Source organism: Phoenix dactylifera, chromosome 14 (genome assembly GCF_009389715.1).
Source record: "Phoenix dactylifera cultivar Barhee BC4 chromosome 14, palm_55x_up_171113_PBpolish2nd_filt_p, whole genome shotgun sequence".
Lineage (NCBI taxonomy): Eukaryota > Viridiplantae > Streptophyta > Magnoliopsida > Arecales > Arecaceae > Phoenix > Phoenix dactylifera.
The window spans coordinates 19001270-19073358 of NC_052405.1; the positions used below are offsets into that span (position 1 = coordinate 19001270).

The following is a 72089-nucleotide window of genomic DNA, read 5'->3' on the forward strand; positions in this document are numbered from 1 at the left end:
TTCTTTTAGAGAAGAAAGAAAGAAAAAAAAAAGAAAAAAAAGAAAGGAAGAAGAGCCTTGTTTTTCAAATAATATTTTATGTTATTTTTTTGGGAGCTCCACCGAGGGAGAGAAACAATGCAATTGTTTATTTTTCTTCCTTTATTTTTATGTTTTATTCTGTAGAAGGAGGAAGCATTAGGCTTCCAATCTTCACTTTATTTTTGTACTTGTCCTTTTAATGCAATCCATAAATCTCTTTTTATGCAATCTATATTCTAAGTTTCAGTTGCTGCAATTTATTTTATGTGTACTGAAAATCTTATTTAAATATTTTTCCTTGCTGTTTGATCGCTACTCTGCATTAGACTTCGATTCCAAGTATCTGTCTTTTCGTTATTTTCAAATAGAAAACATTCTCTGGTAGACTAGAGAATCATTCAATATCCCCGACGTAATGTTTTTCTTTTATTATTCAAGAATCGGCTTTGAATCCGAGTGAACGTTTTAATTGTTATGCAACTCCAATCACCTCCCTGTGGATCGACCTCTTACGACCACTATTCTTCGAGTAGAACAGGTAAGAGTAAAATTAATTTAAACTTTGTTTGTCGGTTCTAACAACGATCTGTTTAGAATATTTTTAGGTAAAAGGAATCGGAAAACAATCTTCAGGGCCAGCGCAGGTAATCCTGATCGCAAACCTCCATCAGGATTTGAGCTTTTGGAGTATTGAGAGGGGTATACCTCTCGAATCTTCGAGGTGGGCTCCTTAACCTTGGTTTTCTCCTTGAGGTCTTTCTCCTCTCAGCTTTTCCTCTTCCTGTCGTTCCTTCCTTGAGCTTCTCCCTCCATGCAGCCATAGCCTCTTCGGCATTGTTGTATTTGTCTGCTTGGGATAATAGGTGGCTAGGTCTTCACCTCTTTTCAAAGGAGAAGCTGAAGCATGAGCTCTTCAGCTCATTCATGATCGCTGCTATTGTGATGGAGTGCTCCAGTTCATGAACCTCCAATGCCTCGACTTTGAAGTAGTTGATGTAATATTGGAGGAATTCGTCCTCCTCTTCTTGATAGCCATCAAATACACCGAGTTTTTTTTGTGCTCCCCGTTGCTGATAAAATGACCATCAAAGTGACTGCTGAGCTAATCAAAAAAGCTGATCGAGCTAGGTCGGAGTCTCGAGTACTATAGCCAAGCAACTTTCCTAAGAGCAGCAGAGAAAACTTGTGACATTATTGCATCGGTAGCTCTTTGCAGCAACATGAGAACCTTGATGCTCTCCAGAGGTTCATCAAGTCTGAGGTATCATCATAGTGCTTGAACTAAGATATTTTAAATCTCTTCGATAATGGCTCCTCCATAATAGGCTTGCAATCAAGCCAAACCAAGTTGAGTAGCTAGAGACTCAAACTCGACTTGATTTAAAATACTCAGGCTCAAAATTCGACTTGAGATCGATTGAGCCTTAATATTCTAGCTCGAGCTAGACTCGATAAAAAAAAAAGGAATACTCGAAATTGACTCGATTCGACTCAAATATCAACCGAGCCATACTCGGGCTTGAGTTCGAGTCGTAGTAATAATTAAAAACTATGGTTAAAATAAAATATAACATAATATTATATTTAAAATATCAAATTAATATTATATATTATAAATAAATTATAATATATATATATCTATATATTCGACTAGTCTCACGAGCTCTTGAACTGAATATTTTGCTACTTGAGCTCGAGTCGAAAAATTGTTCGAACTACTCGAGCTCAACTCAAGCTTGCTAATAGTCTAGTTGAGTTGAGCTTGGACCTAGGTCTAAATCGAGCGGCTCACGAGCTGCTCGGCTCATTTGTGCTCCTACTCCATTATTTTTCTAGTTAAGGAGGGCTTGTTGGTCATCTCCAAGTCATTGCCTGCTTCGACATTTCTCCCCCTGAGTGTTTCAATTTTGTTGTTCATTTTCTTGATCTTACTATTGAGGTTGGTCTCCCTCCTGGAGAGCCTTTAAAGTTGGCTTGGAGAGGAGTCATTAGGGCTGTAGCTCATCTCCAAATGGGAGTTGGAATGGCTGCATCTTTGACCTCGCCCAAGATTCTTGGGGCATGCTTTGTGTCAGGCTATCGTGGTAGCTCGACTTGTTGGCTAGAGGATTGGCCGTTTTTGCTATTGCAGATTATGCACCATTGCTCTAGGGGACTCCACTCGTTGAAAAGCAAGCTGAAATGCTTGGCTTTGACAATTCTTGAGGTCGGCTGAGGATCCTAGGGAGGTTGAGACTTTAGAATGTTGCGCTAGAAGCCACTGGACTCCAATTGGGCTTGCAACTGAGCTTGTTTAGCGACTTCTTGGTGATGATTTCTCTTAAATTTCATGGCTTCGTATCTCTTTTAACTTCATTCCTATAAATGGTGCCAATTAGTTGCCACCAAAATCTGACTTGAGAGAACTAGCGAGCTGAAGGATGGCGATAGGTCCGCTGAGAGTGTGAGTCAGACTTGCAAGTGATGGAATGATTAACCTTAATGAATCATAAATCATACCTTGATCGCTATATCCATCTTGAAATGAACTCTGAGATGCATGCAATCTGATCCGCAGCCGCGATCAACCGAGATTGCTCTAATTTGGATAGAGATTAGCGAGAGATCTTCTCTAGAGAGAGCTCTTAATGCGTGTAATAGAGAAGGGGTCTAACAGGCTATTTATAGCCCTCTCCAGGGACCAAACGCCGTGATTAGTTGCACCCATGAAGAGTCACCCCCCATCAAGGCAACCTTTCACTGCCGTGCAATTACCTCAATGCCCTTGTGATTATCAAGATTTACAAATGACACTAGTCAAGATGTGGGTTCTAATTAAATGGGATCAGGGTTTAATTAAACGGAATCCAACATTCTCCCACTTGGACCATATTGACGCCATTTGTCAATGTGGGCCATAACTTGATGGGATCCCAACATTCTTCCACTAGGATCATATTAACAAGTGAAATATCCTTAGCACTTGAATTTTATAATCTTTATACACGTGTTCTTTCTATTCTGATATCAATTTGGGCAAACTTTATATTTGACTACTTTGAGAATAATAATACGAACCATGGCGGAAATAACACCTATTTGATTGGCGTATAACCTTCCATGATCACTATATTACTAAACCATCATAACCAAACCCTTACGAATGAACTTCTCATGAAATCCATTTTTTGGTCACAATTTCTGCTACCATAGTATGCATAAACCATATGAAGTCATTAAAGTAGAAAATACAATAAATGTGATTTACAACCATCTGAAATGTGCACAATAATACATCAATTAATTTATACAGAAAAGATCCATTTGACCGATATGCTTCTTATGCAATTTTGGGGCTATTGCTTTGGTCAAATAATCTGCCAACATAAGCACAGTGTTGATGTATTGAATGGAAACTTTATGGTCATCACATTTTTCCTTTATAACAAGATATTTCACCTCCATGTGCTTATTTCCATTGGATATCTTGTTATTCTTTATTGAGAAAACTGCAGCTAAATTATCACAATATAACTTTATAGGCCTTGAAATAGTGTCCACGATCTGTAGGCCTGTGATAAAGTTCCTCAACCAAATAGCCTGTGTAACTGCATCATAGCATGCTAATAACTCAGCTTCCATTGTTGAAGCGCTGTCATCTTTTGCTTCGAACTCTTCCACGAGACTGCACCACTAGCTAGTAGAAAGATATAACCTAATGTTGACTTTCTACTATTTGGACATCTCGCAAAGTCTGAGTCTGAGTATCCAACTATCTCCAAGAGATCGAATTTGTTGTATGTGAGCATATGATCTTGAGTCCCTTGAAGATATCTCAATACTTTCTTTGCAACTATCCAATGTTCCATTCCTGGATTAGCTTGAAATCTCCCCAGTAATCCCACAACATATGCTATATCAGGTCTGGTACAGACTTGAGCATACATTAAAGTTCCAATTAGTGAAGCATATGGAAATGCTTTCATATGCTCCCTTTCAATTTCATTCCTCGGAGATTGTGATTGGCTCAACTTTTCACCTTTAGTAATAGGCACTGGGCTTGATTTGGAATTTTCCATACCAAATCTCTCCAACATTTTCTTAATGTAGGCTTTTTGAGAGAGACAAACTTTTTTCTTAGATCTATCTCTTTGAACTTCAATGCCGATGACATATGAGGCTTCACCCATATCCTTCATATCAAAATTACTGGAGAGAAATTGCTTAATCTCCCTAAGCAATGCCAAATCACTACTAGCAAGTAAAATATTATCTACATATAGGACTAGAAAAATAAATCGACTCCCACTGATCTTAAGATAAATACATCTATCAACAACATTTTCTACAAAGCCAAATGTAGAAATGACGTTATTGAACTTAAGATACTACTGTCGGGATGATTGCTTGAGTCCATATATAAACTTATTTAGCTTGCAAACTTTTTGACTCTGACCTTCTAAAACAAAACCTTCAGGTTGTTTCATGTAAACTTCTTTCTCTAAATCTCCATTAAAAAATGCAGTTCTCACATCCATTTGGTGCAGCTCTAAGTCAAAATGAGCCACCAAAGCCATAATTATCCTTAAAGAGTCCTTATTTGAAACTGGAGAAAAGGTCTCATGATAATCAATACCCTTCTTTTGAGTAAATCCTTTGGCAACAAGTCTGGCCTTATGTCGCTCTACCTTGCCCTTGGAGTCTCTTTTGATTTTAAAAACCCATTTGCAGCGTACTGCAGTAGCTCTAGGAGGTAGTTCAACTAGATTCCAAACATTATTTTTAGCCATAGAATCTATCTCATCTTTCATAGCATCTAGCAATTTGGAGGAATTTACTGAATTTATGGCTTGTGAGAAATTTATTGGATCATCTATATTTTCGATGTCATAATCGCTTTCTTGAAGGTATACTATATAATCTGGTGGAATTGGAGATCTCCTTACCCTTAATGACCTTCTTAAAGTTGTTTCTTGATCCACTGGTTCTATAGGTGGAGGAGCAACATTCTCAGTGATAACTGGCACAGATTCAAGTGGAATATTAATAGTAGACTCATCCTCCTCCAAATCATTATTAATGATAGGTGGAGGAATCATTGGCTGCTTATTTGAATCTTGCACATCATACGGAGTTTGCTTTTTCTCAAAATTAATTTCTTGAGGTTTTATACTCCTACTGATTTGGTCATTTTTAAGGAATCTAGCATTTCTTGTCTCCACAATCCTCAAAGTATGATTAGGACCATAAAATCTGTATCCCTTGGACTTTTCTGGATAACCAATAAAATAACAAATAATGGTTCTAAAGTCCAACTTTTTCTCTTGTGGGTTGTACACCCTTGCCTCAGCTTGACACCCCCAAATGTATAGATATCTTAAGCTAGGTTTCCTACCTGTCCAAACTTCGTAGAGTGTTTTTGGGACAGCTTTAGTAGGAACCCTATTTAGGATATACACAGCGGTTTTTAAGGCATCACCCCACAGAGAAATTAAGAGAGTTGAGTGACTAATCATACTTCTTACCATCTTCATTAATGTTCGGTTTCTTTTTTCCGCAACTCCATTTTGATCAGGAGTACCAGGCATAGTGTATTGTGCAACTATACCTTGCTCTTGAAGAAATCGAGCAAATGGACCTAAATGTTGTCCAGTTTTAGTATACCTACCGTAGTATTCACCATCTCTATCTGATCTCACAACTTTAATCTTTTTATTAAGTTGTAACTCTACCTCTGTTTTGAAAAGCTTAAAGGCATTTAATGCCTCAGCCTTGTCATACAACAAGTAGAGATACCCATAACATGAGTAATCATCAATAAAGGTGATAAAATACTTATAACCAGTAAAACATGGGGTCGAAAAGGGCCCACATATATCTGTATGTATGATATCCAATAAATTTGTGCTTCTTATGGCACCTTTCTTAAACTTGTTAGTCTGCTTTCCCTTGATGCAGTCTAAACAAGTTTCAAAATCACCATAGTCAAGAGTTGGTAAAATTCCATCATTTACTAATCTCTTGATTCTTTTTATGGAGATATGGCCTAATCTTCGGTGCCATAACATAGAGGAATTTTTATTTATCATGCTACGTTTTAATCCATAATGTTCTTTATTTTGCAGAGATAAAAGGGATAGCTCAAAGGATGTATCAATGTCTAATTTGAATAAACCATCCTCTAACAAGCAATTACCAACAATAATATTATTCAAGGAAAGGTTTACAAATGACCGTCCAAATGAAACGGTATATCCAAAGGAAGTAAGTGTAGAAACAGATATCAAGTTTCTTGAAAATCCAGGTACATAGAAGGTATTTTCTAGATACAAAATATGGCAAGTCTTTAAGGTCAATTTGAACGTTCCAACAGCTTCCACATGTGAACGCATCTTATTTCCCATCATGATGCTTCGTTCACTTTCCGTTGGAATTCTTTTGTTCAACAATCCCTGCAAAATTTTACATATATGGACAGTAGCACCAGAGTCAATCCACCATGTGTTATGAGGTACATCAATAAAATTTGATTTATAACACACTAAGGAAAGAAAAGTACCTTTCTTTTCGAGCCATTTCTTGTACTTGGTGCAGTCCTTTTTCAAATATCCCTGTTTCCTACAAAAGAAGCACTTTATTTGCTTTTTGTTAGTCATTTTAGCTGACACTTTCATTTTCTTTTTCTTGACAGGAATATGATGACTGGTACCGCCGACCTCTTTATGTTCTTTTCCTTTATGAGAGGTGAGATAAACACTCTCTTGCCTCTCTTGTTTTATTCTCTGCTCCTCATCAACACACATGGCTAGAAGTTGATTCATAGTCTATTTTTCTGTATGTGTGTTGTATGAGATCTTAAATGATGCATACTCCATAGGTAGAGAATTAAGAACAAAGTGTACAAGAAAAGTCTCCGACATGTCTACTTCCAATGATTTTAATTGGGCAGCGATGTCACATAATTCCATAATGTGCTCGCGTATGCCACCATTATCATTATACTTTAAGGAAGCAAACCTTGATATTAAGGTGCTGGCTAGGGCTTTCTTTGAACTCACAAATTGCTCTTCTACTACTGTTAAGAATTTTTTTGCAGTTTTGCAATCAGGAATTGAACCCTTTATCTTTTTGGAGATATGATTTTGTATGAGTAAAAGACTTAAGCGGTTTGACCGCTCCCATCTCTCATACAATTTTTTCTCCTCTGGCGTAGTTTCCTCCGTGGGGACAGGTGACATATCCTCACGAAGTGCCAGATCAATATCCATACACCCTAAAGTAAATGTCAGTCTTTCTTTCCATTCCAAGAAATTTGAACCATTAAGTATTGAGATGCATGATGTAGATTATGAAAAAACTGTTGGAAACAAAGCTGCAAAACATATGCTTACTATTAATATGCGTGCTATAATTATGCTAAAATCTTATCTAAATCACTAACCCATATTAGCAATTTAGTGAGTAAATCAAAATTAACTTTACATGATTTACCCCTTTACGATAAAACTAATGCATTAAGTATGATATTTAATGAACTTTATATATCTAATTCGAAAAATCTAAATAATAACAGCCAGATCAGGTCCAGATCGGTGGTGGAGCACTAGGCTCATTTAAGTACCAGCCTTTCTTAGGCACGTATGCCTTTTTGACAAGCTTTTCTTAGACACCGTTATTCAATGAATAAATTTCACTAGATATTGTTCAATATTAATGAAGAATTCAAGGCCTTTGGGCAACAAAATTTCATCATAAATATTATACTAATAACATTATTTTATCCCATTATTAACTTTGTATAATGACTTCCCTTTGGGGCTGGTTCATTATATATGATGTAACTATTCAATTTCATGAGATGGTGATAAAAGACTTTTTTTGATTAAATTAAAATAAAACATTCTAAAATTTATGGGATGCTTTGGCTCGTCACCACAAATATGCAAAAATTTAATCATTTTTTATGTTTTTTCCTACATAAGATGCTTTGGCTCGTCTCATACATATATCACCCTTTTATCATGAAAATATGAATAATATAAACAATTATGTATCATCATGAGAAAGCATCTAAATTGATCATTTATGTAATAAATTCATTACAGGGACCAATATGTAATAATCGATGTACTATTCTATAATAAATCCTAAGTGCAGGGATCATATAAATATATTTTAGGACCTTTCTGTAACTCAACTTTCTTCTGGGGACTGTATACAAATTAATGTAATGAAATTTGAGTACAGGGACCACATAAATATATTTAGAGCACCTTTCTGTATTTTAACTTTCGTCTGGGGACCGTATATGAATTTTTGAAGACCCTTTTTCAAAATAACATATTGTCGGGGTTTAACTGTAAAAAGGCCCAATTTAAGCCAAAAGGATTCGGGTTTCGGGTTGTGGGTCGAAACCCAATAACTCGAAACCTGTTAATCCCTTCACCCTTTTATATATATATATATATATATATATATATATCTTTAATGGATTCGGATTTCGGGTTGGAACCCCAAACCCGAAACCCAATCCACTTACTTCATCTTCCCCAAACGAGGCTGATCGAAAGAAGAGGAGGAGACGGCCAAAACCGGTGATCTCCTGCCATCCTTTCGGTGGTGCAACCGCCGTCGCCGGCCGCACGGAGGCTGGGAACACGGCGGCAGGCCGCGGGGACGGCCGCAAGGTGGGGTCGGAGGCCGGTCGGCTGCGGGGTTTGGCCGCAGCCCGTGGTTGCGGGCCGCAGGGGCGTCGGCCGTAGGCCTTGCTGCGGGCGCCGTGGAAGGCGCGGTTGGCGCCGCTGGCAGCGGCCATGGTCGCTTAGCGGCGGGTCCCAGGACATGGCGGCCGAGTCCTCCTTTCCCCTTTTTTTTATTTCCTTTTCTCCACCTACGGTGGCCATGGAGGCCACGGGGAGTCGCAGCCGCTGCGGGCGCGCCGGGGCAGCGGGCCGCAGTGGCTGCCGGGGAGTCAGGCCTTGGACGGTGGCCCTGTTGGCCACCAGTTGGACAGGGAGGGCTCTCCCTTCCTTTTCTTAAACAACAGTCGAAGGAAGTGAACCGTTTAGTCCCACATCGCCTAAATGAAAATACTTCATTTCTTTAAGTAAGATGGGCAAAAACGTTCCATCCCGAGATAGGAGTTTAGTCCCACATCGGTCAGATAAAAATCTTTCCGATGTTTCAATAACATCGGGTTCTTTTATTAATTTGTCCAACAGATTAAATTAGTATTATTTATTTTGGAATCCATCCGCTTTGATACCATTGATGGAATAATTAACCTTAATGAATTATAAATCATACCTTTATATCCATCTTGAAATGAATTCTGAGATGCGTGTAATCTCATCCGCAGCCACGATCAACCGAAATTGCTCTAATCTGGATAGAAATTAGCGAGAGATTTTCTGGAAAGAGAGAGCTCTTAATGCGTGTAATAGAGAAGGGGTCTAACAGGCTATTTATAGCCCTTATAGCCCTCTCCAGGGACCAAACGCCGTGGTTAGTTGCACCCGTGAAGAGTCACCCCTATCAAGGCAACCTTTCACTACCGTGCAATTACCTCAATGCCCTTGTAATTATCAAGATTTACAAGTGACACTTGTCAAGATATGGGTTCTAATTAAACGAGATCAGGGTTTAATTAAACGGGATCCAACAGCAAGCACAAAGACAATCAAAGGTCGTCGGAATTGATCTGGCAAGAGATCCACCGATGCTTAAGTTTGGCAGAGCTTTGGTGGCACAGGGTAGAAGAAAGAAGATCTAAAGAGTGGAAAGTATGAGTTGTGAGATTTGTGAGATCAAATTAGATCCATACCTTGGTCCTCGACCCTGTTTATATAGAGATGAGGATGTGGTTTTGTTATGCTCCGGCTTTGAAATCAGCGGCCGAGCTACAATTGTTTACTCTTATTTGCACACCTTTACTGCCCGGAGCTGTAGCCGCTCCTTTAGATTTGCCGAGTTGTAGATAGACTTGCTATATGTTGCATTGTCATTGACAGACAGTAGATCTGAAGGGTAATGGCAACTCAACATCGAATCCGGGCCAGATCATTATTGAGTCCCCGAAGTGGAAGATGATAATAATATTGCTTGATGGTATTTTAGGCAATTATGATGGATGGCCAGAAAAAAGCTTTGCATCTTTATGAGTATTATAGATAATATATTTATAATTATAGGGTACTTTATTTGATCACAATGCTTCCTTTAAGAATGATTCATATTAGATATTACCTTGCATCTATATTTTGATTGATGATTACACTCACACAATATCAATTTGCGCCAGGTAAAATTAAGGATTCCCTGCTTGATTTCTCACCTGCCACGGCATGAAAAAGAGCACTGCCCCCCAGTGGATCCAGGACAGACGCACGGGGACACCAGCATCGGTAGGTCGGTGCAGGGCCCGAGTTCCAGTGTTCCGCAGGAAGCACTATCAATCAGCTAGCGTCCTGCCACACACTGGGGTCCCTGCGCTTTTCAATGCCCATCGTTCATCAATAAATTTGATTGTCTGAACTAGCTGGGCACGTTAAGCAGGATCAAGAAGAGGACCACGGAGAGACCCCGACAGACTTTTTATGCGACTCAGCTCAAAAAAATAAAAAAAAACTCCCGGCGAACAGCCGCTACGGAAGAATCCTTCCCGTCCTGGATTTGGAATCCTCGCTACCGTGATCTGAGGTATTTGTTCCCGTCTTTTATTTTAATTCTATCATTTCGATTCTCGGTACTCTTTTCTCAATCGTTTCCGAGTAGTGATTATTTTTTTAAAATCGTGCAATATGGTTTGATTTTCCCCGTACGCCTTAGATGGAGATTTCATCGGAACCGACCACATCCACCTGCAGCCACTGGTAATCTCTTCTTTTGGTATTATTTTGTTGCTTTGATTTTCTAAAAATATGTTTGCAATTCCACAATTTATGGTTGTTAGTGGTGTTTCCAGTTATCTTGTTTTGATCTATTGTTCTTTTTAACCGCTGGTTAGAATACAAAGGCGTTCTTAGCTTCCCATCTTCGAAGTTATGTATCTTCTCAGGAATTTGTTATATGGGAGGGTATCTTTGTGATTAGAAGGAGAAAAGTTGATTTGTCTTTTATTATAAACTTGTTGGCCTTAGGATCGAGGTGGGGATGGATGAAAGGTAATGGAGAGTCTTTGAGTTTAACTTTTACGAGGATGTTCAATTATGTGTCAAGGCAGGCTAGAATAGTTGGATTTATCCTTAATGCACCTTATTCTTGAACGTATAAGAAAGTTGGATTGAATTTGGAAAAAAACTAATCCTCAGGAAATCTAAAATTGACAGCAGCAGAAGAAACTAGTCCTTTCTTTATAAATATGGGTTTGGCTATAGAGAGCAACGCAGGGCAAAAATGCTCCATCGAAGGACGTTGTAGATACGAAAGGCATTAATCAACCTGATCTCAACTTTCTCCAGACTTGTGCCAACATTCTAAGTTATGCTAGCATATGGGTTCAGGGAGCCACTGTAACGTGTACACTGCTTATACCTGGTTAAGGGCTGTTAGCATGTTCTTTGTATTACTGTTAAAAAGAATAGAAAAGTCAGGTTCAACTTGACCATTCAAACTAAATAGTAAGGGCTGCTTTGGTATTGCTTCTGTTTTCTGTTTTTGTTTTAAAAAAATCCAAGAAGAAATTTGAGCTAGACTGAACAAGTATATATATGATGAAACTCTTTTGTTTGTAAATTGTTTGTAAAACCTTTAGAGCTTTTGGCAACAAAGATTTATGACTTCCAAAAAAAATGAAAATAGGAGCAAGAGACTGGCAGAAGTTCCTTGCCAATGCCATCTCCAAATCAATCTTCGTGCAGTATTAAACAAAAGTACAAAAACAAGAACCAAACAACCCCTAAATTTGCTGAAATCTTGGTAAATATAATACTTAATTCTGAACTATAAGTTGTAGATAAGGAAAGGCAATCCTTTTTGTCCCAAATTATATGAAGTGACACTGTACCATTGAATATCATGTCATGTAGAAAACTTACAGTACTGTACCATTGATTATCATGTCATGCAGAGAACTTATATTACTGTATGATTCAAGCTTTGCCGTACCGGTCGATATCGTACCATACTGGGTGTACTATACTGAATTGGTACGTAGTCTCGTACCATACCAACACTCGGTACGCCTTACCATCTCGTACCGTATCGTGTACCAACGCTATAATAATATGGTACAGGTATGGGGTTCGGTACCGAGACAGCGAACATTGGTGCCGTTGATTATCATGTCATGTAGATTACTTATACTAATCATTCCATTTGAAACAATCTGAATTTTAGATGTTATTGATTATTGGACTAAAACAAAAATTATCAAAGCTTAGATATGACAATTGAATTGAAATTTTGTATATGATCATCACCTAGAAAAGTATATTTTTCTTGTTTTTTCAAAGTTTAATGGGGATTTATATGTTACCGTCCCTATGGTGCATCCTAAGATTTGCAAATTCCTTATATCGAATTTAGGAAACTAGCTAATGCTGAAAATCAGATTTCTGAAACTTAGATCAGCCCCAGTCTGTTAAATCATGAAGTATAATGGTGCGGACATCAGCCCCAGATCATCGATCAGACACGTGTACAGTCCCAGGCACAGGAGGGCAACCCACCCAGTGACACTTTGGCTGGAAGATAGATTATGAGAGAGAGAGAGAGTCTTTATGTTTTATTTGTTGGGTACTTTGGTCTTTTCCTTTAGGGATATTTTGGTGTTTTTTTTTTTAGTTTTTGTCTATATAAAGGCTTGTAAGACTTTGTTAAAAGGAGGAATGATTATTAGTTTTGAGAGCTTCCTCATATTTTCTTTTGTTGGTAGATTCCAATACCCTGTTGGTGGATTTTGCGGGTTTAGTTACCATTGTTCGGTGAATTTCGAACGACCTATTGGTGGATTCCTAGGGTTTGCATTGTTTGGGACATTGTTATCAAATTGGTATTAGAGCCGAAGTGTCTACTACTCATCATTTGATCATCCTTCGCCGCTTCGTCGAAGATCCTAGTTTATGGACGGTCCACCTCCACTCCCATTTTCTCATGTGTACTATGCACTTTCTTACTTGTTCTTTGCTTAAACACTCGCACTGCGAACGCCGGATCATATCGAAATTCGTAGCGCATCAAGCACAACAAGTTTCGAACTTGAAGAAGACTTCGACGCCCTCGCCAAGCCCAAGGAGAGATCATTGCTATCGCCGAGCCACACAAAGAGATCATCGTCGTCGAACGACAAGAAGAACTCGTTGTCACCGCCGAACCACAGCGAGATTCGACGGCCTTCTTCTCGGGTTCCTCCGTCATCACTGTCTGTTGTTCTTGCATCATCCAATAGACGCCAGAAGCCAAGTCCTTCATCGTTTTCATTGTCGCCGTCATCTTAGTTGCAAAAAAAAGAAGGGCAAACAGAGAGCGCAAAAAAAAAAAAAAAAAGACTAACAGATTTCAGTTTTTTTCCCTTAATCTTCTCTCCAAATCTCGAAATCCATCACCACTTTTTCCCTTTTCTTCCCTCCATGTGTCCCACCACCCAAGGAAAGTGTAATTAGTTTTTCTAACAGATTACAACTCATTTAGAATTGAAATATGGCTAACAAATTTCAGATTTGGCCTTTTCCCCAAATATCTTTGAAACTAAATTTGCTCCTCAAATTCCAACTATCCATAATCTTCTCTCCAAATCTCGAAATCCATCACCACTTCTTTTCTTTTCTTCCCTCCATGTGTCCCACCACCCAAGGAAAGTGTAATTAGTTTTTTTAACAGATTACAGCTTATCTAGAATTTGAATTTGGTTAACAAATTTCAGATTTGGCCTTTTTTTCTCCAAATATCTTTGAAACTAAATTTTCTCCTCAAATTCTAACTATCCATAACAATCCAAGCAACCCAAATCCACATGATTTTTGTTGCGAGATTTTTTTTTCACTCAATTAGCGTAATTTTTTTTTCTTCTCCCACCGCTCCTCTGCTGCCGCTACCCACCTCGGCGCCGCCACCCACCTCGACGCCGCCACCTACCTCGCCGCTGCCACATCCACATGCATTGAGAGGGCTAATAGCATAGACAAGACAGCTTTTCACCTTTTCTAGTCATTAATTGATGATTTAGACAAATCAGTTGTTTATTAAATCCACACACACACTTACCTAACAACATAGTCATTTTATGTTTTAAATTATTCAGTGATGGCCTTAATTATTTCTCTATGCATGTAGTGAGAGAGATATTCTAACTCCAAACATGGAACTTCACTATGCGCATTGTTCTCGCAATCTTCAAAAGTGTGAGATTTGTGGAGATATGGTTCCAAAAAAGCATGCCAATGAACATTACTATGAAACTCATGCTCCGGTACGGTGCTGATCATATCCTACATGTTGATTTTAATAAAAATTGCGATATGTTCTTGACAATTGGTTTCTATTTTATCAACCAGATAGTCTTTCCATGTTTCCAGTGCATAACTTTAGTTACTTTATGTGAATTTTATATAGTTGATAGTTGTATCTTATACTGTCCATCAACTTTTTCAATAATTGGAAAGACATCATTTCTATTTTTTTGCTTTTATACAATTCTAGTTATAACAAGTATTGAGAAATGAGAATAATGTATTAAGAATATTTTTATCAAAAAATAATTGGTATTGATTATGAAAAACTTAATGCCATATTCAATATATTATCATTATAAGGCTTTGGCTGAGACAAAAATCCTCGATAAATAAAGTTTATATTTGATCTATGAAAGATGATCCCCAAACATAGTATATAGGCCTAACTAAGTGGTGTCTTACAACAACAGTATGTTGTGTCTAGAACCACCAAGAATATGGAATGGTCAAAAGTCCAAACATGTTTCTACGATCTCAATCTGTATTTACTTGAATGATGCTATAAATCTCCATCAAAATGAGTCATTTCATAATTGAATAAAAACCGTTCACGACGGGCGGGGACTCAACAATGCTTTCCTGCGGAATGAAAGGCCATCACCATGCCTGAGTGCAAAAGGATGACTATTGCCTATTGGTTTATTTGTGCAAGGAGGAATTCTAGTTTTATGATGTTTAGCAAACTCAGAAGACTCATCTACGATGCTAGACATTTCATGACCACTAGAGGAAACATAATACAAAATAGAAAAAGATGGACATGCTGAGTGAAAATGCTAGTTATCTAGAGCCTCTTTATGTTCTACATTGTTGAAGAACTACCATTAGGATCAAGAAGATATATGCCTCCTTTCTCATGTTCACCAATTATCTTCCTCATATGGACATCTTGAAACTCAGTGTGAGATGGATAAAATGTTATATTGCAGTTCAAGGAATTAGTCAATTGACTCACAAAAAGTAATAGCGAAGTTTAGACACATCAAAATTAGATGTCAATAACTTGGTGGTGGAAGTCTGGTCTTCTGTTTGACTTGATAGGTGTGAAAAATGAGCAGTTTGGTGTGTACCACTTGGAAAATATCATATTAAGGCCTTCTCGATCCAAGAGAGACTCAATCCAAACAAAAACTGCATGAACCTCTCAAATAAAGGGCCGAATGAGTAGTTCGGCAGTATATTAGGGTCAAATGCGCCAAACCGATATCAAATCAATCTTGAACAAAGTGGTACCTGTGTACTGCTCGAGTTAAAAGGTGGTTTCCCACCATTTGAAGTTGGAAATGAGAGGAAGGAAAAGGGAACAAGCTGTTATATCAACCAATTTGCAACCTTTTTTCGAACTAGAAATTCATTCTAATTAGGTGTTTTTATTTCCTATACTTGTTTTAAATTTCATCAATGATTCAATTCACTAATTCATGACTAATTGGCGGAACTAAGGTGAGCTCTATTAAATTATATGTAAATCTTATGTGAGCATTGGACCCTAGAGCATGAATCCTAGATCAAAAAATGAACATTTTTGGGGATTTTAAGGTTGATTGCCAAAAACCTACATTAAAATTCAGGTAAATTCGAGAATAACCTGAGCAATTAACTTTTGTTCAAGATGATTTTTGAATAAGTTGCTAAGAGGGCCCTATCTACAGTCCCACAAGAATTTGTTATCTCACTATCACATCAAACTAGCTTGTAGCCCATTCTGACTTCCAATCAGGTGATTGTGGGTTTTGAGTCTCACCTCATGTGCTAGAATTATGCAATCATGCATTTATTCCAAAGATGGGTTTGAATGTCTCTAGAGAGAAAAGAGATGCACAATTAATTTTGTGGATTAATCTTGTCAAGTCCACCCTAGGGGAGTTTTTCTCTTTTGATAATGTGGGCGTTTTGGATAATGTAGCTCATGGCTTCCAATAGGCTCAAGAGCATGGTTGGCCGTACGAATTGGTAGTGAACCGGGGTGGCTCTCCCTGTCGGTTCTAAATAGATGCCGAACCCAACTCCTTGGTTAGAAGGATCTCCAGCTCAATTAACTTGGTTCAATCCCCTCACCTGGCTCAATTAAACTCCCCCCTCAGTCGGGCTTGCGATCACTTGAGCACTCAAGACTGCTCGTGAACATTCTGCGAACCTTGCTCAGGAGTCTATTGGTACCAGGGCACCTTTGATTTAGAGACCTTAAGAAAATGCTAAAGAAAATTGAAAGGATAATATTATGTAATTTTATTGCAATTCCATCAATTTTACATGGAGCCAGGGGTAGATTGTAGGGTACAACAAGAAAGAAAGAGAACTATATTGGTTAAGGGTCAAAAATATGATACTAGAAATAGGAATTTAGTGTAAAGACGAAGTTTTAATATTTATTGAAGTTGCCTTATTTAGGAACTTGGAGGTTTGTTTCGGAATTTACCCTGGTTGGAGTTTAGGAGGTCTATCTTGTCCGATTACAGACTTGGAGGTCTTATCTCAATTTTACCTTTAACCAATTTAGATACTAAGAGGTATTTCATGAACTTATCTAGTTTAGATAAAGAGGTCTGTCTAGATTTTGCCCTTGCCTAGTTTAGAAATGTAGAGGCTTTTATTAATCATGTCTTTGACTAATTTAGATAAGCAGAGGTCTTTCCTGAACCCATCCAATTTGGATGCTCAAAGAGTTTTTTCTTGACTTCCCCTTGTCTAAGTTAGAGATGCAGGTGTCTTGTTTAACCTTTTGCCTTTGTCTAATTTTGAGACTTAGAGTTTTTATTTGAACTTATCTAGTTTAGAAACATCAAGGTCTATCTTTGTCATAAGAGAGAAGCCATTCTTGAAGGTAATATTCATGGAATGCCGTACCGGTCCGGTCCTAGACCGGTACCGAAACCACTAAAAAATCGGTATTTTCCGGTTTTTTAGCCGAACCGGCCGGCTCGGAGCCCGTACCGGCCGGTTTGCACCGGTACGATTTTTTTTTTTTTAAAGAACCACAGCGCCTCGCGCTGTGGTTTTTGAAACCACCGGTACCGGCTGGTATGTACCGGACCGGACCGGTACCGTACCGGTCCGGCCGGCCACCGGTACGCCGACCGGTACCGGTACGGCGGACCTTGGTAATATTTATATCCTGAAGGTTTTAAACTTTTCTTGAAAAACCTAAAATTCAAACTTAATCAACTTCAATGAAAATTGGTCTAAATATCATAAACATTTAATATCCTTAATAAAATCCATATGATCAAAGAAAGTAACTAAAAACATACTATGCCCATAATGTCTATCAAAAATCTATTTACAACCTTAAGCATTACAACTTGTCATACATAATATAATACCATCAAAGGTACTAGCGTAGACATTGCCAACATCACTTCAATGATCATTAGATCAAAATGTCAATTTCCAAAATATCAAATCCATTTGTCAAATAAGTATCCTAGAGCTTTCACCAACCACTTTAAAAAATTGCATAATAAATAAAGTGAGCTATGAAGCTTAGTAAACTCTTATCGTGAACTTAAGGGTCTGTAGGAAAATAAATGATTTTAAAGTAGCGCACATGATCAAATTATCAATGCTCTACCTCGTCGCCTTCTTTGTCCTCACTATTGACCACTGCAAGGGCTGGGTCCTCGATTCCTATGACCATTGTATGCAATTACGACTGTTTGATCGCGATTGAGTGGTTGTGATTTTTTTATTTTTCAGAAAACATAAATGATGGGGTTCTTGTGGCATGGCCCATGGGCCTTCGGGTCGGGTTTGGCCCTTGATTTTTTAAAATTTTCAAGCCCAAGCCTGGTCGGAAGCCCGAGTAAACAACTCAGTCAAGGCTTGGGTAAGGGCGTAGCCTAGCCTAATCCGGCCCTTTTCCAACCCTAATTTTAGGATTTGGGCAGGCTCAGATGTATGTAGCCTTACCGCTACTTGTAGGAGGCTGTTTTTGTATTTTGAACCTGATGCGTAATGCTCAACACTTCAGCCGTAACAAGAAGAATCTAAGAAGAAGAAGAAGGATAAATAGAGCTCACCACCAAGAGCATAAAGGCTACGCCACCAACTCAAGGATAAAGGGCTCACTTGCCTCACCACAAGCCTAAACTTGATAAAGAAAACAAGATTTTGGGTAGAAAACTCAGTTTTCTGAAAAGTACCACAAGGGGTTGCTTAAAATCATTCAAATCTGCCCAAAATACAAAGATTAGGCCTCCATATATAGAGGAGCCTCAAAAACAACGGGATTATACATAAATGGCCTAGGAAATGCAAGGGAATTCAAAATTATGCTCAGCAAACAAGAGCATTTAATGCATCAACTTCCAAGGCAGCAAAATTCAGCAATACACCCCCCGGCTGCTTGGGCATGCATGTCTTCTTTTCCAAGGTCCTCATTAATGCTCCAACTCCCCAAGCCAAGTTAGGAGAGTGCAACTAATCTGATTATTACCGAACATAGGAACGTGTGCGTATGCAAGTAAATTCAGAACGAACAACACCTCGTTTTTTTTGGCTAGACTCGGGTTGGGTTCAATCATGTTGCTCAGCTCAATTTCATTGCCATTTGCTCCTGCATCAACCTCCCGGGGTTCTTTTGGATTTGCCCTCAAATCCTCAAGGAATTCATCCTCCAAGTATGGTGAAAGATCACCAACGTTGAAAGTTGCTGAAACGGACATCTCTCCGGGGATTTCCAACTTGTAAGCATTATCACCAATGCGTTCGAGGACTTTGAATGGTCCTTCTGAAGGGGGCATGAGCTTGCTTTTCCTTTTGGAGGGAAATCTTTCCTTGCGAAAGTGGAGCCAAACCAGATCACCGGGCTTGAAAATGGTCTTCTTACGATGTTTGTTAGCCCGTTGCTTGTATATCTCATTCACCTTCTCAATTTTGGCTCGAACCTGCTCATGTAACTTCTTCATTTCCTTAGCTCGTTCCTCAGCTTCAAAGCTAACACGAGACTGTATTGGCAGAGGAATAAGATCAATGGGGGAGAGAGGATTCAGCCCATAGTTCACCTCAAATGGAGTCTTCCCTGTTGAATAGCATGGTGATCGGTTGTATGCAAACTCAGCGTGAGCTAACTTCAAATCCCACTCCTTGAGAGACTTCTTGATCAAGGTACGAAGAAGGGTGGTGAGAGTACGATTGCTAACCTTAGTTTGACCATCCGTTTGCGGATGATAGGAAGTGCTGAATAGGAGGCGAGTACCAAGCATTCTCCACAATGTCTTCCAAAAATAGCTCACGAACTTAGTATCCCGATCTGAAACAATGGTCTTTGGAACTCCATGAAGACGAATGATCTCCTTGAAATAGAGTTCAGCAATGTGAGATGCATCATCGGTCTTGTGGCATGGAATACAGTGTGCCATTTTTGAAAAGCGATCAACAACAACCATGATTGTATATTTGCCTCGCTGTGTTCTTGGAAGAGCCACAATGAAATCCATGCTAACATCCTCCCATGGACGGCTTGGAACAGGGAGAGGAGTGTACATGCCGTGATGAAACTGAGATTTGGCACGATGACAGGTAGCACACCTAGAGATAATGGCTTGAACATCACCATTCATGCGTGGCCAATAGAAATGCTCAGATAAGATTTTCAACGTCTTGTTGATACCAAAATGACCAGCTAAACCTCCTCCATGAGCTTCCCGAATAAGAAGATCTCTAATTGAACCCTTGGGAATACACAGCTTGTTTCCCTTGAAAAGAAAACCTTCTTGAATGTTGTAAGAACTCGGTAAGGTGTTGTCCTCCCTACCAAAGTATGGAGAGAAATCAGTATCCTCATAGTACAACTCCTTGATGAAGCTAAATCCCAGCACCTTTGCCTCAAGAACAGCAAGCAATGAGTATCTCCTTGAAAGAGCATCAGCTACAACATTGCATTTTCCCGCCTTGTGTTTGGACACAAAGGAGAAAGATTGGAGGAACTCCACCCATTTAGCATGCCGTGAACTCAACTTGTGCTGACCATTGATGTACTTCAATGCCTCATGATCAGAATGTAGCACAAACTGCTTAGGCTTCAAATAGTGACTCCAATGATCAAGAGCACGAACAATAGCATAGAACTCCTTGTCGTAGGTGCTGTAATTGAGCCTTGCTCCATTGAGTTTCTCACTGAAATAAGCAATGGGACGCTTATTTTGAACAAGAATAGCTCCAATTCCAACTCCACTTGCATCACACTCAACTTTGAAGACTTGATCAAAATCTGGCAAGGCAAGAATAGGTGCGGTGCAAAGCTTTTGTTTGATAGCCTCAAAAGCTCGTTGGGCAGATTGAGTCCATGCAAATGAACCATTCTTCAAGCACTCAGTAATAGGGGCCATATGTGAGCTGAAATTGTGAATAAACCTTCGGTAGAAAGAGGCTAACCCATGGAAGCTTCTCACATCAGAAATGGACTTAGGAGTTGGCCATGTGCGAATAGCCTCCACCTTGGACTGATCAACTGAAATTCCATCCTTGGACACGACATAGCCAAGGAACACAATGCTTGATGAAAAGAACTCACACTTCTCCATCTTTGCATAAAGATGTTGCTTGCGCAGAACTGAAAACACTTGTTCAAGATGCTCCAAGTGCTCCTTCTCATTCTTTGAATAGATGAGGATATCATCAAAATACACCACCACGAACTTTCCAATGAAGGACCTTAGCACCTCATTCATTAGCCTCATGAAGGTACTTGGAGCATTTGATAACCCAAATGGCATCACCATCCACTCATAGAGGCCTCCTTTAGTCTTGAATGCTGTTTTCCACTCATCTCCATCTCGGATTCTGATTTGGTGATAGCCACTTCGCAAATCAACCTTGGAAAAGACTTGTGCACCATGAAGCTCGTCCAACATATCGTCAAGTCTAGGAATGGGGTACCTATATTTGACGGTAATGTTGTTGATAGCACGGCTGTCTACACATATTCTCATAGTGCCATCCTTCTTAGGAACAAGCAAAGCTGGAACTGAACAAGGACTCATGCTCTCTCAGACATAGCCTTTGGTAATCAACTCATCAACTTGTCTTTGCATCTCCTTTGTTTCTTGTGGGCTACACCTATAGGCAGCCTTGTTAGGCAACATAGCTCCCGGAATCAAGTCAATATGGTGCTCAATACCACGAATTGGAGGTAAACCTGTGGGCAAATCATTAGGAAAAACATCTCCAAAACGAGTTAGTAAGGGTTGTACCATGGGATTTAAGGTCATCTCCTCCTTGCTTGTAGTTTGCTCAACAACAAGCAAGACGAAAAAGGGTCTCCCTCTCTGAATTTTTCTCTCAACCCGTGTTTCACTCAAGAATAGCTCCTTCTCTCTTGTGTTTCCCTTCCCAGGCTGGGTTTTGTGTTTTGGTGGGGGCAATGGGGTAAAGGTGATTTTCTTGTGATTGGTAATGAGAGAATAAGTGTTTTGGTGACCATTATGTAAAACTCGTTTATCAAACTGCCATGGCCTCCCTAGTAGCAAATGACAAGCATCCATAGGTATAACATCACATAGGATCTCATCATGATAAATATTACCAATGGAAAAAGAGATAAGGGCCTGTTTTGTTACCGAAACTTCATTGCCTTTGTTCAGCCATTGGAGCTTGTAAGGATGTGGGTGTTCAAGCGTAGGAAGCTCAAGTTTGCCAACCATTAATGTTGAAGCTACGTTGGTGCAACTCCCACTGTCTATAATCAAATCACACACCTTGCCCTTGATGGTGCAACGAGTGTGAAAGATCTGCTCACGTTGCTCCTTGTTCTCCTTGGGTGATTCAAGAACATGAAGAACACTCTTAATCATTAAGGATTCACCATGATCAGCAGCTACAAGGGTTTCTTCCTCTTCATCTCCTTCATCATCACCATCATTATCTATCTCGTGATTAATCTCGTCTACCTCCCTCAAGGTCATGACTCTTTTGTTTGGACATTCAGCTTGAAAATGACCAAAACCATGACATTTAAAGCACTTCTTGCCATCAAACTTCTTGGGAACCTCTTGAGCAGCTTCTTTGGCTTTGTTTTTCTCCTTATCATATCTTGGTTGCTGCTCAGAAACTGAAGATGAACTTGCTCTAAACGGTTTAGAGATGGATTTCTTACTTGAAAACTGTTTTTCCACCTTTAGGGCAATCTTGACAACATCATCAAATGACCAATAAGGCTGTAAATCCACCTTTTCAGCATAGATGGAGTTCATACCACCAATGTACCTAGCAATGGTTTGCTCGGGCTCCTCATTCACTCCCGTACGCAGCTTGAGTTGTTCAAACTCCCGTGTGTACTCCGCCATGCTGAGAACTCCTTGCTTCAAATGTGTCATTTGAAGGTACAACTCTTGCTTGTAAGTGGATGGAAGAAAACGCTTGTCCATGAGCTTCTGCAGCTTAGCCCATGAGCGAATACTCCTTTTGCCTTCTTGCATTCTTTGGTGCTTCATGTGCTCATACCAAAGGGATGCATACTTCTTGAGCTTAAGTACAGCCATCTTGAAGCTCTTCTCATTGGAATATCCCTTAGCTTCCAAGACTCTCTTGATGGATTGCACCCATTCAAGATAATCTTCCGGGTTCAAGCTTCCATCGAACTCAGGTGGTTCAACCTTCACATCTCAGAAATCGTCACGTACATGGTTTCTTCTCCCACGCCTTGGGCTGCTATGGTCAGAATCACTACTCCCATCACTTCCTCTACCATTCCCACCCCTTAAAAGGGTAAGGATTTCTCCCATTTGCTGCTGGAGCGTAACAATTTGTCGATCTCTCCGCTCATTGTGAGCTTGTTCAAGAGTCAATCCTCTTGGAACTTCTTCCATTGCTGGGTTCTTTTGTGGACTGAATAATGTGTTTTGGGGCTGGAGGTTCTTTGTGGACTTAGAGGGAACGTTTTTCTGGGTAAATAGATAAAGAAATGCAAAGGAAACGAACTGAAAACAACCTGGCTCTGATACCAATCTGATGCGTAATGCTCAACACTTCAGCTCGTAACAAGAAGAATCTGAGAAGAAGGATAAATAGAGCTCACCACCAAGAGCATAAAGGCTACGCCACCAACTCAAGGATAAAGGGCTCACTTGCCTCACCACAAGCCTAAACTTGATAAAGAAAACAAGATTTTGGGTAGAAAACTCAGTTTTCTGAAAAGTACCACAAGGGGTTGCTTAAAATCATTCAAATCTGCCCAAAATACAAAGATTAGGCCTCCATATATAGAGGAGCCTCAAAAACAACGGGATTATACATAAATGGCCTAGGAAATGCAAGGGAATTCAAAACTATGCTCAGCAAACAAGAGCATTTAATGCATCAACTTCCAAGGCAGCAAAATTCAGCAATACACCCCCCGGCTGCTTGTGCATGCATGTCTTCTTTTCCAAGGTCCTCATTAATGCTCCAACTCCCCAAGCCAAGTTAGGAGAGTGCAACTAATCTGATTATTACCGAACATAGGAACGTGTGCGTATGCAAGTAAATTCAGAACGAACAACACCTCGTCTTTTTTGGCTAGACTCGGGTCGGGTTCAATCGTGTTGCTCAGCTCAATTTCATTGCCATTTGCTCCTGCATCAGAACCTGTGACACTTAGGTCATAATGGAGCAACCCTATTGTTGTGTCTGGGCCCACTTTCTCCATATTTTCTTACAAAGTTCAACTTATCGATGCCCCATAAATCCTTGCTGCAGATGAGATGACATTAAATTCTTCCCATTAAACTGGATGAGGCCACATAATCCTCACCAATGAACCGGTAAACCGGATGAGGCCACATAAAATCCTTCTTGTTGATGCGAGTGAGAGCATAAATCCTCGAGATCCATATATACTGCTTGACCAAGGGTCCATATAACCTTATCGATAATTCAAGTGAGATAGAAATACCACTTCGCGACTAGGGGCCCAAAGAAAGTCTCATTGATAATCTATATGGGGCCAAAATACCACCTAGTGACTAGGTGTCCAAAAAAAATTCCCATGGTAATTCGAATGAGGCCACATGCACCACCTTGTTGGCGGTCCAAAAGTCTTTCAAATGAGGCCGATATACCACCTGACTAGGGGCCTACAAAAGTCTTTCACTTTTATTTTATTTTTTGTTTACCAAACATCCCAAGTTTCTCAAAAACACTTATAATATGTTTCAATGGAAACAAATTGATGTTGATGTTCAGAAACAGGCTGAAATTCAAGGCATAACACATATGTTCAAATTCTAAAATACCAATTCAAATTCTCTTATAAACTTCCAATTAACATGGTACCAAATTGTCAAAGAAAGGAGCAGTCAAAAGTGTTTGAATTTTGGAACAAGTGCTAGATTTCAATTTTGAAACAGCTTTAAAACCAAAGCTGATTGGAAGTCCAAAATTTTAATAGGAACATTAGGTTTGTAAATAGTTTTGAGGCTAAAATTACTTGAAACAACTGAAATTTCGGACAGATACCCGACTTGGAAATTTCAAAGGAAATCCTAAGCTATGGAAATTAATCAGGGTGCTTTAGAGTTACAAAACTATAGCTTGGTTTGTGAATTGAGTTCAAGGTAGAAATACATAATACTTAAATTCAATATGGTTGATAGAAGTACTTATATGAAAGCAATAAAATAAATCAATCAAAACTTAATTAATGGCAAGGAGGGAGTTACTTACCTAATGAAGAAATTGAAACAAGCAACTCAAGCTTGAAAAAACAACTGAAGCTTCTCTTTATCATCATCGTCGTCAACAATATTTTCTTCTTCTTCTTTCCTTCCTCTTGACGAAGCCACCCTTCCTCCCTTCCCGTGACTTGCCCTCCTTGCCTCCATTTATAGGCAAGGAGAGGTGGTTCAGAAATAGATGTGGTCCACTTCACGAGGTTAGTTCCCCTACCTCCTTGGTATGTCTGTCACAAGTCGGGCCCACAAGGTGGAGCACTTGCTTAGGTTTGTTGGTCAAGAGTCCAAAGAGAAGGTGACTCAGCAGGTAGATTATGACAAGGATGGGCAAACAGAGACTTATTTACATGTAATATTGTGTAAGTAAATTTACATGTAAATGAGGAAGTACCCTACTATTTGGATTCATTAAAAATACTTTAAAATTCCAATTGCGCGAGAATAAAAAATTAGTTTATGAATGTTAGTTGAAAAGCCCAATTTTTGTCTGAGTCAAAATTTTAACTTCCAAATGTTGAGGTATTTCTCCAATCTCAAGGTTTCGTAAATCCTATTGTACCTAAACATCACTGAAACTCAAAGTCTGGTTAGAAAAGTCTTATAGTCTTCAAACATGTCACCTAAAATGATGCTTGATAGCAGTTAGCATATTTCACAGATTGGTTCATTTTCATTGGTTACACACACAGATTTATGTACTTGTTTCCAGTTATTTGTTGGATTATGGCACCCTTTCTTCCTGACTTGATTTCTTGGTCTCAAACCACTTTGAAGAACATGGTTATGCACTCATGCTTCCTAATGCCAGTAATTCATTCTTGCACTTTGAAATTCCTGGAATAAACTATTTCGAGACATATAGCTATGGATTCAATTTTGAAATTTAAAAATTCTGGGCTTGGTTAACCTGAGGGTTATAACCATGGGCTTATTCTTGAAATTTATAGCTTTGAGCCTAGGTCACCCCAAAGGATATGTCCATGAATCCATTTTTGAAATTTGTTCCTTTTGAGCTAGGCCATCCAGAGGGATATGGTCATAGAACCACTCATGGAATTTGAATCTTTCAGGCTAGGCAATCCCAAAGGATATGGCTATGCACCCTTCTTGACTTGATGGCTTGGGCTTTAGACCATCTGTAAGGACATGGTCATGGTCCAGTTTTCTGCCTTGGCATTTGAAACCAACTGGGCGTATGTTCTTGATTAGGCATCTTTGCTAAACCACACGGAATGATGTGATTTGGACCTAATTTGCCCAAGCCCTTGGATTTAGCCTAAAGTCTCCACACCCAAGACTTAAACCTAGACATTGGTGTGACGCATGGACAAGGCTCCATAAGAAGAAAGCTTTGGATATTGAGACTCAAACTTATACCCACACCCATCACATCAATTGGAGTCCATGTAACATAGATTTGGACCGATTGTTCACATCTTCTCATTTTTGGGCTGTGTCGAAATTATGCTAATTGAGTTAAGATCAGGTTATTTGTAGGTCCATTTAATAATTGGGTTTTGGCTGCATATGTAGCACATTTTGAACAAATTGAAGAAATATATATGAGACTATTTTTGGGTTTAGGCCATGAATAATTTAATGCTTGACGCATTTCAACATCATAAAAGTTTACATTGGGCGATACCTATATAGGCTATCTTTTGATAGATATAGATTGCATATTGGATGCTTTTAGTATGTAAATGAAGGGCTGTTTTAAAAGCCATATGGAGACTTCTGGTTACAGAACTGTATATGTTTGGCAACATATTCTACAAGTTTGGATCTCTAAATGCACGACATAAACTTGAAACAAAAGGCTGTAATGTGCTCTATTTTTGTTATGGACTTGGACTGCACAAAGAACATGACTTGGTTGCCTCTAGTAGTGGTTACTAGTGTGATACACAAATAGGCTGTTTATGGCAAGGTGTTACATCTTGGTATCAAGCCTGCAATGTGCTCTATTTCCTTATGGACTTGGACTGCACAAAGAACATGACTTGGTTGCCTCTAGTAGTGGTTACTAGTGTGATACACAAATAGGCTGTTTATGGCAAGGTTTTACATCTCGGTATCAAGCCTGTAGTATTAACACTGGTGACATATGGCATGGCACGGTATGCCCCTATGTTGACACATGGTACAAGTGCTAAGGCGGTGATATGTTGGCATAGCAACCATACCATGTCTTGATATAGTATTATATCAAGTCTTGATACCATATTTCCTATGGTACAATATCGTATGTCCAGTATCAACTGATACATGTCGGTATAGAAAAAGAATGGTTCATGGGCTGTTCATGTAGGCTACAAGTTTGGAATTTTTTAAGTACATGATGGTACAAGTTAAATTTTAGAATACTTTTGATGGCATTCTTTCAAACAAGGTAGGCCGTCTCGGTACCAGGACCCATACCGGTGCCACTCTGTTATTGTGTCGGTATGCTCGATACAGAGGCCGATTTGGTATACCGAGTGTCGGTACTGATGCGTTCGCAAAATTGCTCTCCCAAGTGCAGGAGAATTGCATAAGTAGTAAAACTCGAAAGTCCGAGGTCGATTCCTCAGGGAGCGGACTATGTTATTAGCGTAATTTCAGATGTGATTTGAAATGGTTTCTAGAAATTGAAAGTAGAGAATAATAAGTAATTAAACAAAGATCAATAAATGGAGATGGTTAGGGATCCGGAATCCCCTTGACTATATTGCATCCAAGAAATAAACTCTACGGTTCTTGACTTAAAGATTCAAAAGTAGAATAGATCTAATTATGGAATAAATTTCATGAATACATGAACTCAACTTCTAAGCATTCATCATGCTTATTACGTCTACGACAAATCAAATACTAAAGCAATCCATATATTAATAGACATAAACCATTTAAAAACTATCTACAAAATAAATATGCAAGAATCCAGAAAATATCAACAGATATAAATCATTTAGAATAAAAGTTCTGAGTTTACTTCAAAGAAGCAATAAAGCAAGGTTCATTCATCACCCTTCACCAAAGAAATCAGCCTTTTATTACAAACATCAGCCTCTCTTTTTTTCTTTTTTTCGGAAGCAGAGCATCCTCTGTTTCCGAGTTTTTTCCTCTTTTTTTTTCGAAAGAGAGATCCCCCTTCTAGCCGAGAGAGAGCTCCTGATATAGATAGCGAGCTCTATATCCCAGGATGGATCTCTTGATTGCATGGGATAACGTGGAGAGGAGAGTGAACGGACGCACGGGATGCTCCTTCCGTGCTGGCTGCTGAGTATCCCAGATGCTAGGATGGAAGGATGGAAACGCGTGATAGCTGGATGCGGAAGGCTGGGACACGGATGCTTAAGATGCATCGCAGAAGGCTGAGGACGCGGAAGGATGGTTTTACATCTCAGTATCAAGCCTGTAGTATTAACATTGGTCACGTATGGCATGGCACGGTATGCCCTTATGTTGACGCATGGTACAGGTGCTAAGGCGGTGATATGTCGGCATACCAACCATACCATGTCTTGATATAGTATCATATCGAGTCCTGATACCATGTTCCCTATGGTACAATATCGTACGTCCAATATCAACCGATACAGGTTGGTATAGAAAAAGCATGGTTCATGGGCTGTTCATATAAGCTACAAGTTTGAAATTTTTTAAGTACATGATGGTACAAGTTAAATTTTAGAATACTCTTGATGGCATTCTTTCAAACAAGGTAGGCCGTCTTGGTACCAGGACCCATACCGGTGCCACCCTGTTATTGTGTCGGTATGCTCGATACAGAGGCCGATTTGGTATACCGAGTGTCGGTACTGATGCGTTCGCAAAATTGCTTTCCCAAGTGCAGGAGAATTGCATAAGTAGTAAAACTCGAAAGTCCGAGGTCGATTCCTCAGGGAGCAGACTATGTTATTAGCGTAATTTCAGATGTGATTTGAAATATGTTGCCCAAGGTGACAAGCCAAGAGGGGGGGTGAATTGGTTTCTTTTAATTTTAACTATCTTACTTGTGATAAATGATGAGTTAGTGAACTTAAACAAATCACAATACAAACAACAAGAAGTATAGTGGTTCGGTGCTTTCCTTAGCACCTACGTCCACTCCCCAAGCGATCCCTTGGGAATTCACTATAATCCCGCGGATTACAGTTGGATTGTTTTCCGGGCTCATAATCCAAAAACCTTTACACTTTGGTTTTCCGGGTTCACCAAAAACCTATGTTGGTTTTACGGGCTCACCAACGAACCTATACAATTGGTTTTACGGGTTCACCAACAACCTATGTTGGTTTTACGGGCTTACCAAAAATCTATGTTGGTTTTACGGGCTCACCAACGAACCTTTACAATTGGTTTTCCGGGTTCACCAATCAACCTATTCCGTTGGTTTTGCGGGCTAACCACCCAACCTTTACAAGTAGTTTAATAAACAAAGGAAGAAGATTTAAACTCCTAGATGAGCAAATATAACAATATAATCTACAAAGAAGAGTTTAGAGAATATTTATCGCTTGATGTGACTTCTCTCTTCTTTGTCAAGGATGCTTCACTCTTCAAGGGTGGATGGAGCTCTTGATGACTCTTTGAATCTGCTCAACCACTTTCTTTTGATTCTTGAATGAAGCACTTGGATGAAGCTTGCCTTGCTAGGGTTCTCTCTTGAATGCACTTGATGTATTTTCCAAAGCTTGCTTCCTCTGATGAATACTCCCTCTTAAATACTTCTCCAACCTCCAAATAGTCCTTCCTGACCGTTGGATTGAAGAAACTAGCCGTTTATAGCCGTTGGGAGTCCAAAAAGCACTTCTGCACAACTAGCCGTTATGCTTCTGCCCGTGCTTGGGTCGGCTCAACCTGTCCTTGGGTCGATCCAACTTTCACTTGGGTCGACTCAAACATTCCTTGGGTCGACCCTCTCAGAATCCACAGAAACTTGAAATTCAGCCTTCCTTCACTTGGGTCGACCCAACATTTCTTTGGGTCGACTCAAGGTTCAGTTGGGTCGACTCAACTTCTTCTTGGGTCGACCCTAACAGGGTTTCCAGAGAACCTTTTCTGTCTTCTGTTCTGTCTTGCCTTTGGGTCGACCCTCTCAGGGTTTGGGTCGACTCAAGCTTGGGTCGACTCAACTATATCTTGGGTCGACCCTCTCAGTAAATTCAGAGAACCATTTTCTGTCTTCTGTTTGAGGATCTTGATGTTTGGGTCGACTCATGCTTTCCTTGGGTCGACCCAACACACTGTTCATCTATGCCATTTTTGCAGAAGTGTGCCAAATGATTTCTTGATGTGCCGGGGTCGACCCAATCATCCTTTGGGTCGACTCAATCCACACTTTGCTGCATCTCAAGGTTAGATTCATTCAAATAAACAATGAAATGTATCTATATCAATTTATACAAATATACTGAGAGTAACAGACTTATAAATGAAGTATCGTTTTAACTTATAACATACTCTTGTTAAATGCTTGTTAATCATCAAAATAACACTATCATCCTCAATCTCCCCCTTTTTGATGATTACAAAATAAAGAGTATGAGCCTATTGATACTTGTCTTTAAAATCAGTTTTTGAAAGGGCTTAACTTGCTGAATTTCAGCTTTTCATATATAAGAGTGAAGTCTCCCCCTATATCATTCAAATGTTGCCAATTTGACTTTTTGAATTACTCCCCCTTTCATTTATAATTCATTAAAGATGAAACTCCAAAAATTTGAGATAAAACATGAGTTTCAGGTTATGTATCGAGGTGTGAAAGGTGCGTGCCAAATTCTGAAATTATATGTGCCAAATTCTGAAATTTGATATAAATTTTTGACTTGATCATTTTCATTGTTGCAAATTGCTCCCCCTTGGATGTATATGCTTTCCTATATGATTTTCAATTTGTTTTACAAATTATTTCTCTTTCTTTACTTCTCCTCTTATTACTCTATCTTTACTTCTCCTCTATTACTCTTTCTTTACTTCTTTCCCTTTTTGTTACTCTATTTACTCTATCTTTACTTCTCCCCTATTATTCTTTCTTTACTTCTCCCCCTTTTTGTTATCATCAAATAGGTACATGGGAAAAGACACAATAAATAACAAACATTCAAACTTCATTGATCAAAATAGGAACATTTTAGTACAATCATGCCAAAAACAAAAGCAAATACAATGTTCCTCAATCAAGAGGTTCAAAATATATGATCAACACAAAATACATATGAGAACTAGATACATATCCTAGGCTCTAAACAAGATCGTGAGACTCTCCCGGATCGCTTGGCTACGGCTCTCTTGGGTCCCATTTCTCCAAGATATTGAAGTAATCTACTGTTTGGAGATGATTGGAGAAGATTTGAGAGTGGGAAATAGGGTTTTCGGAAGAGGACAAAGGGTAAACAGTGCCCTAGATAGCTCACGGGTCCCCCTTTTAACAGTGGGGTCCCAACGTTGGGTCGACTCAAGAATTTTCTTGGGTCGACTCAACGTTGGGTCGACCCTATTCTGGGTTGGGTCGACCCAAGTTCAGAAATTTTTTCTTTCTCTTCCTTTTCGCTTCTAAAAAAAAATTTTTCTTGCTTCCAATCCTTACAAATTCTTTCTGGGACAATGATACATGAGTAAGGAATCTATAGATTACAAGTTTGACTCATGTTTCATGGGTTTTTAGAAATGGGAGGAATGTATCATGAGACTGCTTGCTCCCTTTTATATCTCTTCAATAAAAAGGATCACATATGCCTAATTCCCTCCTTAGCGTGCAGAATCTATCTTCACTCAAGGGTTTTGTGAATATGTCGGCTAATTATTTTTCAGTGCATATATGCTCAATACATATGTTTCCATTTTGCACATGATCCTTAATAAAATGATATCTTATTTCTATGTGTTTGGCTTTAGGAATGAGATATTTAGGATGTAAGCCAAAAGAGATCTCTAACTGTAGATTCCAAAGATATTTTTCAAATCAAGTGTAGATGGAATCTTTTTCAAGTTATTTCAAGAAGTATCAAGAATAATATTCAAAGAAGGCACGAATGAAAATTCAACACCTTTATATATATATATATATATTAAGTATATAGCAAGATGAGAGCAATCTAATTAATTTTCAGAGTATAGTATAAGAGCAAATAAAGATCAAACCTTATATACTCGAAAAACATAAGATTATGTTGAATCCTTAATTCTTAATGACTTCAAAGTTCTTTCATGATATAAAAGTATTGGGGCATAGATACCAAAACATGAATTTATGCAGTGTAGGATACATAAAATTCAAGGCTTTGAAAGTTCTTTTAGAGCTTTCTTAAAGACTTTCTTTTACTCCTTTAAAGATCATAGCATCAAAATCAATTAAAATGAATTGGCTCAGGATTGAAATACTAAAGTGCAAGCCAATAAGAACTCATAAGTAGATTCCAAGATAAATTTTCGAAACTAAGACAGATGGAATCCTTTTCAATTAATTTTCAGAAATAAATGATTTACCGATGAATACAGATAGAAATCCAACTTTCAAAAGATATTCAATGAAGCACAAAGTTTAATACCACTTTACATTTAGTATTCTTTGTCTCATCTTTAGATGCGAATTTATACGATTAAGTTCTATATGATCTCTCACTCTGAAATTTTCTTTCTCTCCCTTAATTAATCATTCCATTTGAGAGTTTAGAGTTTGAAGATAATTTTCAATAAAGAGATTGAGTATTTAAAGCTCCCCCTCAAAAGATGCATTTTCTTTCAAACCTTTTTTTTTGTTCTTCTATAATATCATATGTTTAGAACCATTTATTTGCAATCAAGATCATTGAAAAACACATCATTTAGACCAATTTCAGTACACTTATAAGATAAAAAATGATATGTTTCAGATGCGTATCGGAGCCAACAACCAAGTATCCAAAGTAATTCTATTTTTCTTAAACCGTAGTTTTCATCTAGAAATCATATTGAGTTATTCCCCAAAATGATGCAATCATTGAAGTATATAATGAAAGTTACAAAAAATGCAATGATAGAAGCATTTTTAAATTAAGTTTAAGCTTTTATCCTTAAGGTGTGTTTTCAAGTGATCGAAACTTCATTTGGCTTTTCACAAGCTTTTTATACTTTCATTTATCTTGTCATTCATTTCCTCATTTTTGAATTTCTTCCTTTAACCACTCAGTGAATATTCTAATCTTCATTTCTTTTGGTTTTACTTTTCTATGCTTTATACTCTATTTGCTCCCTATCCGGTGGAGTTGGAAGGGGCACGAGGTACTACTACTAGCCTCCCTCGTGTGCCGTCCCTAATATGCCCTACATCGAATAGTTGGGTCAAATAGTGCCGGGTACTACCACTAGCCTCCCCATTGGCACCATCCCTATGATGAGCAATATAGAAGGGTTAAAATGTTCACTTCAAACTTTTTCTGTAATTAATTACGGATTTTATCTCTTTCACAAGTCTCACAAATGTGCCGAATGTATTATGCTTGTTTTTCTTTTCCTTAAGATTGAAGTATTTGCCTTTACTTAGATTTTACTTCTCTTGAATAAGATCCATTTACTTTTCTTTATCTCTCTCTCTTTTTGTTATTCTCAAGTAATTTACATGAAAGAGCAGAATAAAGAAATAATCTTATGTATCATACAGATGTATATCATGCAAACAACATTTTCATTATGCTCAAGAATTCATAGCTTCTCACAAGTCAATTCAAATCAGCATTTTAAGCATATACTTGTGTATTTGATGGTTATGATATAGGCAAAGGAACATTTTAGTTTGAGCAAACCATGAATCAATTTCTAAAAGCATAAGTCAATTAATACATATATAGACATGATATCAAGAAATTAATAATTAAAGATTTTAACCATGCCACAATAAGATTTAAGTTATAGACTTTGCTCAGCTAATTTATGAGAGAGGTACCTAAAATTACCGATTCATTCTATATTCTTCAAGTCAAACTAGATTTCTTATGTGTGAACGTTTGGCTGAAGAAGGTCCTCTTTCTTGTTTGCATATGAATGTTTATTGTATCTTATGTGGAGGTGTCCTTCAAGTTGAAATCTCTCATTTTCTTGCTCAACGATCCTGCATTATTAACAAACTTCTTTTCTTTCTTGAAAGAAAGTCATTAGTTGCTTCAAGATACAAAACATTCATACAACATATTTCTTAACTAGATGACTCAACATAAGATATGACAATAATTGAATGTTGAGTCACTTTACTCAAGAGATTGCCTAAATATAAGCAAGCACATGTCACTTGAACTAAAGAGATAGTTTCATTAACCAAGATGGTTCAAGAACAAGCATGTGAGGCAATAGGAAGATTCATCAAGGTCAAATCAATTTCTTGTTTTCAGAATCAATTTAGCTTAGATTCTATTTGCTTAAGATAACTATCAATAAGACGTGCTAGCTAAGTTTTAATCAAATTATCTTAAACAGTTGTTTCTATCAAAATTCAGATTGTTACATAGAATCAAAATGATAAACTATATTCTCAATAAAAGATCTAGTTTTAATAAGAATAATATAAATTGATATTTCTACAACTAGTATCTTTTCATTGAATATTCTATATGCATTGCTTAAAGAGTAATATCCAAAGAAACACTTGTTTTATTAGATTTGGCATATATTTCATTCTTGAGAATATAATATGTATAACTGAAAAACATGAAGGTATGCGCCATTTGATTTTCAGTTTTTCATGAGTTCACATGGGGTTTTCTTTAAAAATAGATTTAATAGAAATCTTATAATATGACAAGCTGTGATGATAGTATTAATCAACTGCTATCACAAAGCATTGTTCTTACACAACAAATGTTCTATTTTTATATTTTTATAACCCCTATATGTAATAGTATTCTTGGTGCAAAAACAATTGTATTCAATACCGTTTTCTGTGCAAACCTTATTAACAAATTGGTTTTCAAAACTGTGCCATGATACTTTCACAGTTTGCAAACCTTTTTCATTTGAAACCTTTTGTAAGTTTGTGCCAAAGCAGAAAATATTTCAATTTAAGTGCCAAGAATAAAACCAACGTTAGCTTTGAAAAATCATCCATAATTACAAAGTCAAGAAGCTTATCTCCTAGGCTCACTATCCTAGAGATCCAAATAAGTTCTTATGGAGAATTTTCAAAGACTAAGAGGTGGAAACAATGTTTTCAGATTTCGAAATGATTCTAGTTTGTTTTTTTAGATGACATGCACAGACTTTGACCTAGTAGAAATTAATTTAAGTAAGCCAATGACAAGGTCTTTTGAGATTAAGTACATACTAGTATGAATTGATTTTATATGCCAAAAGTGGTTTCTTTAATCTTGGTATTCATAGTGCATATATTTAAAGTCATACGAAGTATACATTCTCATGTCTATGATCAATAAAAGATAATACCATTGATAAAAACTCTCAATCAAGCATATAGAGAATTCATAGAGTTATTCTTAATAAATTGATTAATCATTTAGCAACTTATCCAGCAGTAAGTAAAGCATACTATAAAATGAAGTGATTTGATTATGTTTTTAAAAATATTACCTATATCACAAAATTGATTAATACCTGCAATTTATGTTTTAATTAGATACTAAGGCAAAGAGAATGATGAGATGCAAGGATTACTAATTTCATTATTCTTTTCATTTCAATTACTTTTCTTAAGTATATTTTAAGTTTCATTCTCTAATATATGTCTAGAGCACCCAATGTCTAAATTAACATCTTTTGTTGGAGCCTTGAGTGCTAGACACACCTATAGAAAATATTCAGATTTTCAACTTAGGAACCCAAGCTCTTTTGGGTCCTTGTAGGTTAGCTATTATTGTTCCTTTTGGAACCCATATTTTCTTAATAGCTATTTTGTCCATAGGCTTGCAGATTTTAGGATTATAAGGAATGCATTTCTGCATACTCTTATTAAATTTAACAAACATCGATTTAATATAAGTAGATGATGGATTTTTAATTTTCTGTTTTTGTTCATTAGGTTCATCAGATAAATTAGAATCCGTTTTATGATAGATAGTGGAGGATTTAACACATATGTCATTAAGGAATTTTTGTGTGTACCAAGATTGATATCCTAATCCAGCCTTTTCAAATTCAGCTCTTTGATTATTTATCATTAAGTTCAGTTTTTCAGAGCTGATAGTAAATTTTTCAACTATAGGCTTAAATTTGTTAACTTCTTTAGTTAGCCTTTCATTGTCTTCTGAAAGTAATTTATTATTTTTCTGAGTTATATCATAGCTTTCAGCAAGAGATAGATTTTTCTGATTTAGCTTTTTATTCTTTAAACTAAGCTTCTTATATTCTAAGTATAGATCAGAAAAAGCATCATGAAGTTCATCAAATGTAAAATCAGATTGAGTTTCAGCATGTATTTTATCTTGGAATGAGAAATCACTTTGTGTTCCAATACATACCTTATCTTCATGTGCCATAAAGCAAGGATTTTTAATTTCAGTTTGCTGCTCTACTTCTTCGGAGCTAGTTTCAAATTCACTAGAAATGTTAGTGCATTCATATTTAACTTCAAGCATACTCCATATTTCCTTAGCAGTCATGCAAAAAGATATGTTATTAAGTTCACTATTATCCAATGCACAATATAGAATATTCATGGCTTTTGCATTTTGCTGAGCCATTTTTTTATCATGATTAGCATTTGTATGTAGCCCATTGACTATGATACTCCATAAATCGTAGTCATGTGCTTGAATGAAAATGCGCATGCGTGCTTTCCAATGTGTGTAGTTTATACCATTAAATAGTGGAGGTCTATCAATTAATTGTCCCTCACTCATAGAACATCCCACTTGGGTTGTCATGATCTTTAACTCTTGATTGTGAGATCAATAATTACTATTGGAGCACCTTGCTCTGATACCACTTGTTGCCCAAGGTGACAAGCCAAGAGGGGGGGTGAATTGGTTTCTTTTAATTTTAACTATCTTACTTGTGATAAATGATGAGTTAGTGAACTTAAACAAATCACAATACAAACAACAAGAAGTATAGTGGTTCGGTGCTCTCCTTAGCATCTACGTCCACTCCCCAAGCGACCCCTTGGGAATTCACTATAATTCCGCGGATTACAGTTGGATTGTTTTCCGGGCTCACAATCCAAAAACCTTTACACTTTGGTTTTCCGGGTTCACCAAAAACCTATGTTGGTTTTACGGGCTCACCAACGAACCTATACAATTGGTTTTACGGGTTCACCAACAACCTACGTTGGTTTTACGGGCTTACCAACAACCTATGTTGGTTTTACGGGCTCACCAACGAACCTTTACAATTGGTTTTCCGGGTTCACCAATCAACCTATTCCGTTGGTTTTGCGGGCTAACCAACCAACCTTTACAAGTAGTTTAATAAATAAAGGAAGAAGATTTAAACTCCTAGATGAGCAAATATAACAATATAATCTACAAAAAAGAGTTTAGAGAATATTTATCGCTTGATGTGACTTCTCTCTTCTTTGTTAAGGATGCTTCACTCTTCAAGGGTGGATGGAGCTCTTGATGACTCTTTGAATCTGCTCAACCACTTTCTTTTGATTTTTGAATGAAGCACTTGGATGAAGCTTGCCTTGCTAGGGTTCTCTCTTGAATGCACTTGATGTATTTTCCAAAGCTTGCTTCCTCTGATGAATACTCCCTCTTAAATACTTCTCCAACCTCCAAATAGTCCTTCCTGACCGTTTGATTGAAGAAATTAGCCGTTTATAGCCGTTGGGAGTCCAAAAAGCACTTCTGCACAACTAGCCGTTATGCTTCTGCCCGTGCTTGGGTCGGCTCAACCTGTCCTTGGGTCGACCCAACTTTCACTTGGGTCGACTCAAACATTCCTTGGGTCGACCCTCTCAGAATCCACAGAAACTTGAAATTCAGCCTTCCTTCACTTGGGTCGACCCAACCTTTCTTTGGGTCGACTCAAGGTTCAGTTGGGTCGACTCAACTTCTTCTTGGGTCGACCCTAACAGGGTTTCCAGAGAACCTTTTCTGTCTTCTGTTCTGTCTTGCCTTTGGGTCGACCCTCTCAGGGTTTGGGTCGACTCAAGCTTGGGTCGACTCAACTATATCTTGGGTCGACCCTCTCAGTAAATCCAGAGAACCATTTTCTGTCTTCTGTTTGAGGATCTTGATGTTTGGGTCGACTCATGCTTTCCTTGGGTCGACCCAACACACTGTTCATCTGTGCCATTTTTGCAGAAGTGTGCCAAATGATTTCTTGATGTGCCGGGGTCGACCCAATCATCCTTTGGGTCGACTCAATCCACACTTTGCTGCATCTCAAGGTTAGATTCATTCAAATAAACAATGAAATGTATCTATATCAATTTATACAAATATACTGAGAGTAACAGACTTATAAATGAAGTATTGTTTTAACTTATAACATACTCTTGTTAAATGCTTGTTAATCATCAAAATAACACTATCATCCTCAAAATAGTTTCTAGAAATTGAAAGTAGAGAATAATAAGTAATTAAACAAGATCAAGAAATAGAGATGGTTAGGGATCTGGAATCCCCTTGACTATATTGCATCCAAGAAATAAACTCTACGGTTCTTAACTTAAAGATTCAAAAGTAGAATAGATCTAATTATGGAATAAATTTCATGAATATATGAACTCAACATCTAAGCATTCATCGTGCTTATTACGTCTACGACAAATCAAATACTAAAGCAATCCATATATCAATAGACAAACCATTTAAGAACTATCTACAAAATAAATATGCAAGAATTCAGAAAATATCAATAGATATAAATCATTTAGAATAAAAGTTCAGAGTTTACTTCAAAGAAACAATAAAGCAAGGTTCATCCATCACCGTTCACCAAAGAAATCAGCCTCTCATTACAAACATCAGCCTCTTTTTTTTTTCTTTCTTTCGGAAGCAGAGCATCCTCTGTTTCTGAGTTTTTTTCTCTGTTTTTTTTTCTCGAAAGAGAGATCCCTTTTCCAGCCGAGGGAGAGCTCATGATATAGATAGCGAGCTCTGTATCCCGCGATGGATCTCTTGATTGCATGGGATAACGTGGAGAGGAGAGTGAACGGACGCACGGGATGCTCCTTCCGTGCTGGCTGCTGAGTATCCTGGTCGCTGGGATGGAAGGATGGAAATGTGTGACAGCTGGGTGTGGAAGGCTGGGATGCGGACGCTTGGGATGCATCGCGGAAGGTTGAGGATGCAGAAGGATGGATTGCTAGGATTGGTTGGCTGAAACGCGGATACTGGGAGATTGCGGATGGAAGCTGATTGCGGAAGGATACGGGGCCTTTGGCATGCATCGCGAGAGGACTGGACGCGGAGGATCGCATTCGGACGGATGGGAATGGAAGGACGCAGAGGATCGCAAATTCGGAAGCTGCTGAAACACTAGGATGTAGAGAACGGATGCGGATGCTAGGAGAAGTTGGGACGTGGGGCCTAGGAGATCTGATTGCGGATCTGCTTGGGGTGCATCGCAGAATACTCTCTTGTTTTTCTCTGCCTTCGTGGATGGCTGGGTGGAAGCTAGGACGCGGACGGACGCGGATCCGGAAGAATAGGAACGGAAGGACATGGAGGGTGCTGAAGATGGAAAGAAAGGATGGACGCGGGGATGCGCGGAAGAAGCGGATGGATGCGTGGGATGCTGAGAACGCTGTTGTGAACCTCACGGACCGTTGGATCCTCTCGGATGATGAATCTAGGCCCTTGGCTGCTGTTCCATGCAACTGAACTTAGTCTGCTAATGCAGTTAACAATTGTGAACTCCTGTGGCCTTCCTATTGTCATAAGTGCATGTGCGGGGATCTAATAATGATCAGTCGAAGTATACACATGTTCCTTGCCTTAACAGTTGCATGAACTTAATATAAAAATACATGTGCATTTGCTCGAAAAGATAATATCATAAATCGATTTTTTTTTTTTGGAATACGAAGTATTTCCAGCCCCCCAACTTGAACATTGCATGGTCCTTAATATAATGGATACAAGGAAACAATATATGAGAGACAAATAATATTAGGGAGTAGAGTATTATCTGGAGCTGTTGATAACCAGAAAAGATAGACCTACAAAATAAAAAAATGAAAAATACAAGAAAAAATAATCCTAACTAATATACGTGTACCTTGGCTGTCATGGCCGGTCATAAGAAGGCTCCTCCAAGGAAAAGGAATCCTCTTCATCTACAAAATTCTTAAGAAAAGGTTTTAACCTGTGTCCATTCACCTTAAAAATCTTACCATTCCGTGGATTCTCAATCTCAACTGTCCCATGTGGAAAAACAGTATTTATAATGAAAGAACTTGTCCATCTTAATCGTAACTTGCCAGAAAACAGATGTAAGTGAGAATCGTATACAAGAACTTTTTGCAAAGGTTCGAAAGACTTTTTCAAAATTGATTTATCATGTAAAATCTTTATCCGTTCTTTGCAAATTTTAGCATTATCATAGGCATCCCTGCGAATTTCATTGAGCTCGTTCAATTGCAACTTTCTGGCTAGACCGGCATCTTGCAATTCAAAATTCAATTTTCTAATCGCCTAATATGATTTGTGCTCTATTTCTACAGGTAGATGACACGCTTTTCCGTAGACTAGCCGGTAGGAAGACATGCCAAGAATGATTTTGTATGCTGTACGGTAAGCCCACAATGCATATGAAAGTTTCAAGAATCAATTTTTTCATGATGGATTCACCGTTTTCTCTAAAATACGCTTGATCTCTCTATTGGCTAACTCTACTTGGCCACTAGTTTGCGGATGATACGGGATAGCAACTCTGTGAGTGACACTATACTTTTCAATAAGGTCTTCAAAAATTTATTACAAAAGTGCTTTCCACCATCACTAATTATGACCTTAGGCATCCCAAATCGTGAAAAAATATTTTTTTTCAAAAACTTTAGGACAGGTTTGTGATCATTGGTCCTACAAGCGATGGCTTGTACCCATTTGGACACATAATCAATGCCAACCAAAATGTACTCGTATCCAAAAGACGGTGGGAATGGGCCCATGAAATCGATGTCCCAATAGTTGAAAATATCGATAACAGTAGTAGGTTGAAGAGGCATCATTTGCCTAGGAGTTGGACTTCCAATACATTGATATGGATCGCATGTCCTGCAGAACTCGTGGGCATCTTTGAACATAGTAGGCCAATAGAAACCACATTGCAAGACCTTTGCAGCGGTTTTCTTGGAGGCAAAGTGTCCACCACAAGCATCAGTGTGGCAGAGAGTATGCTTTGTATATTATGATTCGGTATGCATCATCTAAAGATTTGATCATTGCAATATTTAAACAAATAAGGTTCGTCATAGTAATAATTCCTCACTTCGCGTAAGAAATTTTTTCTATCTGTTGATCCCTAATGCTCCGGAATCCTGTTCGTAACAAGAAAATTTATATGTCAGTGTACCATGGCATAGTAGAAAGTGCAAACAACTGCTCTTCAGGAAATGAGTCCTTGATGGAAAACTGTAGCACCGAATCATGAAAAACTAGCCATGATAAATGGTCAGCGACCACATTCTCTACTCCTTTTTTATCTTTGATAGTGATGCCAAATTCTTAGAATAGAAATATCCATCGTATTAAGCGTGGTTTGGCCTCTTTCTTATCCAGCAAATATTTTAGTGCTGCATGGTCCGTGAAGATAACAATAGGACCGCCAAGGATATAAGGTCCTATTTGGGGGAGCTTTTGGAGGGCCAAAAGTACTTTCTGATCCTCCAAAAGTACTTTTAGATAAAAAATGGTGTTTGGTAAAATTTTCGGAAAGCTGTTTCAGCTTTTGCGGAAAGCTAAAAACAGCTTTTGGAGAGAAGCTCCAATTTGGAGCTTTCCGAAAACACTGTTTTCAGCTTTGTCGGGAAGTTGTTTTTTGAACCAAAATATCTTCATTTAAATCACACTTTTTTTTTCCAAAACCCTCATTCCGCCTCTTCCTCTCTCACCCATCCTCTCCCTCCCCCTCTCTATCTTCTTCTTCCTCTCAACGCCGTCGCCTCTGTTCCTTCTTCTTTTTTCTTTTTTTTGTTTTGGAAGCTCGTGGCTGCCTACGGTGGCAGCCACCATGCCGGCCACCACCTATGGCCGGCGTCCCTTCTATATTTCAATGAAATAAAATAATAAATAAATAAATAAAAATAAATATTAGTAATTAGTTAACCAATTTTATTACCTAGCTAGAAAATTTGTTAGAGAGATAAATAGTCATTAGAAGGATGAAAAATTAATTTACACTATAATTATAATATTTTATATATTTATTATTATATTATACTATAAATATAATATTATATTACATTATATCATAATACATTGATATGTTATGTTAAATAATTTAATATTATATTAAATTATTATTCTATAATACATAATGTTATAGTACTATATTATAATAATATTATATTACATTACATTAATTATACTATATCATATATTTATGTATTAATATATACTATATTTTATTATGCTCTGTTGTATAATACTGGTAATGTCCTTTATGGTCATTTTGTCATACAAAAGTACTTTCTCAGTTTATTTACCAAAGACATGTTAAAGTGCCACAGCACTTTAGAAATATAGTTACCAAACAGCAAATAGCTTTTTATAAACTCTCTGCTTCAGACAGCTCTACTTCCAACAGCTCTACTTCCAAAAGCTCTACTACTAACAGCTCCCTCAAACAGGGCCTAAGAACGAAATTTGTTTAATGCAAATACTATTGCAAGTAATTCCTTCTCGGTAGTGGTGTAATTCATTTGAGCATCGTTTAAGATTTTGCTCGCATAGTAAATGACATATGGCTTATTATTTTTACGCTGTCCTAGGACAGCTCCTACCGCATAGTTGCTAGCGTCGCACATGATCTCAAATCTGGTGGTTGCACGATGGGTGCGGCGATAAGCATAGATTTCAACTTGTCGAAGACAGAGATTAGTGAGCGGAAGTGATAGACCCAAGAAAAAGAGGAGGCGGAGGGCATACTCGAGAACACATCTTGACAGGTTTGAGTCCAATTGAACGGTGTATCAAGGGATAGGAGGTTGCACAATGGTCTAGCTATGATACTAAAGTCTTTGATGAACCTCCTATCGAATACGGCGTGATCCAAAAATGATCTAACATCTCTAACCGTCTTGGGTGCAGGTAGCTTGGCGATTAAATCGATCTTAGCTCTATCGACTTCTATGCCCTTCGATGAAACAATATGTCTTAAGACAATTTCCTTTGGTACCATGAAGTAACATTTCTCCCACTTCAGTATCAAATTCTTCTCCATACATCGAGCTAAGATCGCTTGTAAGTGTGACAAGCAATCATCGAATGAGTTGCCAAAAATGGAGAAGTCATCCATGAACACTTCCAAAAATTTCTCGTTCATGTCTTCAAAGATACCGAGCATCCATCTTTGGAATGTTGCAGGTGCATTGCACAACCCGAATAGCATCCGTCGGAAAGCAAATGTGCCAAAAGGACAAGTGAAGGTAGTCTTCTTTTGATCCTCTGGTGAAATCTCGATTTGGTAATATTCAGAATAGCCATCGAGAAAACAATAGAAATCGTATCTGGCCACTCTCTACAACACTTGGTCTAGGAAAGGTAGAGGGAAGTGATCATTCCTTGTGACCAAATTCAGCTTTCGGTAGTCGACACACATGCGCCAACCCGTCGAGACACGAGTTGGGACCAATTCACCTTGTTCGTTCTCAACTACCGTCAAATCCGACTTCTTAGGCACGACTTGAGTGGGGCTTACCCACTTACTGTTGGAAATTGGGTAAATAATACCCACATCAAGCAACTTGAGGACTTCCGTCTTAACCACATCTCTCATGGTAGGATTCAACCTGCGTTGCATTTGCCTCGTGGTTTTAGCATTGTCCTCCAAATATATCTGATTCTTGCAAATCAAGGGGCTAATCCCCTTTAAGTCGGCAATAGACCACCTTAGTGCTTCTTTATGATTCTTTAGAACAGCAAGTAATTTTTCTTCTTGGGCATGATCAAGCACAGACGAGATGATTACGGAAAAAGTATCCTCGGGTCTAAGAAAGGCATACTTGAGTTCCTTCGGTAAGGGTTTCAACTCGAGCTTAGGTGCTTGCTCATGGGATGGTACTATCTTCACCTCTTGAGGTGGCAGCTGCTCAAATTCTTCTACTTTTGATCTCCACCCATTGATCATCATGGCATTTGAACGGTCCACACTAGGTGTGACCAACAAATCATCACCATCGGTGTCATTAGAGCACCAATCAATTAAGTGATCGCCAGATGAGTCGTTAAATGCTGCAGCTTGCAAATACTCTTCCGCGATGGTTTCAACCTAATCAACCTCCTTACTCTCTTCGGAATCATTGGGTTGCTTGCACACATTAAAGATGTTCAGTTCCAAGGTCATGTTACCAAAGGAAAGCTTCATGACGCCATTCCTACAATTAATCAATGCATCAGAAGTTGCAAAAAATGGACGTCCTAAAATAACTGGAATCTGAGACTATGAGTTTGAAGCAGGATGTGTGTCCAATACGATAAAATCGATAAAAAAGTAGAAGTTGTCTACTTGGACCAACACATCCTTGATAATTCCTTTCCGAATCTTGACTGACCCGTCAGCTAATTGCAAAGTGACGGAGGTTGGCTTCAACTCACTTAAACCAAGTTGCTCATATACAAAATATGGTAACAAATTTACACTCGCCCCTAAATCTAACAATGCTCGCTCTATCCTAAAGTTGCCAATGATGCATGAGATGGTTGGGCAATCTGGATCCTTATATTTAGGAGAAATGTTGTGATGCAAAATAGCACTCATGTTTTCAGTCAAGAATGCCTTCTTCTTAACATTTCATCGATGCTTGACAGTATACAAGTCCTTCAAAAATTTGGCATATGAGGGCACTTGTTTGATTGCATCAAGAAGAGGTATGTTGATCTTGACTTGCTTAAAAAGCTCAAGAATTTCAGAATTTGGTTCGAGCTTTTGCAACGGTCTTAACCGTTGTGGAAAAGGTGGGGGATAAGGATATTTGACTTTCTCTGTAGAGGTTGGGACCTCAATTTCTTTTTTGTCCTTTTCATCAGTCTTAGGCAGATTAGAATTAGAAGCGACTTGCGGTCCCAACGAGATAGTCCGATCAATGACTTTCCCATGATGCAAAGTTATGATGCTCTTCACATGCTCTGGATGCGAACTAGGAGCCGTAACATTACTACCATGCACTTGTGGGTTAGGTTGGGGTTGAGCTGGAAGCTTACCCTTCTTCTGAGTACTTAAAATAGTAGTCAACATTGACAATTGATTTCTTATATCCTCAAAATTTCGAGTATTTTGAGCATTGATATCGGCTTGACCTTGTAGAAAAGATTGTATAGACTGCAAGATATCCTCGATACTCGGCTTTTGAGGGGGTGTTGGTGCATAAGTAGGACATGCAAGTAGAGGAGCAGGATCGTATGACGGATGAGGACGATCATTCCCAGCTAAAATTTGGATGATTCTTCCAACTAAGGTTATAGGTATCTGAGAATGGATCATTATAAGGCTTATGGTAGGAGTTCATAGCGTTTGTCTGATCATGCAAGACTTCCTTGAATGTAGGTATGGTGGGGCAATCTGTGGTGGAATGACCAGACATGTCGCAAATCCCACAACATTCGTTTCTGAGCTCGATGGTCTTGACAGTCTCAACCTTCCTATGTTCAATTTTCTCTACCTTCCCAATGAGGGCTGCCATTTTAGCATGAAGATTATCCTCAGTTCTAAGGTTATAAAGGCCCCCATGTCCAGAGCTTGTAGGCTTGGGCAAAGGTTTATTATTTCTATCCCCGTTATCCCAAAGTTGGGCAGTCTCGGCAAGTAAATCAAAATATTCCCATGCCTTATCAGGTTGCTTTCCTAAAAATATACCATTGCACATGGTTTCTACAAACTATTTCATCTATGGAGACAAACCTTCATAGAAAAAGCTAATAGTTCTTCAAGTTTCGAACCCGTGATGAGGACATTAGAGAAGGAGGTCTTTAAATCTCTTCCAACATTCATAAAAGGTTTCATTATCTTTTTGTTGGAAATTGCTGATATGCCTTTTTAGAAAGTTGGTCCTTTGTGTGGGAAAGAATTTTTTCAAAAATTCTCTCTTCATCTCTTGCTAGGTTCCAATTGATTTAGGCCGCAAGGAGTTCAATCATGTTTTGGCCTTATCCTTCAGAGAAAAAGGGAACAACGTCAGCTTGAGGACATCCTCGGTGACGTTCGGCACCCTGAATGTGATGCTCAATTCTTCAAAATCCTTTAAATGAAGATAAGGACTCTCGGACTCTAACCCGTGAAACTTGGGCAGCAATTGAATTACCCCTGGTTTGATGTCAAAATATCCTACATTATCAGAAAAAATCATGCATGAAGGCTGACTAGTCCTAGTAGGTTGTAGGTATTGTCTCAAAGTCATAACAGGGAGTTCACGTTCTCGATCGTGGTGACTCCCCGCATCTTCATTTAAATTAGTCATTTCACAAGGTGTGAGACTCTGCGAAGGAATCTCAGGAATGTGTCCCAAAGGATTGTCAAAATTTGTACGACTTAATCAACCGGTGTCGTCCCTATTCCACTTTAGCATGCAAATTTTTTTTCTATTTTATTTATTTATTTATTTATTTTTATTTTTAAGAGCTGAAACTTACCTAAACTAAATCTCTAATTGGATCTGAAAATATACTAACAAATCAGACGCTCACAGGCAACGACGCCAAAAACTTGATGTGTTCGCAAAACTGCTCTTCGAAGTGCAGGAGAATCGCACAAGCAGTAAAACTCGGAAGTCCGAGGTCGATTCTTCAGAGAGCGGTCTAGGTGTTATTAACGTAATTTCAGATGTGATTTGAAATAGCTTCTAGAAATTGAAAGTAGAGAATAATAAATAATTAAACAAAGATCAATTAAATAGAGATGGTTAGGGATTCAAAATTCTCCTTGACTATATTGCATCCAAGAAATAAGCTCTACGGTTCTTGACTTAAAGATTCAAAAGTAGAATAGATCTAATCATGGAATAAATTTCATGAACACATAAACTCAACGTCTAAGCATTCATCGTGCTTATTACGTCTACGACAAACTAAATACTAAAGCAATCCATGTATCAATAGACATAAACCATTTAAGAACTATCTACAAAATAAATATGCAAGAATCCAAAAAATATCAATAGATATAAATCATATAGAATAAAAGTTCAGAGTTTACTTCAAAGAAGCAATAAAGCAAAGGTTCATCCATCACCCTTCATCAAAGAAATCAGCCTCTCATTACAAACATCAACCTCTCTTTTTATTCTTTAAATCGGAAGCAGAGCATCCTCTGTTTCTGAGCTTTTCCCTCTGTTTTTTTTTCGAAAGAGAGATCCCCCTCCCAGCCGAGAGAGAGCTCTATATCCCACGATGGATCCCCTGATTGCACGGGATAACGTGGAGAGGAGAGTGAACGGACGCACGGGATGCTCCTTCCGTGCTGGCTGCCAAGTATCCTGGATGCTGGGATGGAAGGATGGAAATGCGTGAGAGCTGGATGCGGAAGGCTGGGACGCGGACGCTTGGAATGCATCGCGGAAGGCTGAGGATGCGGAAGGATGGATCGCTGGGATTGGTTGGCTGAAATGCGGACGCTGGGAGATTGTGGATAGAAGCTGATCGCGGAAGGACGTGGGACCTTTGGCATGCATCGCAGGAGGACTGGACGCGGAGGATCGCATGCGGACGGATGGGAGTGGAAGGACACAGAGGATCGCAAATCCGGAAGTTGTTGAAATGCTAGGACGCGGAGAACGGATACAGACGCTAATCCGTAAGCTGGAAAATCGGACGCGGAAGGCTGTGATGCATTGCGGGATGAAGCTGGGGCATGGGGCCTGGGAGATTTCATCGCGGATCCGCTTGGGGTGCATCACAGAATACTCTTCAATTTTTCTTTGCCTCCGCGGATGGCTAGGTGGAAGCTGGGACGCGGATGGACGTAGATCCGGAAAAATAGGAACGGAAGGACACGGAGGGTGCTGAAGATGGAAAGAAAGGATGGACATGGGGACGCGTGGGATGCTGAGAACGCTGCTGTGAACCCCATGGATCATTGGATCCTCTCGGATGATGAATCTAGGCCCTTGGTTGCTGTTCTATGCGGCTGAACTTAGTCTGCTATTGCTCCTTCTGGTGTGCAACTGGGGCTGACCCCATGCGCTTTGCTATTGGCCTGTGGTGATGCATCTTTTTGGACCCAATGCGCATTTTAGCTTTGATTTATGATAACCGGCTCCCAACAAAAATATAATATTAATTCAGCGATATTATCATCATCTTGTTAGCAATAATACTAATTTAAGTGGTATGTAGGTCGCACTTTTGTGCTCTCATTAGGTACACCCCCTATACCGCGTACCAATACTGAACCGGTATGGTACGGTACCCTCTGTACCGTCCGATTCGGCATGCTATGACATATCTTGCTGTCAAACTTGTGATAAGCATCCAATCAATCCATAATTGATGACTGAACTGTATAATCAGCACTCTAAGACATGCTACAAATAAATTTAATTGCTATTGTGATATTATACAAGTCATTAATTGATCACAAAAACAGATTTAAATTGAAAATAAAGCCTTTAGGAACACTAGTTGGGGTTCGAAATCTTAGGTTTGTTTTGCTTACCAAAAATCTCTTCCTTTTACCCCTTATCATTTATACTTAGTTTTCTTTTATTTGTTCTCTCGTCTCATTTTTCTTCTCCTAGGACTTTCTATCTTTGAAGGGATATTCGGAAGTAATGGGTAGTTAGACACAATGAAGATGTGTTCAAGGTTTGTTAGGGAGATGATTGGGGATAATGAGATAGTGGGGAATTATGGACTCATGGTAATGTGGATCTACTAGGTCTACTTTCAAAAGAGGTGTTGGGCTAACTTTAAGTCCATCCGAGAGCCACCTCTGTCCTTTTTTTTATTGCACCTCTAATAGGCTTACTCTTTGGCCCAAGTTTTTATATGGTCCTCATCCAACTCATCTAATTTTTTTTTTAACCTTTCTGCTTAAAATTTTAATGAGTTTATGGTTTTAAATCTTGTCAAACTTTATTTTTTTAAGAATATATATATATATTCGAAAAGTGCTCTCCATCCATAAGAATACAAAATAGGTGGGAGTGGTAATTAGTAAGCATGGTCTAATCTCATCTTGCTATTCTTCGAAGGTTTAAGGCTTTTAAAAAGATATACATTTTTATTTGTTCTCTCTCTATATTTTTAAATAGAGTAATATATAAGCCAATGAAAGCCTTTTGTGCTTTGAATGTTGTATGCTTCCATGCAAGAATGTGAATCTACTTGTTTTATGTACTTTCTTTTCTCTTTGATATTTGTTTCCTTTTTTTCGTTGTTACCCAATTTGTTTGCATTCGTGGCACTTTTGCACATCTTGGTTGTGCTAATGCCTGTTCGGAACAACTTTTCACTCACATTTAGTTAAGCTGAAAATGTACCTGATTTAGATGTTCATGCATAATTTGCCTAACAAGCAACTAACATTGTTAATGCTTTTCTTTTTAGCAACATGGTTGGAAGTGCTCCATTTTCACAATTAGTATTGTTGAGATCAAGATTCGCCGTCTGGGTACCGGACCCCATACCGGTACTATCTTATTACAATATTGGTACTCCTAGTACGGTACTTGGTTCAGCGTACCGAGTATCGGCACGCCTCCTGTACTATGTACCGGTTTAGTACAGTATGGTTGGTACGCACCGGTATTGACCGGTAAGGCAAACCATGGTTGAGATGGGTTACTTATCTTGAGACACACTATAGGCTAAGGTATATAATGCCTAGAAAATGATCATATTGTCCTAAATTTATATCCAACAATAGTATGTTTACTTATTTTGTGTTCTTCAATTACTTCAAAGTATGCTGCTTAATCAAGACTGACATTTTTGCATCAATTATATAAATTGTAATAAGAAAAAATGATATTAAGTTGGATCTAGCTTCCAATTAGTGTATTTTACGTCCTCCCAGTCCATGTAATCGTCTTTCAAATGCTTGCAGAATTTACACCATATATCATATTGATTACCGGTCTTTCACTTATGACAATAATGAACTTAATTATTTTCTGTTTGGTGGCTCTATATTTTTATGCAAGCAGGTAGTTTGCTCATTATGCAGTGAGACAGTGGAGCGTGAAGTCTGGTCTCTTCATAAAGGTGAACAATGCCCCCAGAGGATTGTTACATGTGAATATTGTGAGTTCCCGTTGCCTGCAGTTGATCTCTCAAAACATCAGGTAGCAATTGTTTATTATTGGGACAAAATGGTGTTGTTGAAAATATTTTGCAATCATGTCCTGATGCATTTGATTGGCTTGCAAATTCAGGAAATTTGTGGAAATCGGACAGAATATTGTCATATATGTAACAAGTATATTAGACTCCGTGAACAAATTGACCATGAAATCCAGTTTCATGGCAATTCGAATGGAACTGCAGAATCTTCCAGGTAGAGCTTTGACACGGTCTTTTTTAGTACTTGATGTCACATCTTTATTTTATAAACATCTCTTGTGTATAATTTTTATCTCTTCTACTTTTACGGCAATTTTTAGATAATGTTTCTCTGTCAGTAATGTTTGCGAACATTTTAAAGATGATTAAATGAATATTTATCAAGTATATTGAGTATCTATTTGCTGAGCTACAATTGTAGCTCCCTCAAAAGTTTAAAACTGCATTCATTTGAGTTCCTTTGTCATAAGGTCTCTAGCCCTAATTAATTGTTTGTTTCTATTTTGTCACAATCCCAACATAACCACTTCCTTTGGTCATGCATTAGCACATGAATAATTTGGTTGATTAGAAAAAGAATACAACATGATGAAAGGGATGTTGGGCCTATATTCAACTTTTACAGGAATAAACCATAGAACTAGAACTAAATGGGAACCTTGGAAGGCTAGCTGAGGCATCCCTGACTTTCTTAGGGATGAAAAGTTTTTCAAACTGCCATTAGGAAAATGTTGAAACTTGAGGCAAATGTGTTGAAGCAGTTATCTTATTAAATAGGGAATTTTGTAAAATTGACCTACTTTTATTTTCTTCCTGCAAATCTGGTCACTTTAATTTTTTTACTTTCATTCTTTTGCAAAATGGTGGAATTTTGAAGTTTTGGATGCTTTTGCTCCTAACCTCAGCAGATACACACCTGCTGTATGTTTAATTGGAGTTGAATGCACATGCCTTTTTACCAAGGACAACCAAACCATCCCGAATCATCTAGTTTGGGGCGGACCGACCCGAACCAGTCGGTTACCAGGATGAAACGACCCCTTGTTTCGATTCGGGGCTCTTTATAATTTGTTCGTTTGGTCTCCTCACAAGCTCATCTCTATTTTTGCCCTCTCTCGAAGCTTCTGGCTCTTCTCCTCACCATCCTCCTCTCTTGCCCTACCATCCTCTCTTCCAATGCTTCGACTACAACCGCCCAACCACTCATGATGATATTTTCGCTGCTTCACTCGCCGCTACCATCTTAGAACTAGGCCTCCTTGACGGCGATGCTCCTCCTATCCAGGGTTTGCTCGTTCATCCCCTCGAAGGCTCCCCTCATTGTCTGTTTGTTCCTGAAGGTCACGAATCCAAAGCCTTTCGACATCCTTGTCTTTCGATTGATGATGATCTGCACCAAAAAACAACCAAAAGCCACTAGATCTGAGATCAGGAATTACAAAAAGCTTGGATTTGAGGATCTTTCTATGTTGGATCGTGGGTTTAAGAACCCTGGGTTCGAGGATCTTGCCTCTCTCGAGGGAGGTGTCGTCCATAGCCCAGGCGAGCTAATCTACTTCCCCTCCCCCTCCTTTTTCCCTTGGTTCCTGTAAGTGTTGCTCATCGCCTGCTCGTTTTCCTAAAAGTCACGAATTCGAAGCCCCTTGACCTCTGTCTCTCGATCAATCAAGATGTGCACCAAAAAACAACAAAAAGCCATCAGATTTGAGAGCAAAAAACACAAAATCCTTGGATTTGAGGATCTTTCTAGGTTGGATTGAGGGACTGGGACCTTGGATTCAAGGATCTCTCTGATTGGCTGAAAGCCCTCTTGAGTGAGGCATTGTCCATGGCCTAGGCGAGCTGATCTCTCTCTCTCTCTCTCCCCTCCTCCTCCTCCTCCCTCTCCCCCTCTCCCTCACCCTCCCCTGGTTCCAATGTGCATTAGGTGGTATGGTACACTGGCATTATATCTAACTGATTGCTAAGTAGTATGATTCTTGGTATTAGTTCAGCAAATCTTGGTTTTTACAGTGTATGCACAATTTTTTTAGTAGATGTACATATATTTTATACTAAATACAAATACTTTTAGTACTGAATACCATATTGAGATGTATCCTATGGGGCTACGGGTAAAAGTGTCTCGAGAAATAGAAACCAGTTAAGAACTAGAAAACAAATTAAAAGTGGTCTAAATCTGTAAATCTGAAAAAATGCAAAAAGCTCATAATTTATGAAGTTGAAACATAACCGACTTGATGCATGTAAATTTTAGAGTCATCATTTTCGTTGTTTGGCACCAAATATGGGAAATTTGATTGTTAAAATTTGATTAGAGGCCTTGCTTGCTGCAAATTTTCCTTGTTAATTTGTTTCTCTTTGGAGGCTTTAGAGACTGCCTGACATATGATGGTGTTAAAAGATAAGAATTACAGGATTGGTAGATGAGGTGATGAACTAACTAAGCTTACATTGCCATTGTATTGCTATTCTAGTGAGGTACCTACTAGGGAGGCCAATCAAAGGAAACAAATTTGGGGGGAACGTGCGCGCATGGGGGAGAGAGAGAGGTGGGTGGTTGAATATGCTCCCTCTCCCTTATTGGGTTCTGTCTTTTTTTCCTCTCCACTAGCAACTTTTCAGGTTATCTGTTTTTGGAAGTAGACCTCCGATTTTCTTTTATGCATTCCATGCCATATAATTGGGAGCCTTGGAAGCTTAATAAAATGCTTTCATTCATCTGGGTACATGGTGGTGATTAGGGGTCACATGGTTCCAGGCCAACCCAATAACCAAACCGACCCAGCCTTACTTGGTTGACTTTGTTTGGATTTAATTATTGATGGTTCTGTTCTGGTCTCATTTTGAAAATCCTGATTAGACTGGTTTGTTTTCAGGCTTAGAGGATTTAGCTTGAAACAACCAACCTTATATGATATTATATGTATAAATATTGTAATATAATATTGTGGAATCATAGCTTGTGTTGACTTTTTATGAGTTTTCAAATTTTGGGTTTTTTTCGTTATTGTAACATGCTATCTCCACAATTTGTAGCTTTTTTCAAGATTTAATTATTGTCAAATAGAGTTTTTGGTGGTTTATATCGTTCAATACTTGTCTTTGATGGGGCCTTGAATAGAGCCAATAAATCATTATTTCATGGTCTGCCGTACCGGTCCGGCCTGGAACCGGTACCGGATCAGTATGAAATCCAGTACCGGTAGTTTATTGTTGAAGAACTGGTACGGGACTGGTTCGGACCGGTACGCCACCGGTTTCGTACCGGTACGGGACCGGTTTCGTACCGGTCCGGGCCGCCACCGGTATGCCGACTGGTACCGGTATGGCGGACCTTGCATTATTTATTGTTTTTCTGCTTTGGGTAACCTGAGAACCGACATGAACTAATCCGATATTGGTCAGGTTGGTTGAATTTGGTTCCCATATTCATTGGTTCAACTTTAGTTCAAAAATTAAGAAGTAATTGGGGATTGATTTTGTTTTGGGTTGACCACTTATTTGAACCAACCTGAACCATGTGCGACCTGGTGGTGACCAAGGATTAGAAAATCAATTGTGCTGATTCTGAACCAACACAATAGGAGTTGGTATACTATGGTTTTGACAAAACCAGGCCCAAACTGCCTGATGATTTGGTTGTGTTGACATGGTCTGTGCCAAAAATGGGCATGATACATGATATTTTAATCCTCAAGAACAGCAGTAAGTTGATTTTCCTAATGTCTGGACAATTATAAGCTGACTTCCAATTTGAGGAACAGTATTGTGCCAATTTTACAAACTCTTGACAGCTGTTAACTGAATTAGAAGTCATGGGCATAGCTGTTAGGATCTTATAGTGCATGGTTAGTTTGTAAAGTTTGGATCTAAATGACCTCTACCAATCCAGCTTGTTCCCCTAGATGAAGATCAATATTGAGTCATAAGATATAGAGCTAGACATCATGAATCTTTGCATCGTATATTTGAGATCCGGATCATTTTACTACACATTAAAGGAATTAGAACATCAATCTGTTGAGATCCATCTTTTTCTTTGACTTTTATATTAACTTATGCACCGCTTAGAAGTTTCCAAAACCTAAAATTAACAATTTCTGTAGGGTTGTTAATTCAAGAGAAAAGAAAAAGATTTTTAATTGTTTAGGAGATAAAACCTTAAATTAAATTTTCATCTCTCTTCCATTTTTAAAAAACCGATTTCTTTAAAAATTACATTCTTAGTTTGGTTCGTATTTGTTAGCATTGCATTACATTATTTTCATATTTGAGTGCTCATGGTTCTTTCGTCTTGTATTAACATCATTACCAGTGAGCAGATAGAGTTCCCTTTATGTTTGTCCTGTGTCATTACGAGCGTCATTTCACTTTGATAATGCAAAGTGGCGGTTCTATGAAGTTAGCCACCAATGACTTTGTTTGAAAAAGGGAACGAGCTAGAGTACTCTAACCATTCCTCAGAACTTGATTAAGGAAATAAAGACAAGCACAAGCAATGTTTTTGTTTTAAGTCTCGATGGGACAGGGTCATCTTGGCTGTCCTATCATATTTCAGTGAGAAAATGAGGCTAGGACTCTCAAATCTATCCACACAGGGAAAGAAAAGGAAATAGGAAAGAAAGGGAGGAAGGAAAGAAGAAGAACAAGGAAGGAAAGAAGGAAGAAGAAAAAGAAAGGAAGAAGAGAAAAATAAATTAAAGAAAGAAGGAAGAAAGGAAAGAAAGAAAAATGAAACAAACAAGAAAGAAACAAAAGAAAAAAGATGTGGAGAGAGATGGAGGGTACCTACTGGGTGCTTCACTAGGATAGCCACTGGGATGGGGCAGGACAGTGGGGCATCCTATTTTGTGGATAAACCAGGACTCCCTTGTCCCATAGGATTCAAAACCTTGAGTATAAGCATGGGATGAATTTTGAGGTTCTTTGTATAATTTGATGGAAAGGAGTGGTGCTAGATTTTGCATATGCAATAGTACCCTTTTTTGGCGGCAAAATTCGTCAATATGCCCCACAAAGAACATCATTCATCATGAAGGCAAACAATCACTTTGTGACTTCGTTCATTAAGAAGACAATGTGATGTTTGCACTTTATGAAAGCTAAGGTTTGTAAGGCAGATCCATATTCATGTTAGCCTAGAGTAGTTGACACAGTTGGAGTAGAAAATGTCACGCATGTGGCTCAAGGAGGATTTGAGTGTATTTTTTGTTTCTTGTATGTGAGGGGTTTAAATTTCATTTCAACAATGTTGCTTTTCTTATTAAATTTCATGTTTTATGATGAACAAGTGATTTAAGAATCCTTGCGGCTTAAAAAAAAAAAGAGAATTCCAAGCTTTAAGCTGCACAAAGGAGGCACTTAAGAGACAAGAAGAAAGGGTGCATGATTATAAGCGGATTATTTGCCCATGTGGTACTCACTTTTGGTGGATTAATTAAAGAACTAAAATCTCAAGTCAAGCTACGCCATATCGTACCAAACTGGGTGGTATGGGTGTACTGTATTGTATCAGTTCAGTACCAGTACATGGTATGGGGGATATATTGACACTCGGTATGCCAAACCGGCTTCTATACTGGGCATACCGGTATAGTGATAGAGTGGCACTGGTATAGAGATGGCGTACCTTGTCTCAAGTAGTGGTAACATTTTGATGTCTAGTGGCGTGGTAGGATTCTTGATATGGAGTACAAAAGGGGAAGAGAAAAAAAAAGTGTACAAGATAGGGTCCTTGCACCTTGATATGGGGGTGATACTAATGTCTTGATAAGCTTGAATTCAAGCATAATCGTCCTGATTCCAACCAATAATGGTGCCAGCATTGCATTGGCTTATGGTGGATATAGCACCTATGAACCAGTAGGCACCAGAATTCTACTCTTAGTTCAACCACATCTTCTCTATATATTTTTGACCACTGTTCTTTTATTGTTTTCTTTCCTTTCTTTACGAGGTTTTGAGATTAGTCTCACTTTAAGGAAGGGTTTAAAGGGAGGGAGGTAAAGGCTTTTGAGAAAGGGAATTGTCCTGTTCAGGGCCGGCCCGAGCGTTAGGCGACCGAGGCGGTCGCCTAAGGCCTCGGGCCAATGACCAAGGAAGCAAAGGCCCCGGGCCAATGACCAAAAGGAAGCAAAGGCCCCATATAAAACAGGAACAGGAGCTGGCTACGAGTCTTCCCCCTTGATGGAAGGGATGTGGAGAGAGTTTCCTGGCCTGCAGAGGGGCAATTTGGGAAGTTGGGGACAGTAGTTTTGTTTTGGGTGGAGAGAAAGAGAGAGGAGGGATTTGGTTGGCTTGATACACGTCTGAAGCCACTCGTATCTTTCATCCCTTCTCTTTTTTGGTTTTGGTCTTGGTTTTCCTTCCCTCACATTACTCCTGATCCAGCTGGGCCATCAGGAAGAAAGATAGGGGGATTGGAGATGGACTTCTTGGAGGGTGGAGATTCTTTTAATTTTCTCCTCTCGGTTTCTTCTCCCCTCTTGGTTGGTAGAGAGAGAAAAGGAGGGAGGTTGGAGATTGAATGGCTGCGGTGCGGTGAGGTTGCAGTTGCTGCTTGGGTACTCGCTTGAAGGGGAGATGGTGGGATGGGACTTTTATTAATTAGATGGAGTGAATTTCCCATAATGCCCCTACTTTCTCTTTTAGAGAGGTCCCTTTCTGGACAAATTCTTTCCATTACCTTGACCATGAAGTGCCATAGGATAACCTTTTCCTATTCTGCTCTTGCTTGACATGGTAAACATTACTGCCAAGCATCATCTCAGTTATTTAATCAGTTTTATGGGCTTTTCCTTAGTGTAATTACTTTTCCAAACCTCCATTTAAAAATTATATTAAACTGAAAAGACTTTTTATCGGTCTTTGTTGCATTCACGTATCTTCCTTGAAATAATGTGCTTGATAGCTATCTATTTTCATATCTTTTTTTAAAAATATTTTATATTTATTAAAAAAATTTATTATTAAAAAAAAAGGTCTCATTTACTGAATCCGCCTTAAGCCTCCAAATGTATTGGGCCGCCCCTGGTCCTGTTACAAAATTATACTATTAAAGCACAAAAAAATTCAGACCTTTCTATTTAATCTCCTTCCATGGAATTTCTCAGCATTGGACTGAATAATTGCCACTTTTTGTGTGTTGAAATGGCACATCACTAAAAGTTTGCAAACCTGAAATACATTTTCAATACTGTGACCAAAAATCTGCACAAAAATCAGATCTCTACTTTGGGAGTTTGCAATCAAACGCAAATTTGACCATTACAATCTGAAATTAAGTTTTGACTTGCATCAGGGCAATCACAAAGCATCAAGACTGTGCTGTCTAAAGCCCCTGCATTTGCCATACTTGAAAATTTATTCATATTCCCCTATATCCCACTGGTTATGAAAGGAATTACATTCTCAGGAACATCACTATTTTTCTGCCGTTACCACCATTTCATGTTACTTGCCTTTGAAAAGGTTGTCTGCATCACTCAGAAAGTCTGAATGCTTGTGTTGCATTAAAGTCCAAATGCTTGTGCTGCATTATCAGGTTTCCAGGAAGCACTTTAGTTTATGTTGTCTCACAACAAAATTGACTTTAAGGCCATAAGTTTACAGAATTTTTCTATATTTTAGTTTACTCATTAATTTTCACAAATTTTCAAGGGATAGGAGAACATCTGAGAGAGAAGAAGGTGCTCGGAGAAGGCAGGCCCGTGATTCATCACAAAGGCGTATTCTGTTTACTATTGCAGTAACAGGCATTGCAGTTCTAATTGGATCAATTTTCTTCCAAAGAAGAGCAGATCGTCATGAACAGCAGTAACCTTTCGAGTATACTCCTTACTGCTAAGAAATATTCTTAATTAATGGATGATTAAATGCACTTGAAACAGTATGCTTCAGTCTCATTTTTCATTTGTATACAGATATGTTAGAGATTTGTATGACAGTCTTCCCTGTGATTCTCATGACGCAAGATCCCACCAGTTGTAACTTCAGTATTTTCAAGGCTGCTGGTGAAACTTTTTTAGCCCTTTCCCTTTTTGTGTTCTTTTTTCTTCCCCTATTATTTCACTACATTTGACCTTGCTTCTCTCTGTGCTTGGGTACTAGCCATCTTATATCTCGGATGTGCTGCATAAGGCTTATATGAATATTTTATGGTGATCTTTTTTCTTTCAAGATAGACGTTTGAACATGAATTGAATACTCAATGACTCATCAGACTCATAGGCCTTTAAATTATATAAAATAAGTTAAATTTAAAGGATATAGTAAATTATAAAAAAGAAATAGGTAGGTAAAAAAATGAAAATTTAAAGCAATAGGGAATTTTAATTTCTTTTTATTGCGAGAATAAAATTTTAATTTTCTTGATAATGATTTAGAGAGCTAATGATTTGAGATGTCATCTTAAATACATGTTCAACTATTTAAATTGGTGGAGCATGTGGTTTCAATGATTAAACATAAGGTCAAAATAATATCCTCTTTCATAAACTAAGTTGGAAAGTTGGCCATTAATTGAAGCGATTTTGAGGGAAAAAAAGGTTGATATTACATTTTGCACTTTTGACCTTTGTTTCCCTTGTTACTGGATGTATAGGCCCTTGCCCTTTCATGATTGGACGGAAAAGCTCTAGTAGAAGCACTTGTGCGTTAGAAAGCCTTGTGAAGTATTCTCGTAGAACAACTGATTTGAATTCTGGAATCAGTTTTTTCGCAAATTTGTTCAACTGATCTTAAATGCTTGTACAACCCCTGTTATACGATTGTGCTAATGTACTAGAGGCAGAAATATTAGCATAACAGGTAAAAATTAAAGTCAACTCTTTTCTTTTTGAGACATTTTTCATTAACTAATACCTCTAAAATCAGCCCAGATGCTGTAATCGTATTCATAAAAGGGAGGGATAACCCGATACAATATTGTCACATACAAACATTCTCTCTTTTTTACGTGTGCGTTTTCTTTTTTTTTGTGTGTGTTTTTTTTTCTGATAAGATATTAATCAGAAAATGAATTATTTCTTTTATGTAAAATTGCTATAATTTGGTAGATCCACGGTTGAGAAATTTAAGGAAGAGATACTAGTAAGGTTATATGTTGATTTTGTAAGTAGCTTGATATGATTGAACCACTGTTCCACTGAGAAGGGAGAAGCGGACCTAGACTGTTTGTTTGCTCTTTTTAGTAGAAGTGGTTCTTTTCTTCAGTCACCAAGTATTACAAATCATAGCAGACTCATAAGCTGCTCAAGTAGTTTATAAGATTTTCTTATGGACAAGTTAGGCATTTACTTTTAACAGAAAATATTGATGCCTGTAACAGCCAACAATAATAAGGTAACAAAGATTTTAATAATATAATGATGTTTATTAAACATTAGACATTTTCACAAAATTATCAGTTGGGAAAATGGATTGCTATCGCGTGCACCAAGTGTATGCAAATCTTTCTTGAAGCATACCGTAACAAACTCCTCCAGTTTAATTGTTGAATGGATGTTTGATTGCACATAGCAACAACAAAATGTTTTGTTGGTTGTAAATATTTTGAACCTTACAACAATAGAATTTATCTGACTTCAGCCGGAAAATGTGTTCATGCTCGGTTTATGAAGCATTTTATGAAGCATTTTATTGAACATGTGACAACAATGCATAAGCTATCTACCTAAACAAATCATAGAGGATGAATCATTCGGTCTAGCAAAATAATAATAATAATAATAAAAGGATAGAGTAATCACTAAATGTAGGAAGATACTTTGTGGAGCGCAGTAAATGCACAGCAAAAGATTCCCGGGGTCCGCTAATGGTGATTTGGCTATTTAATATTCAACGATGAGAGTTGTACATGAAATAGTTTATATGCTAAACATTGAAATGTTTTCTTTTTTCTTCCTGAAATCTACACTACTACATTACTATATTCTCATAATAACTGCTAATAGAGGGGAAAATGGATCGTCCAGTCCACAACCAAAAGGCCGCCCAATTTTGGCCCAGTAAATATCAACGACGATCGGCTGAATCTTCACTTCAACCCAGGGCCAGCTCGTCCTCGGAACTCCGCCGAAAGCTCCACCACCTTCAGACATTTGCCGGCTCCCCCGGCCAAGTTCGGGGCACCTCCAGACAATCGCTGATCCGCCCCGGCTAAGCTTGGGGCGCCGACCCCAGCAATACGCTCCGACCCTCGAGCTCGGGGCGCTCCTCCGAGCACATCTCGGAATCCGGAAAGCCGAGCTACTTTCAGCATCTGCCAAGCCGACCTCGTCAAACATATGACGCGACTGCTTAACGAGCTCGGCTTCGCCAACGACCACACCCATGTGCGGGCCTACGCCTACCTACGTGGCCGTACTTTACCACACTACCATGTCATGTCTCCATAACCGACCAACAGCAGTCAGACAACACCTTGACTACTCCAGCCATATCCTGCTGTGACTGCCAACACTCTACCGTTTTCAAGAATGGGTTGTACCGTACGTCACCAGCCAGCCTGAGCTGCGCGCCATCCGGCTCAGAGCCACGCCTCCTCATGATGAGGATTGACAGTATCTCCGCCACCTGAGCCTCTCCACCGAGGCTATAAATAGCTCGGTCAGGTAATTTCTAAGGGACCTTTGGCTGGACCAAATTTATCCATTCTAACTTGATCGTCGGAGGGTCCTCATCGGAAACACCGATGAGGCTTTGTGCAGGTCCGCGGCCGTCGCGCAGGAGGTGGCTCCCGTCTTCCTCTTTCCAGCACCGGCGGCTCCCTCAGCTCCACCGGTATGGTCACCCTCGGGCCAGATTCGAACTACAACACTTTTGGCGTTAGAGGAAGGGACTGAGTCATGATCATAGGGATAATGAGCCAAGGGGCCCCAAAGGCGTCGAGCAGCCGGGAGTCAGTGCCCGACTGCTCTCTCCAAGGTCCACCTCCTGCATCACATGTCCCTGCAGACCAAACCTCTCAAATCCAGCCAGAGCAGTTTTACCTGCTCGACCAGAAAGTCCAAACCCTGGTTGTGGTTATCCAGACCCTTCATCCGGCTGGAGTTTCGTCAACCACCGAACTCGACAAGAAGGTTGAAGAAGCGGGGCGACAAATCCAAATGCTTTGGGATCAGATCGCGGAACTCCGCGAGGAGTGGTATCGATCGAGGAGCAGGTCCCCTCAGAGGTCTGGGAGACATCTCTCCCATCGAAGTTTTGAGGAGTATACTCCTCTTACGTCTTCCCGAGCCGAGATCCTTACGGAAATTGAGGGTTTCGCCGAAGATGCGATCATCCAAGTCGCGGAAACGCTTAGGCAAGTACTGCCGCTTCCATAGGATTGCTATTAGCTCCGCGATAAGATCGAAGTGATCGTCCGCTAAGGCCATCTGAGCGAATTCGTCGGCGGGTCAACCAACAGAGCGGAGCTTGATGAGCAGACTTCGGGACCATCTAACGAACCCAACGATGGACGCCCCGGTGCAAGCACTACCAATACCCTGCCTATAAGTCTTACGTTGATGCTGCCCTGGCCCCAAGGGGCCGAGAAGAGGCCGCACTCACCGGCCCAAGGCTGGTGAACCCAGATGTAAATTACTCCCCCAAGGAAGGATCTTAGCCTCCTTCAGGTCAGGGTTTTCTCCCTTAGACCGTAATCTAATTAAGTTATCTTTCGGAATTCTCCCAAGGCATCTCTGAAGTACCCTAAGAAGCTCGGCGCATGCACGATAAGTGCGAGTAGGATGCCGACGACTTTATAAAATCGCCGCCGGAGCTTGCCTCGGGGCGCCCTGCAGGATTTAGCGAGGGCATGAGGGACTCACAACTGCAGGTGGCATCTACAAAGTCACCCTTTGAGCCTAGCTCGGGGTGCCCTGCGGCGTCAATGGGTAGTCGAGGAAGAGCACCCCCGTCCGCAAGATTCTATGAGTTCGCTCTTGATCTGAGTGGGGGGCATCTACAAAGTTACCCTTTGAGCCCGGCTCGAGGTGCCCTGCGGCTTCAACAGGGAGCCGAGGAAGAGCACCCCCTGTCTGCAGGATTCTACGAGTTCAACCCCGATCTGAGTGGGGGCATCTACAAAGTCATCCTTTGAGCTCGTCTCGGGGTGCCCTGCAGCGTCAACGGAGAGCCGAGGAAGAGCACCCTCGTCCGCAGGATTCTACGAGTTCGCCTCCGATCTGAGTGGGGGGCATCTACAAAGTCACCCTTTGAGCCCAGCTCGGGGTGCCCTGCGGCGCCAACGGGGAGCCGAGGAAGAGCACCCCCGTCCGCAGGATTCTATGAGTTCGCCTCCGATCTGAGTGGGGGGCATCTACAAAGTTACCCTTTGAGCCCGGCTGGTGCCCTGCGGCGCCAACGGGGAGTCGAGGAAGAGCACCCCCGTCCGTAGGATTCTACGAGTTTGCCCCCGATCTGAGTGGGGGGCATCTATAAAGTCACCCTTTGAGCCCGGCTCGGGGTGCCCTGCAGCGCCAACGGGGAGCCAAGAAAGAGCACCCCCGTCCGCAGGATTCTACGAGTTCGCCCCCGATCTGAGTGGGGGGCATCTACAAAGTCACCCTTTGAGCCCGGCGCGGGGTGCCCTGCGGCGTCAACGGGGAGCCGAGGAAGAGCACTCCCGTCCGCAGGATTCTACAAGTTCGCCCCCGATCTGAGTCGGGGGCATCTACAAAGTCACCCTTTGAGCCCGGCTCGGGTTGCCCTGCGGCGTCAACGGGGAGAAGGAAGAGCACCCTCGTCCACAAGACACTCGGGTAGATGCTCATTCCCAAACTTATTATTTCCGAGGTAGCTTCGGCCCCTCGGGTGGATTTTTAAGTCTTGAGGTAGCTTCGGCCCCTCGAGTGGATTTCTACGCTCGGGTAGATGTTTATCCTCGAACTTATTATTTCCGAGGTGGCTTCGGCCCCTCGAGTGGATTTCTACACTCGGGTAGATGCTTACCCCCGAACTTATTATTTCCGAGGTGGCTTCGGCCCCTCGGGTGGATTTCTAAGTCTCGAGGTGGCTTAAGCCCATCGAGTGGATTTCTATGTTCGGGTAGATGCTTATCCCGAACTTATTATTCCCGAGGTGACTTCGGCCCCTCAGGTGGATTTCTAAGTCTCGAGATGGCTTCAGACCCTCGAGTGGATTTTTACGTTCGGGTAGATGCTTACTCCCGAACTTATTATTCCCGAGGTGGCTTATCCCCGAACTTATTATTCCCGAGGTGGCTTCGGCCCCTCGGGTGGATTTCTAAGTCTCGAGGTGGCTTCGGCCCTTCGAGTGGATTTCTACATTCGGGTAGATGCTTATTCCTGAACTTATTATTCCCGATATGACTTCGGCCCCTCGGGTGGATTTCTAAGTCTCGAGGTGGCTTCAGCCCCTCAAGTGGATTTCAACGCTAGGGTAGATGTTTATCCCCGAACTTATTATTTTTGAGGTGGCTTCGACCCCTCTGGTGGATTTCTAAGTCTCGAGTTGGCCTCGGCCCTCGAGTGGATTTCTAAGTCTCAAGGTGGCTTCGACCCCTCGAGTGGATTTCTACGCTCGGGTAGATGTTTATCTCCGAACTTATTATTTCCGAGGTAGCTTCGGCCCCTCTGATGGATTTCTAAGTCTCGAGTTGGCCTCGGCCCTCGAGCGGATTCCTGCTCATGGGAGGATTCTTGCCCCCGAACTCGCCTATGCTCCTGAATTAACAAGAGCCCCCCAGACGGGCTTCTATCGTTAAGATAATTTGCGATTGTTTGTCTTTCGCTCTCCTGGGCAAGGCTTAAAGCGGCCCGCGCTATTAAATGAAGAGCCACGAGCTCGCCTCACATGAGGTTTATTTTTAAATTAGGGGTATATCGAACCCGGAGATCCCTACAAGTACTAAGTGCAACCCCTGCTATGCGAGATGGCCCGGGTCTGGGTTACATAATTGGGATCTTAATATCCGAGCATGAAGCGGAACAAACTCAAAACACTTGTTGAAAGAAAAGGGATTTTACTGACAGAAAAGGCCGAAGGCTGAATACAAGAGTACCCGACCTCATGGTCAGGAGAATTACAAAGGGCCTAAACGGCCAGCCTTACAAGAATAAGAATAAAAATCAATCGACATGGTCAATCTCCGCATTAGTGTCGGCTACGGCCTCCAGCTCAGTTGCAACCTCGGGAGCACCGTCCCCGCCTGCTTCGATGGCTTCAGCTCCAGCGCCGACGTTAGGAACGACTGATGATTCCACCCTATTGGCAGCTTCGGGGGCAATCTCTGGCCTGGCCTTGCCAGCATCCTCTTCCTCTTCAGCAGCCCCATCCAGGTTCGGTTCAAGGCCGCTGAGGTCGACTCTAGGGCAAAACTGCTAGACTTGGAGACGACAATTGTCAAAACCTTGGACCATGGCAGCAGCAGCCCCTTCCGCCACTTCGGCGATATACTCCTCCAACTGACGAAATTTTTTGACGGCCTCGCGGGCGGACGATTCCACCAGGCCCTCGAGCCGCCCAATCTTTAGCTCCCGCTCTTCCGCCTCGTCTCGAAGGCAGGCTAGAGCAGCCTCGAGCTCAGAAATACGGCTCGCCGAAGAGGAGCAAGCCTGGGAATGCTCAGCCTCCATGGCTTGGATCTGAGCCAGTTTATCCTTTATTACGGCCTCGGAAGCACGCACCTTCTTCTTGGTCTTCCGAAGCCGTTGTGCAGCGGCAGTAGCTCTCTCTTCGGCTTCATGCTGCTGCTGCTTGACGGCTGTCGCCTGATCCTTGGCTTCCTGCTGATGCTGCGTAGCGGACGCCGCTCGGCCTTCAACCTCTTGTCCTTGAGCTCAGCACGCTCCGTTCTTAACCAGAGCACCTTCAGCTCCTCCCGGTCGGTGAGCATGTTGCACATCAACACGTCGATCACATAAAGAGACTGGCACATAAAGAAAAGTGTCGGCAAAATTTAAACATCCACAAAAGAAACAAACAAGGGACGGAAGGATGACATTACTTACCCGTATGCTCGCCGAGTAGACATGGTGGATGAGGTCGCCAAGATCTTCCTCCATCAATGCGCGGTCGTGCGGAAGCATGATGCTGCGCACGAGCCCGCGAGCAATCTATTCAGATCCGAGGGCCGAATCGCCCTCAGGTGCACGTCGTGATGGTTCCCCGCCAGACTCGGGAAGCATTGGCTCAATCCTCGTGTCAATCCTAAAGGATGAATTTTGATGATTACAAAATACTTGAGATCATGTTGTGTACTAATAACATTGGTCTAATTGTGAAGATTTATAAGTCAAGGAAAATCAGAAGGAATGAAGCAATGCAAAATCATAAGTTCTTCACAAATATCTCATTGGACATGTTCTAAAAGGAAATGATCTTAATCTAGTCCATGGAGATCAGAGAAGAAGTCTAAAGTTTTCTGTTTGAAAGACTTGAGTTAACTTCTAAGCAAAAAGGACAAGTTTAAGTTGATTCTGATAAGTTTTATTCAAGGAACACAGTCAAAGAGTCGACCCCCGCAAAACATGAGTCGACCCTTGTGTAGTTTAAAGCAAACAGAAAGTTTTTACCGCCTGAGAAAAGCTTGAAGAGTCGACCCTTATTAAAAATGAGTCGACCCCCGAAATTGAAGAGTCGACCCTTGCGTTTGAAGAGTCGACCCTTGTTCAGTCTCAGCGCCGGCTGAAAAACTAAAGATGAGCCGACTCTTGTGTTTAAAGAAGCGACTCCTAATGAAGATGAGTCGACCCTTGTATTTGAAGAGGCGACTCCTGATTAAGATGAGCCGACCCTTAAGAATTAAGAGTCGACCCTTTGAGGATGACACAGCAAAAGCCTTTTCGACTATTTGAAGTGTCGATCCAGAATGAACATGAGTCGACCCCTAAGCTACATGAGTCGACCCTTGTACTGCTGGGACCATAACGGAAAGCTGTGAACGACTTTTGTCTTCTTCTGTAACAGAAAAAGATTCTCATCAGAACGGGAAGAAAGGAATTCAAATCCCACCGAAGAATTTGTCTATAAATACGAGGGAAGCTCAGAATGGAAACAAAGAGGAAAGGAAAAAGATTATATAAGAAAACAAAAAGGTTTCCACTGAGAAAAAGAGAGTAGAAAAGCTTAACAGTTCATCATCCTCACCGGCACTGAATCTAAAACTTTCTCCTGTGAGGAAATCAGTCGAAACTTCTCACTACATTGTGAAGAGCTGCTGTTCGGACATTGAACATCCTTCCACAGCCAACTTCTTCATCAGCTTCAGCTTTTATTTTCATTGATTTACTCATTATATTCTGAAGCTTTGAGTTTTTTTAGTTACAACAGTCTTTTAGTTGGATTAATTGTTGCTGTAACAGTTTCATTGATTAGAAACTTGTAAAGGCTCTTCCAAGCCTCGATTGGAAGTTGCTGAATAGGGAATATTCAGTAAGGAAAAAGTTTCTAGTTGGTTTATCTGAAAACCAACTGGGTTGTTTGTGAGCCCGGAAAAACAAACGGTGTAAAGTTTTTGGTTGGCTTGTCTGAAAACCAACTGGATTGTTCGTGGTCACAGAAAACAAAAGGTTTTCGGTTGGTTGCCTGGGAAAACCAACTGGGTTTTAATTGTGAGCCCGGAAAACAATCAGGCTGTAATCTGCTGGGTTATAGTGAAATCTCAAGCTAGGCTTGAGGAGCGGACGTAGGTGCTGGGAGTGCACCGAACCACTATAAATATTGGTGTTTGTGATTGTGCTTCTTCTCTTCCTTTCCTCTGCATATTCCTGACAGTTCTCATAACTTTATTCACTGTCATATTTGTGCATTCTTATTTCTGCTGCTAAATTTTTAAGATAAAAGTAACTCATACTCTCTTCACGTTTTAACTTTAACTATTTTTTAAAGAGACCCAATTCACCCTCCCTCTTGGGCTGCACCTCTGGGCAACAAGTGGTATCAGAGCCTGGTACTCACAGAAACTTTTTGATTTAACAATCAAGAGTTAAAGGTCATAGCAGCCACTATGGGAACCTCTGTTGCCGAAGGGCAATCTACTAATAGACCACCTTTTTTCAATGGTATAAATTTTACTTATTGGAAAACTCGTATGAGAATTTTTATTCAAGCACTTGAGTATGATTTATGGACTGTTATTATTAATGGACTTCACACGCCAACTAAAATTGTTGATGGCATCACCTCATTCAAACCTGAGACTGAATGGAATGACCATGATAAAAGAATGGCTTAGCTGAATGCAAAAGCCATGAATGTTCTTTACTGTTATTTAGATGCAAATGAGTTTAATCGTATATCTATTTGCATGACTGCTAAAGAAATCTGGGATAGGCTGGAAGTTACACATGAAGGCACTAACCAGGTCAAAGAATCTAAAATCAGTATGCTAGTGCATAAGTATGAATTATTTAGAATGGAAAACAGTGAATCTATAACTGAAATGTTTACTAGATTCACTGATATTATAAACGGCCTAAAAAGCCTTGGTAGATCTTATTCTAACAGTGATCTTGTTCGGAAAATTCTTAGGTATCTTCCTAGAGCATGGGAAGCAAAGGTCAATGCCATTCAAGAAGCAAAAGATCTCAACTCTCTCCTGCTGGAAGAACTGCTGGGTTTCTTAATGACTCATGAGCTCTTAATGAAATAGAACCTTGAGGAGGATGAACCCAAGAAGCACAGAACCATCGCTCTTAAATCCACTCTGCATGAGGATGAGAATGAGGACTCTGAATCTGAATCGATGAAGAAATGGCCCTGATTACAAGAAGGTTCAGAAAATTCTTTAGAAGAAATAGAGAAAATTTTAAGAAAAGACCTATAATCAAGGGAGAGCAAAACAAAGAAAATAAGGAGCAATATGTCTGTTATAAGTGCAAAAAGCCTGGACACTTCAGAACATACTGTCCTCTAGTAAAAAAGGCTCTGAAAAGGTTGAGGAAGAAAGCTATGCTGGCTACTTGGAGTGACAGTGATAAATCCAGCTCTGGAGAAGAGAAACAGCAACAAGAGGCTGCAAATCTATGTTTAATGGCACACGAAAGTGAGGTATACTTAAATACTGAATATGATTTCACTTTCGATGAACCTCAAAATACTTTTTCTGAGCTTATGATTGAATATAAAAAACTTAGTTTAAAGAATAAGGAGCTAAAGATTAAAATCCAAACGTTGGAAAAAGAAAATGCTCTGCTTCTGGATAATAAGAAGGAACTGCATGAAGAAAAACAGAAGTTAGCTAAAGAACTTGAAAAATTGAGACCTATAGTAGATAGATTCACCCTAAGCTTAGAGAAATTAAATCTAATCCTAGAAAGTCAGAAAGCAGTTTATGATAAAGCCGGTTTAGGATATAATACTTTGAAGAAACAGAAATCATTGAAAAACATATTTGTAAAGCCAACTCATGTTCAACCAAAATCTACATTGTTTAAATTAGATAAATAGAAACAAGAATACACTGCTTGCAATCCTAAAAGCCAAAAACTTATAAGCAATGTTTTAATTAAGAAAATATGGGTTCCAAAGGGAACCATCATTGCTAACATTCAAGGATCCAAGAAAGCTTGGGTACCAAAGATAAAGAATTGAATTTCTGTTTTTGCAGGTGTGCCTAGCATCCCAAGCATCAAACAGAAAATGGTACTTGGACAATGGATGCTCTAGACACATGACAGGGGATGAATCTCAATTCATGTCTCTCAAAAAGAAAGATGGAGGAATGGTTACCTTTGGTGATAATGGAAAAGGTAAAATCATTAGTGTTGGTAACATTCGGATTACTCCAACCACTTTTATTGAAAATGTTTTATTGGTAGATGGATTAAAACATAACTTGCTAAGTATTAGCCAATTCTGTGATAAAGGATATATTGTGACTTTTGAATCATCATTATGCTTGGTTTTTAGAATTAATAACAGTGGTATAATATTTACTGGACATAGACATGGGAATGTGTATTTGGTTGATTTAGATCAAATACTCATGAAGAACATGGACTGTTTAGTAGCAATGAAAACCAAAAATAGTGAAGCTAGCTGGTTATGGCATCAAAAATTAGCTCATGCAAGCATGGACTTAATTTCAAAACTTATTCGAAAAGAACTTGTTTTCGGCTTGCCTAAATTGTCATTTGAAAAAGATAAAATCTGCTCTGCATGCCAACTAGAAAAACAGATCAGAACCTTTTTCAAATTCAAAAATGTTGTCTCCACAAATAGACCTCTAGAACTCCTGCATATGAATTTATTTGGACCAACTAGAACTGCAAGTCTAGGTAGAAAGCATTATGGCTTGTTATTGTGGATGATTTTTCTAGGTATACATAGGTTTTATTCTTGGCACACAAAAGTAAAGCATTTTTAGCTTTCACTAAACTGTATAAAAAGATTTCAAATGAATATGGATTAAAAACTATCAAGATTAGAAGTGATCATGGAACAGAATTTGAAAATCACGATTTTGAAAATTTCTGCACTGAAAATGGTATTGATCATAATTTTTCTGCACCAAGAACACCACAACAAAATGGTGTTGTAGAGAGAAAGAATAGAACTCTTACTGAAATGGCAAGAACAATGTTATGTGAGAGTGACTTACCTAAGTATTTTTAGGCTGAAGCCATAAATACAGCTTGTCATGTTCTTAATAGAGTTACTATTAGGTCAATACTAAAGAAAACTCCATATGAACTTTTGATAAATAAGAAACCAAATCTTTCATACTTTCATGTTTTTGGTTGCATCTGTTTTGTTCTAAATAATGGTAAGGACAATTTGGGAAAATTTGATTCAAAATCAGATAAAGCTATTTTTCTTTGATACTCTTCATCAAGCAAAGCATATAGAATATTTAATAAGAGAACTCTAGTCGTATAAGAGTCAATACATGTTATCTTTGATGAATCTAATGATCCTTCTTCAAGGAAGGATGTAGATCTCAATGATGATGCAGAAGAACTAAATGAGCAAGTCAAAGATTTAACCCTAAAGGATGTCTCTGCATCTGAAAATTCAGAGCATGATGAAAATCAAGAAGAAGAAGATCAAATACTCAAAGGTAAAACTACTCTACCAAAAGAATGGAGGTATGCATATAGTCATCCTAAAGAACTAATAATTGGGGATCCTTCACAAGGAATTAAGACTAGATCCTCCATTAGAGATGTTTGTAATCATCTTGCATTTATTTCTCAAATAGAACCAAAATCTTTTGAAGAAGCTGAAAAAGATAGTAATTGGTTAATGGCAATGCAAGAAGAACTGAATCAATTTGAAAGAAACAATATTTGGAATTTAGTTAGAAGGACTAAAAATATTTCTGTAATTGGAACAAAATGGGTTTTCAGAAACAAATTAAATGAAGATGAAATTGTAATTAGAAATAAAGCTAGATTAGTTGCAAAAGGATATAATCAAGAAGAAGGAATTGATTTTGATGAAACTTTTGCACCTGTAGCTAGACTTGAAGCCATTAGGCTATTACTTGCATTTGCATGCTACATGGATTTTAAATTATTTCAGATGGATGTTAAAATTGCATTTCTAAATGATTTCATAACAGAAAAAGTTTATGTAGGACAGCCACCTGTATTTGAAAATGATAAACTTCCAAATCATGTCTTTAAATTGAACAAAGCACTTTATGGAACGGGCTTCCCAAAAAGCCAGCCCCGGCCCGGGCTTTAAAGCAAACTCCTAGAGCTTGGTATGATAGACTAAACAACTTTTTTATAAAGAGTAATTTTTCAAGAGGAAATGCTGATAAAACTCTGTTTATTAAAAAGAAAAATGCTGATATTCTGATTGTTCAAATATATGTTGATGATATTATATTTGGTGCTACTAATGAAAGTTTATGTGAAGAATTTGCTAAGCTCATGCAAAATGAGTTCGAGATGAGTTTGATGGGTGAACTCAACTTCTTCCTTGGACTCCAAATTAAGCAAATAAGAGATGGAATCTTCATCTGCCAAAGCAAGTACACAAAGAAAATCTTAAAGAAGTTTGGTATGGAAGACTCAAAATCAATAGGTACTCCTATGAGCTTCTCTTGTAAATTAGAAAAAGATGAGCATGGTAAATCCTTTGATTCAAAGCTGTATACAGGAATAATTGGATCTTTACTTTATCTTACAGCAAGTAGACCTGATATAATGCATAGTATTTGTGTGTGTGCAAGATATCAAGTAAATCCTAAAGAATCACACTTAATCGCTGTTAAAAGAGTATTAAGATACTTAAAAGGAACACAACACTTAGGTTTGTGGTATTCTAAGGCATCTACAATTAACTTGATTGGATATTCAGATGCTGATTTTGCTGGTTGTAGATTAAACAGAAAAAGTACAAGTGGAACTTGTCAATTTCTTGGAACAAATTTAATTTCTTGGTTTAGCAAGAAACAAAATTCCGTAGCATTATCTACAGCTGAGGCTGAATATATTGCTGCAGGAAGTTGCTGTGCTCAAATTCTATGTATTAAGCAACAGCTTGAGAACTATAGCATAAAACAAAATAAAATTTCTATAAGCTGTGACAACACTAGTGCCATAAATTTGACTAAAAATTCCATACAACACTCAAGATCTAAACATATAAAAATTAGACATCATTTCATAAGAGATCATGTTCAAAATAGAGATATAAAAATGGAATTTATAAATACTGATAAACAAATT

General features: G+C 39.2%; 1 protein-coding gene and 1 non-coding gene across 4 annotated transcripts; both read left to right on the forward strand.

Moving 5' to 3' along the window:
- Positions 1-10556: 10556 nt before the first annotated feature.
- On the forward strand, positions 10557-58638 carry LOC103724120 (XIAP-associated factor 1). 3 transcript variants are annotated; one of them, XM_039133868.1, is made up of 7 exons: positions 10557-10698; positions 10828-10871; positions 14272-14407; positions 50322-50459; positions 50550-50671; positions 58120-58287; positions 58383-58638. In XM_039133868.1, the coding sequence occupies exons 2-6, from the start codon at positions 10828-10830 to the stop codon at positions 58277-58279; spliced, it is 600 nt and encodes a 199-aa protein (XP_038989796.1). In that variant the 5' UTR covers positions 10557-10698; the 3' UTR covers positions 58280-58287; positions 58383-58638. The 3 variants fall into 3 exon arrangements, with proteins under 3 accessions (XP_038989796.1, XP_038989794.1, XP_038989795.1); XM_039133866.1 differs by having other exon boundaries at positions 58120-58638; XM_039133867.1 differs by having other exon boundaries at positions 10583-10698; positions 10803-10871; positions 58120-58638.
- Positions 46117-46225, forward strand: LOC113461073. Its single transcript, XR_003383075.1, has one exon. It is a non-coding gene; the product is annotated as a small nucleolar RNA R71 (small nucleolar RNA).
- Positions 58639-72089: the final 13451 nt, after the last annotated feature.

What these genes read in the sequence shown, in the direction of transcription:
- LOC103724120 (XM_039133866.1), top strand. Translation starts at nt 10,828, where the DNA reads ATGGAGATTTCATCGGAACCGACCACATCCACCTGCAGCCACTG. An exon ending in ACTATGAAACTCATGCTCCG is followed by an intron (nt 14,408 to 50,321) that starts GTACGGTGCTGA and finishes TTATGCAAGCAG; the next exon opens with GTAGTTTGCTCATTATGCAG. An exon ending in GGAACTGCAGAATCTTCCAG is followed by an intron (nt 50,672 to 58,119) that starts GTAGAGCTTTGA and finishes CAAATTTTCAAG; the next exon opens with GGATAGGAGAACATCTGAGA.